The sequence below is a fragment of the Mercenaria mercenaria genome, chromosome 17, assembly GCF_021730395.1.
Source record: "Mercenaria mercenaria strain notata chromosome 17, MADL_Memer_1, whole genome shotgun sequence".
Lineage (NCBI taxonomy): Eukaryota > Metazoa > Mollusca > Bivalvia > Venerida > Veneridae > Mercenaria > Mercenaria mercenaria.
In genome coordinates, this window is record NC_069377.1 from 35220860 (window position 1) to 35290260 (window position 69401).

The following is a 69401-nucleotide window of genomic DNA, read 5'->3' on the forward strand; positions in this document are numbered from 1 at the left end:
TTTTTATACATATCAATACCAATCAAAGTTTTGGTGGCTGTTTGTGTCATTTTACTTGAATACCCATCCATTCAAAGTAAAGTTATTGACAAGACAAAAAATACATACTATCTCTGACCCAAGTAGGACATTGACATCTGAGGCAGGCGCTGGGTCTCGCGTTTGGTGCATCGTCTCATTAATAGGAACATTTGTGCCAAGTATTTTAAAAATTTAAGATGAACAGCAGAGTTATGGACCAGACAGTCCTTGTTAACCTTTGACCTATAAGTATGACACTGACGTTGGAGCTAGGGATCTGGATCTTGCGCATGACATGTCTTTTTATTATGGAGGACATTTGCGCTAGGTAATTTTAAAATCTCTTCATGGATGACAGAGTTATGTACCGGACACGAATTGTAACTGACAGACGGACGGACGCACGGTCGAACGGACGGACGGACGTGGCCCATTTTTATGCCTCCTTTTCTTTTCTTACAAAAAGGCGGGGAACATATGTCATTATGTAACAATTAGATACCGAGACCGGTGGCTTAAAATGAAAATTATAGATCATTTTAAAGTTACAGAAATAAAACATATTGAAGCCAATTGATCATATGACAATAGTCTCAACTTGTCACTTATAACACCATACCTGTTTAAGTTTGCGGACTGCTTCTTGGGCATCATGCCTTGCTTTCAGTTCTTTGTCATCCTCAAGAATTGTTATGATTTCATCTGTACATTCATCTAACTTGGAGTCTTCCATTTCCATGGTCGGTGAATGGAATAATTCATTTCTTCTTTGTAGAGTCTGAAGAAACAAGGTCATTATAGATATAGCAGTACAACAAGTCCGTCTGTACTGAAATGTTTGCTACTCGCAAGTATTATTGCTAACAAAAAAGTAAATAAACATTATTTATGACATTACTTCGATGACCTCGTTACAAGAAATGACAATGAAGAGACTATGAAGTCATACTGCAACATGAAATTCATGTCAGTTCCGTATTCTCAGAAAAGAAGATGAAAACCCAATAAGAGTAGCCACGTTTATAGAACACACCAAAACTTTTGATCTGTTTGGAGCGTGAAGGAAGGATCAGGCCTTAAAGTGACTAACCCACACATTGTGAATTGTAATTTTTTTTTTGAATCACCGAAAGGCCAAATGCCGCCACTGTTTCATTTATTTGCATGAATAATAATAGTTGACCAGTGTATAGTTTCCAGAAGTACGAGAACATTCGAACTTTTGAAGTTTTTTAACATGAATTTTTTTTAAACCGTTACAACGCTCTATTTTGTAAACATTTATAAGGACAGTATTTTTAGACGCTATTACCATGTGGGAAGCAAACCAAATGTATGCATATAGTGTAATTGGCCAATTTATATACTCGTCTACCGATTAGGGAAGTAAGCATGATTTACTTTGCCTTATTTAGGTAAGAACCACTATCGAACTGAATAACATTACCGAAATAAAGGACCGTTCCGTTATTAAAAGTACATAAACATCGCTCACCGCAAAACCGAACTATAGGAAGTGCACAGTATTATGTCGTTTAGAAGTGAAATGAATTTAAGTCAACACTATGCCCCAACGGTAACTTGATATTTACAAACATGGCTGTAAATAGATTTAAATGGAACATAAGGAGTTCAACATTTTTCTTATATGTTAAAATCTAAATATTCAATATGGAAGCCCTGGAGGGACAATTAATTTCCGTACTTCCCACTTCTGACTTCTAAATTTTTGCACTTCTCACTTCCAACTTCTTGACCTCTTACTTCTAAATTCCGCACTTCTGACTTCTAACTTCTACACTTCTGAATTCGAACTTCCTGATTTTCGACTTCTGATTTCCAACTTCCACACTTCTTACTTCCGACCTCTTACTTCCTTCTTCTAACTTCCGCACTTCTGACTTCTAACTTCTGCACTTCTAACTTCCTGACTTTCGACTTCTGATTTTCAACTTCAACACGTGTTACTTCCGTCTTCTTGACTTCTTACTTCCCTCTTCTAACTTCCGCACTTCTGGCTTCTAACTTCAACACTTTTGACTTCTAACTTCCTGAATTTCGACTTCTGCTTTCCAACTTGCACACTTCTTACTTCCGACTTCTTGACTTCTTACTTCCCTCTTCTAATTTCCGCACTTCTGACTTCTAACATTAACACTTCTGACTTCTGACTTCTAACTTCTTGACTTCCGACTTCCAACTTCTGCACTTTTGACTTCCAACTCTCTCTCTTTGGAAGTCGGAAGTATGAAGTGTGAAAGTTGAAAGCCGGAAGTTAGAAGTCAGGTAGTTAGAAGTCAGAAGTGCGGAAGTTAGAAGTCAAAAGTGCAAAAGTTTGAAGAGGGAAGTAAGAAGTCAAGAAGTTGGAAGTTAGAAGTGTGGAAGATGGAAATCAGAAGTCGAAAGTCAGGAAGTTGGAAGTCAGAAGTGCGGAAGTAAGAAAGTCAGAAGTGTGGAAGATAGAAGTAGGAAGTCCAGAAGTTGGAAGTGAGAAGTGCAAAAGTTAGAAGTCAGAAGTGGGAAGAACGGAAATAAATTGTCTCTCCAGGGCTTCCATAATTTCAAGCTTAGAACCAGTTACAAATTAGCTCAAAGATAATGCATACTGTCCGTGTTAAACAGATATTTTGCCGTGTTGGTTCAAAATTAAAGGTGGAGTGTATTAAGATATAATTACGTCTCAGTTGTGACATATATGAACATGTTAGAACTTAATTTACTAACTCGTTTTGTCTTCATTGAATTGTAGTGAAGAAAAAATTAACAAAAAAATTAACGGGTCTGGGAATTGAACTCACAACGAAAAAGTATAATACGTAAACCGTAACCGCACTAGGCCAACGAAAAATCACTGAATGCATCGTAGATTTACTAAGTGTACTGACTTCATTTTATGTGATTCCTTTGATTGTTTTTATTTCAAAACGTCATAATACTGCGCGATACCTACAAGTGTGCGCTCTATTGATAATCACGTGATGTTTCCTGACGGGAATTCCGTTTTCTTATAAACCGGGAACCCTTATCAGAAATTGTAGACGAATGCTTTTATCTTAAATTTATTAGGAAAACAACGATGATTAAAAATACATTGTAAGAACATCGAATATGCAGAATATTAGTGAATATAGCAAAAGTTTGATTTTTTTAAATCTGACACCACAATGTGTGGGTTAGTCGCTTTAAAATGAAAGTCTTGATCAGACTGTGACACTTACGTCATAATCAGGCTATAAAACTGATGCCCTTATTATGCTGTTATACTAAGTCCTGATTAGGTTTTGAAATTAGTAGTGTTCAGGCTGGGAATTAAATCCTTGAACAAACTGTAAAACTAAGCCCTGTTCAGGTTGTGTAACCAAAATTCTGTTCAGAATTTGAAACTTAAGTCCTGATCAGGCTATAAAGCTGTCAAGTTCAGGATGTGACACTGAAGTCATAGTTAAGATGGGAAATTATAGTTCTGTCTACTAGTAGACAGTGAAACTGACGTTATTATCAGGTTTTGACACTAAATCATGATTTAACTGTGCAGCTAGTCCTGATTATGCTGTAAAAATACAGTCATTATCAGGGTGTGACACTCAAGTCATTATTTAGTTTTGAAACTAAAGTCATATAACTTAGGATCTGACACCAATGTCATGATCAAAATGATTCATTGGGAACACAGACTGCACGAGGCATAATTATAGCAGACTCGGATATAAATATAGGGATTATACACGTTCTTTTGAATTAACACCTGCAAAGCCCGATGGATTGTTGGTGGCCAAGGTCATCAACATATCCCAAAGGCTTCTAGTTGTTCAATAAGTTTTGAATATCCATACAAAATTCCCACAGATCAAAGTATTTGAAATCAGTGTTTTAACCGATAATTTTATTTATCTTTATTACAAGCATGACATTAACGATTGTTCTGCATATCGTTTATAAATTCGGTAAACAGTGAAACAATTTCACAAATAACATATTTAGTACGAATTATTTTGAATACGATTTCGAACAGATCTGTTCCCCAAAGTTCATACGCGTTTTTGTGAGAAATTTAATTAAAACATACAGTTAATACTTACAGGCCTCTTTGTTCTGATTTCTAGAAATAAACAATCACACAATTGCAAGCTTCGTGCAATTCAATTATTCACGGTCGTCGACGAAATAACAGGTTTCTTTTTCTAACGCGGAATTCGAAAAAGGATAAGCGTATGGGGAGATGGCAGTGAGTTGGGGTTGGTAGCTTAAGAAGCAAAAGATACCTATGATTGAATTGCAACTTCTATGCCATGAAAAGGGAGTGTTGTATAATAAAAAGAAGTGCATACCAGATGTTCATTTGCGTACAAAAAGATATTCGGCCCTGGTATAGCAATTTTTTTTAAATGCCACGTTTTAACAGATTGTGAATTGCCTTGTTTATACATGATCTTTCTCCCATTAATATGTGGAAAAAAAAGTTTTATGCACGAATATGCAACAACCCCTTTTCCTCCAAGCGTCTATTAAAATAAAATAAATGAGTTCAGTTTATGAACCTTTTTAAGTGTATCGCTCCGATTTAGTTTGTCCGACAAGTGTATCTTGTGATTGATATTATTGATAAAAATCTGAAGTAATGCTGCAGTGTCAAAGTCGTCTGCATCAGACTTGTCAGAATACCCCGGCGAATCGATGAAACATTTGGCAATCTCCCATGGAGATGAACACCATTTTTGTACATCTGTATTTCTCCAGTTTGGTCTAGGCGGTGTTGATCCATGATTTTTTAGAATTTCTTCCATAATAGCGTCACATATTCTGTAAGGACATGGCTTTGTTTCTGTTGAGAGACAATTACAAATCTTCTGTCCCCACGGACACTTGTTTCTGCCCGTATGAGGATTCTTTACACACTTATGTAATGGTTGCAGGTCTCTAAGACAGCACTGGTTACAGCTGAGTTCAGGTATAAGGAAAACAGTATAAAGAATCCGTTTGTGTTCTTGCTGAACCACATCATTAGCGAACCCTTTTATACCATCTTTTAAATACTTATACGCCAAACCACCTCTCACCCAGTTTCTGTATTTTTCTTCCTTTAGACTCATTTCACAGATATATTACTTCCTGTTATCCAACTTTCGTTTTGGGTGAATTTCTGTAAATTATTAAAGGAAGATTTTAAACCTTTTATTCCTTTACAACTTTGATTATAATAATCTAGATTCCTTTCTGCAAATTCTGCAAATAATTTCGTATGACTGAATGATAAAATTCAACATAAATTAAACCATAATCTCTCGAGATAAAAACGAAAGTAGGGCGACATTTACCAGTATCAAAGGAATGTATCAGTACAAATAATACAAAGTACTACATAAATATCAATACAGATAAAAGTGTCAAAAGAGAGTATGATATATTAATATGTTGATCAATTAAAGAGGAAAATATTTATCTAAATGTTTACCTGTCCTTTTCAATGAATCATCTTACTATGACTACTGACATGCGCACAACCATTATCTATTAATAGCTGGTTACGAAAGGTAGATAACTAGGTATAATTAAAATTTTTATTTGTTTAGCAAAGTTACTTGCACGTTATAATGTGGTAACTAGAAAATAAATCAGTTGAATGATTTGTTACAATTGTTGTATATTCAAAGACATTGATTATTCAGTGGTCAATACAAGTACATTCAAAGCTGGATCTAAGATATGGGTTAATTAGCGGGTGAAATGAAAACAGTGGGAGTCTTTTTTTTAGGATAGTAACGGGAAATGGTCCTGTTTTGACCAAACAACAAACGCTTCCCAAGAGTAACCATTTTGAAGGTATTGTCCAGTAGTTTTAGTTTCATTTCGAATCGGCTATATTTCAGACTGAATGTTTTGAAATCAGTAAAATATAAGTAAGGAATTCACGGGTGTGTACACAATTCTTGTAACTGCGGAAGATGATGGAGATAGAGGGTGAGGATTTGTATATAATAGATAAACCCCTAGTGATGTTTCTGTTCGTAATCTTTCTAAGACTGTGTCCTACTGTGTTCCTAAAGTTGTTCATTTTGTCCTTGTTGCCTACATGTTTACCCTTATTTTATGTATCCATTTGTCATGTACACATTCTTAGATAAATGGCTGTATCAGAATGTACATTGCTTTAACAATTTATGTCATAACGAATATACTCTACAACTGTTGGAGAGTTCATTGTTGTTTGATAATATGAAAATAAGACGAAATGCGTTATCATGGAAATAAAAGCCAAACAACAGTGAAGTTTGAATCAATTCCCATGATACCAAATCGGGATGAATGGGTGAAGACAATAGCTTTATCTTTTCTTTTTATAGTCGAGCCAATGAAATTATTACTATCAAGACTTCTTAAAATAAGGTAAAGGATACAAGCGGACCTAACCACACACCAACCGACATAGCGAAAGCTAAAGTTTCCCTCTATTTCTAAGTCTTTTAACTATTCTTCGTTCTATTTCTCACACTGTACCCATTGTGACGTCTATCCCGCTTATCTCCGTGCTTCAAATTTAAGAACGGAATTTGGATAATATACGGATAATTTGTAAGTATTTGTCCAAAATATATTTACAATACTTATTGTGTTAGCAATGTGTTGCATCAAATATACATTTTATCACATTAATTTTTCCTTCGTATCATGAAACAAAATGAATCAAGACACAAACATACGTAAAACATGAATAATGTATTTTAATGCACCAAACACATACTCCTATCTTTTTAAAACAAAATTAGCGTTATTGATATAGACAATCTGTAGGCCTGTTTATCCGAATGAATGAGTATACTCAAACTAAATTGTCCTGCAAAAAGTTGCAGAAAAACACTAAAGAAGAATAATATGTAAATAAAACAGAAATGTCATGACCTGAATAGACGTTTTATTACAAAATTTATTTTTTACGCAACAACACATAAGCGCATGATCATAAAATAAAGTCGGATGTCTTATTTAATGTATTGAATTTCGTCAAAATGAGATATAACGAATTTATCAGTTAAATCAAATCTATAGAATCATTTGGAAGCATATGTTTTCCTTACCATCCGTAGAAATTGTCTTTCTTATCCATAGAAATATCTCAAATATCCATGATATTGTTATTAAGTCCTGCAATGAAACAATTTTTTACATACTCAATTATACATTCTGTTAAAGCTACTTTCCATAGAATCGCAAGCAATCTTATCATTTGTCTATATTTTTTTATGGTTTCAGACTATACAAATAGCAATTATTTTATCTAAATTCCATTTTGTTACGTTGAAATCGCTTATTTTCCTCGGAGTACCGAAACCTATTTTTAGAATGTGAAACTGAAAGTAGACTATGATAATCAAAAGAGCGCACACTTAGCTGGCAAACAGTAACAATATGGCTGCCCTAGCGCACAGTAAGGCTTCTGGGTAAAGAAAATCGGTACTTAACGGCGAATATTTTAATATACGGCCTTATATGCAATGTAAATGTTCGTTGTGGGTATATTCAACAGCTTAAAGACAAACTGTCAGGGAATGTGACACAATTTATTATACATGAATTTAAACGACACCACTTACTGCACATCATTTTAAAGCTATTTATATTGTCTTTCAAATGCTTGAACATGCAATGTTCTATCTTGGGGGAAAGTACTTTTAACAGCATACTCATAGAAGACATAAGGTAGAAGATTGAATGAACTACCAAAATCATACCAGATGGGCCATAATGAATTTTAAAGACAGTAAATATCTTTAAATATCTGTAAAATGATGTATGATGAATTGTATTATATATTCCCTGAAAAGGAACCTGTGCCGCACATTTTTACGCTCCGTCGACCAATAAAAGATTATTTTTGAACACGGTGTTACTGCTGTTTCTGTTACTGTTGGCCAAAAAGTGGTTATCTTATAAGCTAAGTGTCGCCGACGACAGTTAGTAGTTTACCATTGAAATCTTTGAAAGTACGCCGAATTTAACAATTATCAATGTTTCACTATTGAAACCAGAATCATTTGACAACGTACAAGTAGAATTATGTTTTTCTATAACGAAATTTAATTAGAGTGTGGAAAGCAGCTTTAAGGTTTACAACTGAACATCAAACGTCAATATTTTTCCATATTGATGTTCAAATTCCATATCGGGAGTGTGACGTCCTATGTGAGGTGAGTTTCATGCATGTCGTCACGTTTTAAAGTTATTTAACGACGTCATTTTCAGTTTTACTAAAAGTAAAGAACAAATTTATATCATTTATAAAATAATTATAAGTGTGGTATGTGTATATAATAAAAAGATTCTTAGATCTGCATCGAGAAATATTTTTCGCGGAATAATACTACGCTCCTTAAATCGCACAATAGTTTCGCTGCATAACTCATGCATATTTCTTGATACAAATCTAATAGCCTATAAAGATAATCAGATGCTTCTTTTTTCAATTTTTATCTATTACTTTTTATATGGCCGAGGTGTTATTATTATAGATAACTATAATATCAGAACCGCAGGTAAAAAGTAGTAGAACATGTTCTAGGATTTAATCGAGGGTTACTCAAATACAGGTAGCAGCTGTCGACGTGAATTGACCAGATCGAAATTTTCATGTAAAGGCCACAAAGTCTCACAACTATGTCCTCAAAATAATATCCAATACGGATTCTGTGTTATGGTGCTCTGGAATCGATATTTTAATATGTTCTAACAAACATTAAGCTGACTATCAGACAATAAAAACAGTGTCAGTTAAGTTATGGTAGCCAGAACTTTAGACAAAAATGCTTATTGCACCACTTTTTTCTGTTACATTCATGCAACAGTACTTCAGAGTCACGATTGTCATTGAAAACAAAATCTTAAAAATGATATTGCTGGGTCTTCTTAAGTTAATTAATTAATTAACTGCAAATTAATCAACTGCGCTGTTGCACGTGTATTATACCGACTGCACTACACATTCAAGCAGTCTATACTAATTGTCCTATTGAACGTTTCTGATATGCACTAAATAGTGAAGAGTCTTCAGATTCCATAATTATGCCTTTGTACACATGAATGTAAGATTATATGTACTTGTCACAACTGCACTGTCTTTATCCACAAAAGACACTGTATGTTAGATTGGCAGTATGTTGCAAGATCTGATGTCGTGGTACTGAAACAAAGATCACACATCGGCAGAAATACTTTGAAAAATAATATCGTTATTCACCAAGTGTTGAGTTGCCTGTTAATTCATTGGTGAAGAAATGAGCCGATTTCAAATATAAAACAAAACTATGCGAGGAAGCAATCTCGACTATTTAAAAGTCTGGGCATTAACTATACCATTTTATGGAAATTAGGATTAACTTACATAATAACTATCTAGCTTTATAGGCTAGTAGATCAAGGTTTGAGCTTTCTAGCTTTTATTTTACTTTTTTATTTGCAATGTATAAAAAACAAATGCCTCAACTTTTTCAGTTAAATTATAGCTTTAGATTTAAAAAAAATACATTATTATATGTTTCATATAATAAATGCCAAACCGAACTATTCGCTAACGCAAATTTCCCCCGCTCACGTCAAGGCCATTATTGATAATGGCCCCGGGCAAATTATGAAAAAAGTGATAATACATGAAGCCATACAATTAATAACATTATAATTTTCAGCACAAAATTGTCATTTATAGGTACTCATGTAATAGTAGAAGATAATACGCTTTACCTTAATCATCAGATCCATTAGGGGAAGTTATCAGAAACTTGCGCGGAACAAGTTGTTGTTCATATGCTTCTTACACTTACAGTTCTGAAAAAGGGTTGTGACATTTTGTTTAGCTTATTGAAAATCTAGTTTAGTTTTAGCTTTATATTCTATAAGGAGTTCCTTTAGACGCATTAGAAGCAAAAAAAAAACGCAGCCAAATATATAAATATAGCGACTCGATTTGATAGAATAAAAACAATTGGAAACCACAGGTCGCACAACACGACATAAACGTAAATGTTGCAGGATCAGTTTAATTGAGCCTGTTCATGGACGGTAGTGGAAAAACAAGCTACCGTACACGCTCTCTAGCACCGGGTTTAGCAGAACTCAACATGTACACATGTTATACGTACTGGAATGTAATTAATTTAAAGACATATGTATTCATATGGCGATACACATGGAACCTTCAATGAAAAACATGGCGTATGGTACCGAGTCTGTTCGTGAAATAATGATATGCAACACCTCTCACAACCCCTAGCCTCGGCTTAGTGAATTTCTGTTACCTCCGTGATTCCAAAGCACCAGGAATATACATGTATGCACTTTCAGAGTACGAAACTAAGAGGTCGACGCTGTTTTTATTTAAGTAAACTGATCCCTTAGCGTATCAATATTTTAATTACAACATTACACAATACAAGAGGCATTGGCTACGCAAAAGTATACAAGGAAACAGTAATGACACGTATCACAGCGGCTCATGAAAAAAGCTCACATGAAAATTATTTTACTGTGAGAGACTACATCTTACAAATAGACTGTTCCCGACCGAAGGTGATTTCTTGTCCAGTCATGTAACTCCGATAGTAAATAACGTTTGATAGACAGCATTTTCTTAAAGTAACTCAGTTATACCTTATTGTTCTTTTGTTAACACATGGAAAATATTAGTAAACTTTGATAATGTGGCAGTTGACCTCAATACGATCAACACTCAGTCTGTTTATTTTGGAATACAGGTAACTAATAATTACTTTGCAATATAGACCCAAGATAATTTTATGACGGAATATCTTTGAACACCCCTGGACTTATTGGACTCAACTGCTACATATCAACGTTTATTAGTACCTGGCTATCTTTTACAAAAACAATACCATACTTAAAGGCTATGGGTCAATTCTTATAAACAGTTTATTCCATAATACCTCTATTTATCCTTAAAACATGATCCATTGAATGTATATAATGCTATTTTAACTTAAAATAAGATATAGTGTTACAGTTTTCTTATGCCCAACATAACGCAATATGTGTTGCATATAATTTCATTCATTACAGACGGTTTTAATTTCACCATTCACTTTGTATTAATTATCATATCTTGGATACATCTTTAGATTCAGGTGCAATATATGCCAACCTTCATGTCGTTAGCGGTTTACGTATAAAATTTACTCATATATAAGTCCGTTGCTCCTAATTTTGAGTGTGCGATACGGTTAGTATCAATCTAACGTTGCTTTTGAATATAAGTGTATGATAGGTCATAATAAACCGAACGTTGCGTACATGTGCGTTACGGTTAGGATTAACATAATGTTACTCCTGAATATGAGTGTAAGTTACGGTTAGGATCAACATAGGTTTACAGATATACTCCTGTATATGAGTGTGTTCGAACCGGTCGGGATCAATATAACTTTTCTTCTAAATAAAAGTGTACAATACGAATAGAATTAAATAAGAGCGTACGATACGGTTAGGATCAAGTTGACTGTGCTCCTGAATACGAAAGTACGATACGGATAGAATCAACCTACTTTAAATCCTGAATATGAGTGTACGATGTGGTCAGGATCAACCTATTATTTTTTTTCTGAATATATGTGTACAATACGGTTAGAATCAATCAACCCAACGTTACTCTCGAATATGGGTGTACGATATGCTTAGGATCTACATTTACAGACTCTATCATGATTTTTATCTTTGAGAGTTTGAACAATTGCCGTTTTAAGCTTTTACTATAATACCAATCTGATGAAAGAATTTTCTTACTAATATATTAACATCAACTAATTATACAAGTTCTTAAAAAGGAAGTCAAAAAGTGAAAAATGTATACGTATTCTAAAACAGTAAAACTTTCTTCCAAATATGATTATAAAACGGATGTTTAAATTGCAGTTACCTTGGTATCAGTATTACGATTAGCCGCAGTAAATACTTGTATTATTTATCAAAAGTTCAGATTTTCATCTATATTAAGTTAAATTGATTTAATTCATTTTTAAATTTATGGGTTCTTATGGAGCAAACAGCTGACTAGAAACATATTTCAATTTTATTACAATATGTCCTTTTCAGACATGGGAAGTCAGTTTTAACATTTCATCTTCCGTCGATCTCTAATAAAACCTTGGCAAAAACACAATAAAACAAGTTACGTACTTGACATATAGAAGTCATAAACAATCTAAGTCAGAATTACGTACATTCAAGATAAAAGCGAATAATTTTGCGCGGTAACTGACACGTAACGTCATGACGTCGATGACGTCATTTTAAGGCAACAATGTTTTGTAGCATTTATGTGGTGATTTATTCATTGTGTCAGCATTATCGAACCATTAAGCATCAGATCAGAGACATTTTAATGGTTCTATTTTCAGAAGAATAAATATACAAACACATTTAGTTTGTTGTAAACTGTCGTAAACCGTCACTTTAGCTTCCGGTTGGGCATGCGCACTTTCAAATGTTAAGGACTGGTATACTATCTTCTTAAATCAATTTACAATGTAATCGAATAAACCAATGAGGGTTGTAAATACTGAAAATAGTTACCCTATAGTTTTATTCATATATTCGTCCCTGAGTACGGGTACGATACGGTATAAAGACCAACATATACAGGGTTTGTCTTTGAAAGTTTGAACAATAATCATCTTCAGCTTTTGCTATTATATCAGTCTACTAAATCTTCATATATATATACTGACAAATATATCCTTACAAATATAGCGGCCCAGTTTTTGCTTGATCAAACAAACAGTTCAAGAATAAGTCATAGAGAAGCTATTTAATATATTTATTGGAAAAGGGAACACAAATGTAAAATATATTAACATGTTATTCTCATATATTTGTCAAATAACAAATATGTTGTAACAAAACAGCTACATAGATGTTTTAATATTTGAAATACATATACATGTAAATATCAAAAAAATCATTTTAGAAAATATATGTATCAAAGCTACAAACCAATCCCGTTGTTTAATAGTGTTACGTAAATGAGCTGGATGATAGGATATCTGTAAGTTTCAGTGTAATATTGAAATATCTTTTACGAGTGAACACCAGATGCAATATTTTCAAGAGTGGCATAGCCGAGAGTAAAAAATATAAGATAAAGTGTTAAAGAGTGAAATATAGTTTGATCGTATATGTAAAACAAACAAATGTTCTTTTTATATTATGTTTTGACTAAAATTTCCAATTTGATAGTTTCTTACCAGTGATATTTTTCCCTGAAAATATCAGATACATTTTACTATAATATTTCCAATTCAAAATAGGTGTCTTTTACATGACCTTAAATAAAACAAATTTTCAACTGTAAGTCTTTTGATAGGCGAGCCATACTAAAGATATATGTCTACACTTTGATATCTAAACTAATGAATAACGATAAATACATATCAAAATGTTTATATACAAGTTGCAAGAACAAAATTCTCGCCATAAATGGATGTTGCCTTTTTCATAAGACTCATAAGTGTTATAAAAAGATATCAGTAAATCCTCCTGCTGTTATGTATAGGTCATTTTCCCTTGAGGCAAATAATTGTTTACTAACCTTGTTTTAAGACATCATCCTGTATTTACTATAAAATTCTACTTTATTTCAGAATATTCTACTACAATACTGATAAACTGTGTATGACAGTTATTTTTAGAAAAGATTGTCCTTGATTTTTCCAGAATGTTCTTTTTATTCTTAGTATTACTTGAAAGTTCTGAAACCTTCCCTGATACTTTATATAGAAAACTATGTGTTGTAAGATAAGAACCCAAAAACCTGGAGTATAAAACTTAGTTTGTAGATATTGATGAAACTTTCCTGTATTTCTTAATAACTAAATATTACCAGTTAGGATAATTAATATTTTGAAGGATAATTTGAAGGATTTACTGAAATTTGTGGATTTAAAAAGTTATCTTTGAAGAGAGGAATTATAATTTTTGGATATACTAAAGTTACTTTTGAAATGTGTGAAACGTTGTGGAATTTATTCTAAGTGGATTTAAATTTGACCTGGACAGGATTTGGACTATTTTTACATATTACTGGATTTTACGGCTCTTTGACATTTTTGAAGGTATTTGTATTGTTACTTAATTTCATGAATAAAATTTTGTTATTGTCAATAGTTGGTGGCTTGTCTTTATATTACTTTACTTTACTGTAAAAAGAAATTGTTACCCTCTGAGGTAACACTGGAATTACATATTACTTTCTATATATATCAAGTTCTTAATACATGAAACTCTCTAGGGCAACAGCTTTAAAAACTGTTTCTTTCCAGTGGTGTTTTATAAAGAGATTGTTATGTACCTTGAAAACAGTTCAATTATAAGCAATCAAGTATTCAGGGTAAGCCTGGGTGTCATGAAATATCACATACATTGCCGGATTCTGTAAAGTATTAACCGCGCTGTCATAATGCACCTTGAAGTTATCGACAGTTAAATCGTTTCTCACAGGAAGAACAGCCATATTTGAGTCGCCACTAACACAAGGCACTCCTACTAGAACTCTGTTTAGAAACATCTTTTTGATTCCATTAGTATCTGGTCTAGCATAGCCGTCGGAATACGAAGACGTTGTTGCAAAGTATGCCCCTTTTCCATATAAATGAACTAAAATGTAAACAAAATTCACCTGTACGAATATATGTGTTTATGTAAAGTCTCAAAAAAACCTTAATGGATAACATTATCTGTTTATGCTTGCCTAAATTAACTCGACTATGATGGCTGCTTGAAACTTATTTCAATCGTTTACGAATCAGTTTCCTGGAAATCAAAGTACTGCTATCATGTTAGAAGGCATGCTTGTGACTCCAGTGAGGCAAGAATCCATACCTTCTTTGTTGGGTATTCAATACCATAATCATCGCTTCCCTTTTCATGATACTGATATCTTTGTTAAATATGATATTACGTATATCTCAAAACATAACATCGCCAAAGCGACATTTGAATATGTTACAAGTTTCGTTTGTTTTTAAAGAAATCAAACTTTGGTCGCTTGGACTCGGCTTTAACAAGCTTGATAGGGGACCGTTAGTCCACTGACTTATGCAAAACAACTTTCCTCCAAGCCTTGTACAGTTTAAGAATTGTTTATGCAAGTCTATGACAAAATGCTGGTCCCTTTCTGGTTCCCAAATTTGATCCTAGCCGAACCAAATGAACAAACCTCAGAATGTCCATGTAAAGATGTAACAGACATATTCCCTTGTAGATTCATGAACTGATGGGTGCAGGGAATTGCTATTATATTACCTAACCCTAAGCCCGCGGAATTTCTAAAATGGGCTGGTCCATCATTAAGGTTTTGCAATATCATTTATTATTCGAAGTGGTGTTCAACGAAAATTTACTGACTGAATAGCGGACAGTGTATACCATGATCAGACTGCACGGATGTGTAGGCTGATCTTGGTCTGCACTGGTCGCAAAGACAGAATCACTTGCCGCCAACAGGCTAAACGTTAAAAAATAATATATCCCAAACAATGATTTGTTGTCTAATAAAATCATTGTTTGGTGTTCAGATACGAGGGAGATTTGTCACGAGGACGCAGCCTGGGTTATATAATAATAATATGCATTTAAACAACAACCAAAATGATTGTATTCTACAGCAACTAACTATCTGAGATATATTATTTCGATTTTAACAATTTCCCAGGGTATGTTCTTGCTTGACAATATCTACCAAGTATTTGCCTATTTTATGTGATTGTTCCAGTAAGCCGTTATGATGTTTGGCGCTACGACGTAATTATTGTGAAGTAAAACACAGTGCATTGTTACATAATGACAAACAGTATTTGAGCCGTGCCATGGGAAAACCAACATAGTGGCTTTGCGACCAGCATGGATCCAGACCAGCCTGCGCATCCGCGCAGTCTGGTCAGGATCCATGCTGTTCGCTAACGGTTTCTCTAATGGCAGTCGGCTTTAAAAGCGAACAGCATGGAGCCTGACCAGACTGCGCGGATGCGCAGGCTGGTCTGGATCCATGCTGGTCGCAAACCCACTATGTTGGTTTTCTCATGGCACGGCTCATTTAGTCTTCTTTGTTTAATAGCAAATCGAACCAGGTTGCGATATAATTTCTGTTTATGGTATTGGACCCCTAACAGTATTGTTTAAAAATGGCCTTTGCTTGGTATATTCTTAAAGTTGACCGTGTTTAGCACTGTGTTGCAATTTTTAAACAACTTTTACCGTGCCGTTTTTTTTTATACATTTTGTATAATTTATGGCATTTCCTCAAGGTCATGTAGAAACAAATTTCAAAGTGATGACCACTATCCAAAACGTTTACAGAGAATACTTATACCGTTAATTTTGATACTGAAAGAAACATCAAACTATTGGAAAACAGTTATAAAACACAAAATAAAACTACCAATATCATTGTTTTCTTGGGTGCCTCAAGTAAACGGATTTAATGAGACATAATTCTAACTCCTACATTGAAAGATTAAGCTCAAATCCTGCAGGTTTGTTTAGAATTTTGCTCACATCATTCAAAAATAACCTTGGGGCAGAAGTAAAACCTACCTATATTTCTTCCACAATATGTAATCTGAAGAGTGAACAGCAAGGTAATGTACATCGTGTGTTGTTTTATAAATGTATGTTACTTATCAAATTATAAAAAGTTTACATCAAAAAGGAAAAAAAATAATGTATTTGTTTTACCTCTAGTAAAGCTTCGGTCATATCCATTTTTGATAACTTTCGGAACAGAATCACTGTCCGTCCCATGCCACAGACATTTTTCGTTTTGTATTTTAGGATTTTGTTTTTCGAGTTGTCTCTTCTTGGTTTGATATTGCAGCCACAAGAATTTATTCTCCAGTCTGGTAATCTGAACGTGTACAACATAAATGGAATGCTATTTCTCATCGGCTCAAATGAAATGAAAAACGTGAGGAAAATAAACTGTAATTTAAGTTACTTTATACATGTATATAGGCGACGGTTCTGGTTCAAAAGATATTTCTGTTCGATTATGCTTTAACTGATGATATGCTAATTATTTACTTATGTATTTGTTTCTAATTATATCTGATAAGAAAACTTCTCAATACTTCGTCACAGAATACAGCTAAATGTTTATTCAAGTATATGTGCATGTGTGTCAAATCATGTGCAGTTTCATTCCTTTGTATAATGTATAACTTTGAATAAATAATTGACAATTATCATTGTAATAAACATTGTAATGCTAACTGAATGATTCAGACGAAAAGTCAATGTAATTCTGAAACACAACACTAACAGAAATTACTTACACTGACAATTGTATTTGGTTTACATCCGTCTTTGATAAACTTGTTTTTCACTTCATTGAATTCTGTTCCATTCTCGTTTAGTTTTATTTGGGCAGATTCTATACCTTTTACTGCAATCGACCAGTCGTCAGGCAAAGTAATATCTGTAAGAATAATCAAGAGATTTATCTAATGAATAAGCCAAATAGTTTGTCCCTAGTAGCTCGAATGAAAGGCAAATTACAAATATCTGTGACCATGAAAATGTGAGTTTGAGGAACATCTGTCATTATAAATCATCCATAGGTGTGTGTCATTTTATATAAAAGTTGCTTAATAAAGAACTCGATATTGGCTTATTGCATATAGATCATGTAATTTTTTTATTGGAATAAGAATCATACATTGTATATTAACCAAACTACAAAGATATATATTTCAAACCTTGTAAATTATCTAAGAAATTGAATTTAGTAAATATTACACAAAAGTTATCTGATACTGACTTTGTAAAGAAACACTAAATATGAAAGAATGAGTATCCAACAGTATGCACTGCTCTGAAGTAGTATAACAGCAGTGAAAGGTTCACCAACATTGAAATCCACTGTTATACAATAAAATAATCTTGACAATATTTGCATTATTTTTTTATTGTTGTAATTTCTACTAATAAGTATCTAAACACACTGGAATTAAAACAACAATGTCCAAAAAACAATTTAATATCAGCTAGATTTGAGAACACGAGAAATACAACAAGTATAATGAAAGGATAATGATGATACAAAGCTTCATTGTGATCTTGTTCAAATATGTTTCAATGTTTCTACTTTTGTTCCGTACTTTCTAGTATACTGATTGCATTTTGCTTACGGGAAACTGAGTGACGCATATGTATAAGAGCTATGAATTGATTCCATTGTAAATGCTGCTACTAATACATTCTTGCTGGAAAGTAGGAAACGTTTGTTGGTATGTTCCAGCGCAGACTTATCGTAAACATTTGTCCATGCCACTGAATACAAAAGTATGACATCTGCGTTAATTCTCAAAAAATAGCATTTAGATATGAACCGCGCAGTCTGGTCAGGATCCATGCTGTCCGCTTTAAAAGCCTATTGCAATTAGAGAAACCGTTACCGAACAGCATGGATCCAGACCAGCCTGCGCGTCCCAGGCTGGTCTGGATCCATGCTGGTCGCAGAGCCACATAATGTTGGTTTTCTCATGCGGCTCATATGTTATAAATTGCAAAACAATTATAATGAATATTGCAATTTCTTTTCTGTAGTACATAATTCTAAACTGAGTGTAGTGCACGTACTTGGAAGCATTTTTTGCAAGTCCATTCATCATGTAAGCGAAATGTTTTGCCCCGATACCGTGTATTGTAAAGATATTCCGTCTCACGTATTAGGAAAGGAAAACTTGTAAAGGGCAGTACTGTACTCCCTAACATGTTACCATCTTACCTTTATCAATGTTTGTTCTTAGATAAAGACGCCTCCTCTTCTTAGGATCATCAATAGGGTGTTCCATCATGTCATTTATCACCATTTTGTATTTCTTATTCTCTCTGTGATTGTGGTATATAAAATCCTGACCGTCATGAAAATGTGTGTGTATTTCATAGTTAGATGCCGCATCTACAGGATAGGACTCTCCGCCATCTGTTTATATAAAAATGTATATGAATATGTATAATGTTGATGACAAAATCATAGTAGACACATGTGAGTTTTCGTTAGATATATTTAAAACGCATTAAAATTATACGATATGAAAAGCAAAACAAATAAACAGCAAACAACAAGTACCATCGCCAAAGTACCACTGTACTGTGTGAGCAACTGCTCTGATATTCTTTTCTCTCAAACGCCACCTGGGAAATTCATCCTCCAGTAGTTTCACCGCTTCAAATTCACAGTTGTCGACTCGTGTCCTCAGCCCTGTAAGTTTTACGCATCTCGACGATCTATCGATTTCTATGTTGACGCCGTATTTCAATTCAAGAGTTTTAATTGAACTTTCCTAGAACAAACAGAGATAGAAACTGTAGGTCTAAGAACGCGTATGTTAAGTGTTTATACATGTAATAACGAGCTAAAGCTAATTGTGGAAAGACTAAGTTAAACAATTACAATTAAATATTTGAGATGTTTGCATATAAAGTTAACACACCGATGTAGGTTCAAGACTCACTCGAGGCGTTGAATTCTTCAATTGAGGAAACCATCCAGCAGGCTTACGTTAGGTCGGTGGTTCTACCAAGGTGTCCGCACGTGATAAAATAATGCATGAAGGAACACCTAGGTCTGACCAATAAATTTGTCGGTGAGACGTTAAATGCAATATAAAAAAAAACAAATGCATATAATAGGATAAGTACACTCAGTTCCAAAAGAAAGTGTGCACTTAGTTTCCTGTTATTTTTTCTCGGTTATTTTCATGAAAACTTATAATGTTTGGTACCAAAATTTAAATCAGTTCGTAAACAAATTGGTGTGCATTTCAGATTTTGAGTTGCAGTCGCTTTAAGTGGTTGCTTTTAATCGAAATAGGACAGGTGTTTAAAATGTTAAAACTTAAAAAGTGCACTTTCTTTTGGAACTGAGTATATTAGTACATGTACCTCGGACTCTGAAAGCGTTTGTTCTTTAGATAATTCTTGGTAATTCAACTTTTTCGTTATAATTTCTTTGTCAACAATATCTTCCAGCATTTTCTGAATAGTCTTTCCGTTCGTTTTGGATACAATTTTCACAATAACGACATCATCTACATGCGTATGCTTGTCAAACGAAGGAGGTGGCACATATTTTACAGTCTTGCGCCGTGGAAGGGACCTTGAACCTGGAATCGACAGTGTGTAATTTCTTTGTCAATCTGATAAGAGAGGTTCAATTACAAGTGCTTGGTGCGAGATAAAATTAACGCCAATTTGGTATTTTGTATCTCTTTGGTTTTATTCTATTCTTATGAAAAATAAATTTAATTTGTCATAAATTATAATACGTACGGTATAAAATTGTTCACAAATTACGATACCTTTTCTACTTATAGTCATACCAGTCATATTATTTGACCCAGATGTTTTGAATAACAAAGGAACGGCTTCTTCAAATATCTATAAATAAACAGACATGTAAGATGTTTAATAAACAAACAATACAATCACCGCTCAAGCACAAATTCTTCAAAGTCATCTTTCATTTGCATACAATGTCAAAGCAGTGCATTGAAAATAAAGTTGCTAAAATATAGTTTTATCTATGTGGTTTATTTTGCGTATGTTACGGAATCACCTGAACAATGAAAAACTTTAATTTACACTTTCTTGTAACTTTGACAGTTCCATAGCAGTGCCTCTCTCTGTTTCTACAATTATTTTATCTATATTTTATTTTTGTTTCTTTGTGTTTAGTGTGCATATCATTTTTGTATACATCTATACAAGTACTTATAAAATTTCGATTTGCGCTGTCTGCATTCTTAGGATGTTAGCTCTTTGTCAGCGTTTTAGGACCAATCATTTGTAAGGTAAAGCGGAAACTTAACATACTCTATTACCATTAGTCAATTAAATTGTCCTGCACACTCCTTCTACACTGAATATACAACTATTGCGTTGAAACGGGCACATAACATACATTAATCATTTATTTAGTTAATTATATTCTCATGCACATTCCTTCCGACATTGAATATACAACTAATGCGTTAAAACGGACACTTAACATACATTAATCATAGTATCCTTCACATTTCTTCCGACATTGAATATACAACTAATGCGTTAAAACGGGCACTTAACATACACTTATCATTATATAGTCATGCACACACCTTCCGACATTCAGTACACAACTAATGAGTTAAAACGGGCACTTAACATACACTTATCATTTGCGACCAGTGTAGATCATGATCAGCTTGCACATCCGTGCAGTCTGATCAAGATCTGCACTGTTCGATATATCATTCAGTATCTTTTTGGTATGCACCCCTTTAAAAGCTAATGATACTTTCCTGACAAATTTAAAGATGGACAAGTTTATTATAGAAATTCAGCAGGTTAAGGGTTAAATATACAACTAGTAATTTTACACGGACATGTAGCATACATTAAATACAAGTTAATTATATTACCTTGCAAATGCCCTCTGACATTGAATATACCACTATTGTGACATCTGTTAGTGGAGAGTTCCTGAAGTTATTTCCAATCTGGCATATTGACTTTATCATGGCATTTGCAACTCTATCTGCGGGAAAGCCCGACCTTCCAGTTCCTATTGTAGGAAAGGCAACAGTAGAGAAGCTGTTGTTTATTGCCTCTGTCAGACATGACGACACCAGAGTGCATACAAACTGAAAAAACATTTTTAACAAAAGTTATTCAGGATCACAGACTTGATTCTTAACGATATGTTCATCGAATTGATAACACAATTTATAAAATAACCTTTGGAAGAATAATCTGATAAAGCTTAGACTGACAAGCATTTTTTTAACATAACGAGACGACATATACATTGGTTTGTTACATATATTTTATTATATATCTCATTATATAACATAAAGACGAAGTAATTTATATTGGATGGTAGCCAAAAGGGTCATATTACCTCTTCTCCATTGTCAGAGTTCCATTTCTTCGGGATGCAAGCGTGATATATTCTATCACACTTTAAACGACCTGCTCCGGTAGTTTGTACATGACCCTCGGAAATAGCTCCATGATTTTTACACTCTTGTAAAATAGTATTACCACCGGCTTTTGTGACTGCATTTGCAATCTCACCAGTAAGATTTGGAAACTCCGGCGTTGGACACACAATGACATTCACCTGATTTATTTTAATTGATGATAATTATTACGTATAATTAAACTGTTTATTAGAACATGCATAGGACTTTATTATAGCAATTATCATTTAATTAAGGAAAATTTTAATTTTTCAAACAACTTAAGGTTATTAAGGTAATAAAAGAACATTAGCAATCAAACTTTCAAAGTTAGCGATTAGCCCTCCCTAGTAGCAATCATCCCTCTGTATCTATACAAACCAGTTGTTGGGTCAAATCTCCCTTCTTAACATGCAAAGTCAGCTTTTCTGTTATTGGGATGCTGTAAGGGAGTCCATCTGAAAAAAATGAATTTGTTTGAATTTCAGTAAGTTTGTAGGTAAAGGGCAATGCATTGTTGAATCAAAAATGCATCAGTTGACGTACATTTTGCCAGTTTGTGTGCAGCACTTATGTTAGCACAGACAATAATTTAGGACTGTGTGATACATGCCAAGTAATATTGTTTCGGGCAAACCCAAACATTAGAAACGTAGATCTTTTACCAGGAAATTCTGGAATCACGTTGTATTAACAGTTGTAAATAGTCTTTTGCTTTACTTGGAGAATTGTTTTAGTACATTGTAATAATTGGTGTAACATTTTTCAACTCCTTAAAACTTTATAAAACACCACACAACCTAGGCAGGTTTACTGGACTATTTTGATTAAAGACCAACGTTTCTACAGAGCCACAAAACTCCATAAAAATACAGGTAAAGACTTTATAAACTCCCGCATTGCAAGATAAATACTTATTTACACTATCAATGCAGAGCATCTAGATAATGATATCAATTTATTGAAAATAATACGCGGGCATTAAATACCGTAATATGGATGGTGTACTAACATGATGGGAATAAAGAGTGAGGTGTGGTGCACCATTAACTGATTTATACTTCCAAGTGGTGTTTTGCCACTGAACAGTCAAAGGCGGTGCCCCGCTGTATTCCTACATTTGTAATCCCCCACCCCACCCCTCTTGTCTTTATGTTTACTATGTCCATAATACTGTTGTGTATTATGTTAACGATAGATACTACTGTACGGTTGTTGTGTGAGGAGGCTGCGTTCTTAGAAAGTTGCTGTCTCTGTAGGATTTTTGTCCTTGTTACCATTTTGATTGTAAGATAGAAGAGCTTATCAAACGTTTTAAGGATTGCATTAACTACTTACAGTGTAAACAAAAGGGGGTGGGGATTACAAAAAGAAAGCCACGTTCCCTGAACGCAGCCTCGCCAAACCGAATCCCTACAGCACTGACTGGTGATTGAGAGAGTACGAGTGCGGAGGTTACACCATTATGGTGCAACAAACCTAACTCTTTAGCGTCTTCCATGTTTAAAATTATAGGATATTACGAGAAGTCTACCTAGCCGTGTATGTAGAAAATCTATTGCTTTTTCTTAATTTCAGACAATTGTTCTCATTCTTTCAAACGCAAGACTGACTATCTGTATCATTCATACCTTTGAATATGTCAACGATTTCTGCCTTGGTTTGACCACTATGCTGTTGAGTACTTTCATCCTTGTAAATATGAGTTTGCTTCGGATTTAAAGGAAAACAAAACAAAATGTTATGTAAAACAAAACTTGTCTTCATTTAATTGATATTTATTTTTAAAACTGTAATATATATTTATTTTACACAGAATAAATATGACAGCAAATCAAATTATGAAACGGGAATTATTGGAAGCAACAAGCATATAAACAACCAGAACCACACATATTAACCGAACCGCTTCTAATTGATAACATAACAGTGTAACGGAAAGATACAAATTGGCCGAGTTTAGGAGTACATATTTATAAGATTTTACACATATCTATGTGAGTTCCATTGAACCCATTGTCAAAATTGTCAAAAGTTCGAAAAAAATTTATGAGACTTGATAAAGATCAAATTCATCTCTTGATATTATTTTACAAGCAACTTTTAGAGAAGACTATGTGCGTTTAACGTATGCTATAAAATTGTAGACCATAGTTACATTGATATGGGAAAGCAGCGTACATTTTAAGACGCACGTCTTCGTATTTGATGCTGATTATTATGATATATTCCTGTTTAAAAGTGGAAACATCCTACCTGTCTTCCCCATTTCAGCTGTGCTGATAGTGCTGATAGTGGACGCGTTCCTTTATGACTAGAATTTGGTCGAACTGCAACTTGACGTTCTGCTTTACGTCTCGCTATAAAACATCAATCTTTATATGGCTGTATAAACAAATTTATCTTATCATGACATATAGAATTAGATATTACCTTTTGCCATGCTTATATACACAAAAAATAAATCCCGATATAACAAGCTAAAACAATTTTTGCTTTTTCGTGTGATTGTAATAACATAGATACTTCGATATAGGACACCAAAAGAAATACTTGTTCAGTATTTATCCAAGAATATAATATAGCAAACACCAATGCACCATTACTTTCTGTGTACGGCTGTGCAACAATATTATTCGCTTTGTTGGCACAAGTACGACTTGTAAAAAGACAGGTAGGTCACATTCGACAAATAAACCATAGCAATGCAATTATATACAGATATACCTAATGTCAACCTACCATTACAAACAACACTTCTTCCAATCACCAAATGAGTTAATATTTAGATACTTTAATTCTTTAGTTGTGTCGACTTTACGTACAAGTATATGAGAGTTGCTATAAAAAGTTATCAACATACATGATGAAATGAAATCTTCTACTTGAATCTGTTTTCCATGTTTGAATACGAACCATGGAACTTTCAGGGTTTCCAAAGCCTCTGTAAACTTTTCCACAACAATCTTTGAACTGTCACAGAGCACTAATTCCTTTATGACCAAGTTTTTCGTCTACAAAATTAAGGAAATATCCATTTCTACAGTAGACGCGATACATATGCTGACCTGCTACAGTGTAGTCCTAAAAAGCGAATATGACATAATATACAAAAATACAAATGTAACCTTAAAGATATATAGAGTAGTTTCTATCATTCTAAAGAATGCATATCCTTTTTAACATTAAAAGATTTTTTAATTGTTATGATAACACAGATTTCTACATTCTATGGCAGTGTAAAACAATCTAGTGTATATATATATAATCAAATGCATAAAATTTTGTTGAGTGTTAATCATTAAAATGCATATCCATATGACATTACCAAAAGCCGATGGTGTTATATGCTTCCTAGGAACTCCTTAAATGAAATTAAACGGACTTCAGCAACAGCATTTTCAAGGTCATACGGCAGCAGTAAAAGGTCGCCTACTTGTACGTTGTTATAGAGTAAACTATTGTATGGTACTTTGATTAATGGATTTTATTACTTCCAAAGAATAGTTTCAATCAAAGTGAATATGCCTTTGTTTTTAAGGGTTTCTTTCATATTTATCATAAATCACGTTTGAATTTATTTGAATAAATACAAATACGCCAATTACAATTCCGATAAAATCCGCCATAGCTTCTACAATGTATAATGTAGCCTTTTCAATTGGATATTTTCCAGCCCCGCAACCCATAGCCGATAGAGCCACAGACGACAGTTGCTGATCCTGACATATCTACAAAAAGGATAGGATAATGGTATTGTCTGAGACGCAAATGCAAAATTTCACTTACAGATTCGTGTGTAGGATATCAAAAAAAGGTAAAAATAAACAATGATATCTACATTAAGATATAAATAATTCATATCAACCGAGTTATGAATATTTGTATGATGTAAGACAACCAGAAAACATTTATCCTAAACAAATATCCCTTACATTGGGCTTAGAATAGTAACCATTAGCTTTCCAACAAAAAGGTGTACTAGAAAACAACATTAATTGGAAAGAATTTTAAAATATGAAAGACAACAGGAAACAAAATACCTGCAATATTTTTTTAACTAAAGTCTTCAAATTTTTATCTTCTGACTTTGAACCATCAATCCATTTTGGTGGAAAAACATGCACAATCTTCAGGCATCGCAGTCGTCCTGACACTGTCACAATCGCATCTCCAGTTTTGAATTTACTGTATGCGTTTCCATCAGCTGTATGTTGTGTTTCTTTCCCAGCAATAGAGTCAGCAATTTTATCGAATTGTGCTTCATGTTGTTCCTGGTCCGTTCTTTTTATAGGTGTGTCTTGATATGTAATGTTTTGAAATAATTCATCTTTTATGACACTCCCACCTTCAAATTGAAAATGTGATTTTTCAAATCCTGATCAATGTAAAACTTCATGAAGCTCATAGGATCAAGGCTGTGGATTTTGCCGGACCGGATCACACGAGCCGCACACAATATCCCAGATCAAGCTGTTGGTATTTACATCCAGTTTGTTTTTATTTCTTAGCTAAACATGACTTAATACACCTCTGAAAATGCGTTTTGTGTGCCTTATTTATAAAGCTTGGTCAAGTCATGAATATTTCTTAATGAAAGTAGTGCGTCTACCTGCAAAATACAGGCTTTTCAGTACAATACGGAGTTTGTTTTCTATCTGTTTGTATTTACTTATCAAATAGATTAATCATATCTTTTACATAATTTACGTATTAGTATATAATAACGCGTTTTATGTGCCAATGATAAAAATATCTCTACTGGAAATTCGATTCAAAACCATTTTATAAAAAAATATTATACATTAGTGTATCATTTAATGTTAAGTCAATTTATCTAAAATTGCAGTTTTAGTTTTAACATAAATGTAAAGGGAGAAAATTGTTCCTTACCAACATCTATTAAACATTTCCCTAGTCCTCTCTCAAAAGTTGATTTATGTCCATTTGTGCTGTGAACAATGGCAGCTGTTGTTTCAAACGTGATATCCCCCTGTCTTACTTGGATTATTGTTCCGGACTTCGGGGCAATAGCAACTCCCGTGATTCCCTGTGCAGCAAGACTGTGTCCTATATCGAGTTGCAGCAGAAATCTTTCATTGTGCGAAAGTGTTTTCAAGTCTACAAGATCTTGGATAACACTGGCTATCCAACTCTTCTTCATGTAAAACCAGTGTTGACTTATTTTCTTTATTTCTTTTTGAATAGCGTCTTCTAATCGACTGATCTCATTAGCAACGCCATGAATAGACAGTTCGCCCGTGTGGCAACCATTACTATCTTTAACACATTCGAGTTTGTCGCGATAATTTTCGTTCTTGAATTCATCTAAGTACTCGGCAATTTCTATTGGAACGCGCAGTATAACTGTTCCACGTTTATGAAGTTTAAGATAATTTTCAACTTCTACTTTACCGAATTTACTAGTTTCCGCTGTCCCAATGATAGTGATGATCGGTTTACTCTTTGGATCTAAAATAATCACTTGTCCGCCAGCCCTTTTTTCGATCTCGTGCTTATAATTTTTCCAATCATATGATTTAAAAGTATCAGGAGGTTCCTTCTCGACATTTACAAAACATGTTCTAATAGCATTTTCTATAACGCCTAACATTTCTTTTTTCTTCTTTTCCTCGTCGATTCCATTACCTGTATAGATTATAACACTGAGGGTATTTTTCGTGTTTGATAAAGTAAAATTACTGTTCATCCGCTTTTTACGGAGTTCTTCCTTTATCAAATATTTGCCTCCCTCTACCTTACGCATAAACTTTGCTTCTTCTTCTTTAATGTGCAGTTGGACAGTTGTTGTATTGACTGCCAGTTGAAGAATTTTACGATTAGCATCTTGGACCTCATCAGTAGGACCCCTGAGAGAAACCGTTTCCGCCTCTCTGTTCACTTTAAAAGACGTATAAGGACACTCATTTTTTACTTTGTCGAGTACTCCTTCTGTATCTAATGCTAAATACTTTTCAACAGTGATTTTGACCTGTTTGGTTACATTTTCTGGAATCACAATCCTTTTCCCAGCTTTCTCAGCAACATTTTTCAGGACCTGATAGTCAGATCCGAATAGTGTTACTTTCTTACTCTCTGGGTTTTCCTCAAATTCGAACTCGTTCTTTTCTTGTAAACTGTTCAATGTAGCAAGAACATTGTCAATAGCATCATCTTCTACATTGAACATAACATGATGTATTGACTTGCTGAAGTAACTTAATACCTCTTTCTTTGTGATATCTTTCCAAACCGCTAGCCTTTTCCATTCCGATTCCGGTACTTGGCATTTGAACGTTATAGAGTTCGGCTCAGTAACATCATTTTCCACATCTTTCGCGTGCTCAAATTCTGCTTCAAAACCATCACATTTGTTGTCGTTAGAAAATGCTGCCCAGACAACATCCACTTGTATTTTCCTATTAATGCTATCAAGGAACGATTTCTTTTCCAGTTCTCTTGTACGTATAAACCTGAACATAAAATATAGATTTGAATAAAATGTGTACATGTATAGCACAAACGATAACTGTAAGTCTTTCTGGTCTATATGGAATTCACAAACCATTATAGTGGCTTCCTTAAGTTACAGATTGCGGTCTCTAGCTATCACTTTCTAAAATAAAACTCGACCAAAGACAATTCAGCTATGTATGTTATAAACTGTTTCATTACCAGTCTATTAAAGAAAATAAACAATGTCATATAACCGGCACAAGAACAAAAGTTAGACAATACTTTAAAAGATTCTCATACCGTAGCTTGCTTTTATCTACATCAACTACTAGAGGAGTTTCATCATGCACAGGCTTTTCTCCATTATTCACAGCCAAACCAAGTCCCTCATACACTGGAAAAACACGTGCTTGAACCCGTTCCTCGCCTATGGTAACGCTGTGTGTCTTCATCATCCAAACTTTCCTAGCAACTTTAATTAAACTGAGATACAAGTTTTTAACATTTACTATTGTGACGACCGAACAGTGTCACTGTTAACATCCAATTTATCAGCTATAAAATGAAAGAAATGAAACTGTTTATTTAATGTTTTCAGCGTTTTATCTTCAAACGGTGGTATTTTCATTTTATAACTTTCCTTATTACGGAACGAACTGCACATGAATGCGAAAGAATAATCGGAAAACCCTTTCCAGAATATACACCAGTAGATATACACAAGTAAATAAACGCCTGCAAAAAAAGACATTAAGATGCACTCTGCACCTTTCCAACATTTAAAAGATGTATTAAATTTCTAAACAAAAAACTAAAGAAATTATTTTTTAAAAATCCAACTAAGTTTGTAAGGTTATGACTTTGAGGTGTTTCTTTTCGCGGGTAACACTGGTAAATTGATAAAAAAAAAACATTGAAAAGAATGAAATGAAAAAAAAATCACTTGAAATCTAGTATAAGATAAAACTATGACAAATCTCTGCCGACATTGTATAAGTTTAGAATGAATACAATAACTTTGAATGTATTTAAATAATGAAATCATCTACCAGTAAATATACTACGTAATTGTTTACTCACTTTCCGTGCTTTTGAATCTAACCATCCAACAACCAGGAATGTCTTTGTCCTTTTTAATACTGTCAATTCTTCCTCCTCCAGTCTTTTCCCTGGAGAAATGCACTTCTATGTCAAATTTTATATCGTCTTCATCTGTTTCATCATTTTCATTAATCAGTACTTGAACAGTATTTGTCTCTTGTAATCGTTTAACTGGACACTCCAAATCATGTTTTATGTCTGTAACATCTAAAACATCACACAGTCAAATACTTTTTAGAAGTATTTCGGCTTTTAAACTAACAAGAGCAAAAGTCATATAGGTAAAGTCTTTCTCCTGTGAAATACTACAAGATTCAACTTAACCAGATTTACCTTAAAAAACTTTAAATTTGAAATATTGTGGAAACGGTGTATTGTTCCGTGTGTCTAATTAAGATTCCCTTTGGAATAACCAATAAGAACATAAACTTTTAAAGCGAGTTAGTAGATGACAAAAAGTTATATCATTCCATGAACTGTATTTGCCGACAGATGCACATCAAAATTTAATTTCATTCAAAACAGTTAGCTAAATATATCAGATATCGAAAATCCGAACCACGTTAAATTTCTTCTACACTGACATAAATTTGAAAGCGTGCAGTGATAAAAGCTTTCAAACTTAAATGGTGGCTTGAGGAGTGTTGCAAGTGTCATTATGTGCAGTACATAACACATAATGGGTTTAGCCGATCAGCGACGTTTCGAATTAGATCTTCTGCCTATTTGGTGGATGTATTTAGAATTTCATTAATTGGCTAAAACCATTGCCGACAAAAAAATACGAGTGCACATGCTCACCGATTGAACAGCAAAGATTACCCTCGATTATTATGAAAATGATGTTTTGATATCAGAACATTAAAAACTTAAATAACATTGGAACTTAATTCTACTCATCGATGCCTGGACTGTGCAGATGTGGTATTAGATTATTTGTTGATATACATGTTACTGCACACCCTGACTACAGAAAGGTCATTCTGTTATAAGATAATACAACATTTGCTTGTTGTGATGCAACGTGTATGCATAATTTATTTACATTTGATTTAGTCGAAAATAAAAGTTTAAACATATACCTTTATCTGTCAATCTTTCATTAAATTCTAAGACGAAGTTGACAGGGCTCTCACCAAACTGTATACGACGAGGTTGGAAGTTGATTTTGGCACTTATTTCAATCAATATGTCATTTGTACTTGCCTCCCTGTCATCACATTTATAGCCGGTTACCAGCAAAGTACTTCCTAACTCTAATAAAATGACTTGAAAATAAGTTTATGTTTTGCACGAGCTTTACACTACATTGTATTACATTAAAGCACATTTTTTTCAAGTAATTAACGGCATGTTGTGTTGGGTAATTTACGTTCCAAAGGATAATATGCCGCAAGACTTAGGATTATTTTGTTGATGCATGCCACACGAGCTATACGAAACTAAAAGCAAGAAAATAAAAGTTTACTACCATTATTTCTTGATTTTAAAAGTAAATATGAAACAGATTATATTATTTATGTTTAGAAAATGCTTAATAATACATTAAAACTGGTGAAACATTTACGAAAATTGGACTACAAACTAAATGATACCTTGCGCTATAAGGAGTCCCTTTCCGTGGATCACTTCTACCTGACCGCTGCTTAATTCTATCACAAAATACAGGGAACCAGGCTTCACGTTATCTTTTAAAAAATCTTTCGTCGTGTTACCGACAGAGTTTACAAACAGATTGTGTGAAACCTGCCTCTCTAGGATGCTCAAGCGAAAAGCAATTACTGAACTGAACGGGTACTCTTGAACTGCGCTCTTCCGCTCCCATATTGTATCTTCTTCTATTTCTCCTGAAGGTATGATAAACTGATGACAATGAATAATTTCATATCAAAGTATATCATCTTCGCGGCTTCCTATTACCAGGCTTGAAACTTCCTTGATCTTAGATAGTTACTCCAAACACTATTGTTGCAGGCTAATATTGAATTTCTTCTGAAAGAGTTCTATTCGGAAATGATTATTTATTCAAAACATGTTGGTATGACTTTTGCCTGAACAATTTTGAATTAAAGACACACAAAAATCTAATGCCTCAATTATATTCTATACTTGTTTGCATGTATCCTGCTCAAACCACTTGGACTAGTAGAGGGCGTAGGGACGGGACGACTTATACATCCACTACCGTGCATGAACATGCTCAATCAAACCGACCTGCAACATTTAAATACATCAAGCAGGGCATACTGCTAAAATGTTTAGACATTAAACACATTGTTTTGGTCTGTCACTTTGTAACTAGATGTTTGTTTTGCTAATTTTTTTCATGCAAGTCGTACATAATTACAATCATGGAAATACAAAAGTTACACAGTTATTCTATGGCGCATTTATCTATTTCTTTATCTATTTCTTTACAAAACAACACATGTACCTTTATTTTTCTTCCTAGATACAAGTTTAAGACACATGTAACCATAGGTGGGTGATTTTCCTGCTATGTTTTCATTTTCTAGTTTCATATTCCAGCGGCAGTGGTAAACATTTTCATTTACGACAGGCTCACTGAAAATTGTGCATCAAACTTTTGTTCATTTGCAATACCTCTCTGTTACATTAAACCGTAGGTAGATCACAATAAACGAGTGATTTATATATTGCATGCGCTTGTTTAAGCTTGATTTATATTTGTGAATTATTAAAATTGACTTAATTTACAGCAACTGCCAATAACTTGTTAACTGTTATTTAGGAACACATCTGCGCTAAAATATTCAAAAGCCAGGCTTCTTTGCATGCTTCATTCATTGTTCGTATATGACTGACCTCGTTTAAATGCACTGAATTGAATCTATAGATGATTGAACAAATTGTGCGATGGTCTCGTGGTTAAGCTGTGGGTCCCTTAACCTGTTGGTGTGTTCTAACACCCCTGGGTTCACGACAATAACTTCCCATATGATGTGAAACCAGTACTGATTAACCGGGAAGCGGACTTGAGAATGATTCAAAGAACGTTTAATCTTACATCAGAATCAAGGACAAATAAATTAAACTAAAATAATATAGAGATATATGCAGTTTTCTATGACCTGATTCTGCACACAGCTGTATTTGCAACTATGGTACCCTTGCTGTCCTGGCCTTTTATTATAGAACACAGAATTATCTCATCACCATCAACGTCATCTGTAATAATACAAAAAAATCATAGAAATTAGATTGTGTTTTGTCAAATATAATATTTCTAACATAAATCATGTGTATGTTTAATGAACAGTTGGACTAACTGTTTGATATGTCATCTTAACTTCATTCTTCTTGGGTTTTATTTTTTTTCTTTTTGTTTACTTTTAAACTTGATGCGGCTATCAGCCGGTGTACATTTTTTAAGGTAGCTAGCGGATCCGTAATGCCAACTGACAAATAACGTATTCTCCGTTTGCGAGTTCGGCATATTCCGGTTTTGAGGCAAAGTTGTGTGTACATTGACCAATTTTATGTCCGAAGAATGCCGAAAAGCCTAAAGTAGAATACATAATCACACGGAAAATACCCAATTGAATTTCATTACGGGTTCTTAACTAAAAAAACAAAGTTTGTAACATCTGGCATGGTGTTCGAAATGAACAACAAAATGTCACGTTTGGAAATACCGTTTTCTATGAGTTCTGCCTTGACTACTGGAACTCCATACACATAAATAACATAAAGCCACACATCAGTCTCCTTCCTTTCACATTCATATTCTATTTCTGCCCCTGGAGGTCCGTAGCAATAGCCGTTAAATTCCGTCTTGTATAGTGTACGACTTGATTCTTCTTGGCAAAACCCTTCTTCTTTTTCAAAAACAGATGCCTACCAAAGAAATCGGTTAAGATTTCTATATATAATTATATATGTATTGCCTGATTTGTATAGACAAGGCACATTCAAAGAACGTAGCAATCTAGAGACATTTAATCCTCTTACAGAAGAGAACAAAAAATAGCCAGAAATGAATAATTTTGCCAATTGTTGCCATTTCCTAAGAGGCTTAAGCCATTATTTCAGTCTAACTGAAGCATCGCATCAACATGTAAAATTTATATTTCTTTCATGTTATTAGTCACTCATGTTAGTACCAGTTAAACATCAAGCAATAAATAGTTGATGATTACAAGAAGGGAAGATTGGCATATGACCAACTGAGTTTCCTACTTAAATATAAAATCTTTATGATAATAATAATATGAATTAATAGGCAAGTATTTCACCATTTTCAAATATAATAATAATAATAACAAATAATAAAGAAATAACAACAACAATACTAATAATTATTATAATTATTAAGTTTCTGTTTAACTGACACTGCACCTATAGATTCAAGATTCAAGATTGTCTGCTAGTAACCGCCTTGAATAGATAACCAATATAAAGGTTCTTCTAAACATGTCAATCATTTTCGATAGTCCAGCACTCCGCCCACTTATTTTCTACTTACATCGGTATATTTTTCTGTTAATCGACATGGATACAAACCTCTAATATATTTTCGTTTTCAGCAGGATCTTTGGCAGTTAATCCTACACGGATAACGCCACCTCCGCTACATGATATTTTCACTTTAACATTCTCACTTAAAACAAGCTTCTTTTTTGACACCAATGTGTTAGTGGGTACACTAAATTCATTTGCTACTTTAATGGCTTTTGTTTTTCTTGCGTCGGTTGCGATGTCTGTATGGTCTGAGTCGCATTCCAGGTGAACTAAATTGACAAATACATATGTACATGTATCTTCTTAATTTTTTAGGTAGCATAGAAATTCAATTCTAAAATAAATCATTAACATGAAAATTGCTATGACATTATTTTTATGAAGTAATAGGCAAATATTTCATCATTTTCAAATATTTATCATTGTAATTCATTTAAAATGATAATATCTTTTACTCTTAAAAATGCATACCATTGAGTGGACCTTTTGGTTTTCCTACAGCCGATCCCATACTGTACAATTAACCGCTGGGGTTAAAAGACATATTGTAATGATTTCTTCAGAATTCAGGTCGCATTCTTTTTGGATACCTGTAAAACTTTGTGTTAAACTAAAGAGTCAGTGTAACCTTGACATCCATTCTCAAAATCTAAAACTTTCTTTTTATTTTGGCAAATGTACAGACCGGCAACTTTATCTGCATTTTATGCAGAACTAGATAACGTCTCATTAATTACTATTCGTAAATTAAAATGTTTCAAAAATCCCCACAGGACAATTAATGATACCCTCAAACAAGAACTGACAGCGGAAAAATACCTTTTTAAATAAACGTCCTCCACTAGAAACATTGGCATTAGTGTTCCCGTACTTTGACTGATATATTTTTCTGGCTGCTTTTTTACACTTTCCCGAACAGCCCCACCTTTTACATACCGCGTACCCATTTTTGTATATAATCAAATTGTAGTTGTTGTTGGATTTTTTAGCAACCCGCTTACTGCAATCTTTTTGTTACGGGCATACTTTACGATGTATTGCCGTCTGGCTGTGTTTGGGCTTCCGGCAAATCTACTTTTCCCTTTTATTTTCTTAAGGATCTTTTGATAAAGTTACTTAATATTAGCAAACATCGTAGAATCAGCTTGATTTGTGACAATATGTTTTAGAAAAATTGAAAAAAAGTGGTTAAAATATCGTAAAGTTTGTCAGTCGTGATAACCTAATAAAACATTTCCACACTATCTAAGCGATTGCAAATGTTACATTATTGCCAAGTGCTGTTAAATAATGTCTCAAAACTGCAGTTTGTCTTGTGGGTTTGGAAACGTTTAGTTAAGAAATAATAAATCTGTTCCTAGATCGATATTTTGTCAGTTAATAAAATGTGGGCAGGAGTTTGGATGCTTAACAAGTAAATCACGAGTGCGTAGCACGAGTGGTTCAATTATTCGCATCCGAACGACTGCTCATATTTTATTTAAGAAAAAATAAATAGGGATATGTTCCTATATTTTATCAGTTAATAAAATATGGGCAGGAGTTTAGATGCGGAATAATTAAATCACGAGTGCGTAGCACGGGTGGTTATATTATTCGCATCCGAACGACTGCTCATATTTTATTAACTGATAAAGTTATTGGAACATATTTATTCTTTCGATTCAAACAACGCAAGTAATTCGTATTTTACAGTACAACATTTTCAGCGTAATACGTCATTCGGATCATATGCAGTTACAATTTACCCCCGTGGTTGAAAAGTGTTGCATAGCCAATGGAACGTATATATATTTGTTCCTTTTTTATTAGAATTTTGAGAAGTATTCATAAACTAGTTATCTAGCAGATCGCAAATTATTTATAAACAGAATAATCAAATTAGGTAAGTTGACCCTGTGTTACGAGTAGGCAATAAATTGCCTGATCTGGAGGTAGTCTGGTTTTGCTCTGAAAATAGACATGCTTTTAATTTCTATGTTTTTCGTTGAATTGTTTACAGCTGCCTGTAGGTCATGTTGACATTAGAAATTCACAAGATCTACAAGCATAACTTTTAAATGACGTCACATCATTATGACGTCATACTTTATGTCATACATTTATGACGTCACAGCTGAATCATAATTAAGCTAATTGAATACGCTCGTAGGGATCAAAACGTGTTTTACGGTCCTACACATAAGTCAGTACATGAGTCAGTACGACTTTTTATCATAATTATGTTTTTGAAATGTTGCTTTCAACCGTTTGGCCTTGAAATAATTCGTATGTAATGAAACAGAAGTAGAATTTCTTATATCACAATCATGGGGGTTGAAATGTAACAGCCAACAAATTTTATCGTAGATTCATGTATAGGTGATTTCGCTATAGGTTTATATAGTAATTGCTGCGGATCGAGTTAGAACGCAAAATAAAATCGGTGGAATATCCTGCAGCGTACACATATTTATAACTGATAAATTCATGTTTGGTTTTTTCGGTGAAAGCTGATATAACATATTGTAGACAGTTGGCTAAGTTGCAAAAGAGGCCTGGTTAACAAATCCGTAGGTATTTTTTAGTACAATATGGTATCATACCGTAAAAACGTTCGTTATTCTTTCTTCTATACAACCAGGGTGGATACCAGGCTCAAAAATCCATTTTTATTTATTTATTATTTTTTTTTTTGAGGCCCAAAAAGGGGACAATTAGTTTTTTTCTCAATTTTAAGAGAAATTAAAGAAAAGTTTCATTTTATCATTAATTGATGAAATGTGTATCTGTTTTAGATTAAATGTATTGTAATATGAATAAATATGTTCATCACACTAATTATTTTAGAATTTGAGGCCCATTACAGGGTTTAAAAAAAAATATTTTTGAAATTTTTGATCGGTATCGCATAATTTAGAAGTATATTGTTTTTACTCTATTTGTGAAATCTCTACGATAGTAAGGTTGAGTATTTAAGGTTCAGGTGTGCAACAGGCATTCTAAAACACAAAATAATAAAAAAAAGGCACCACTATGGGATCATGTTATTGTAGAATATTTGATAAGCAAATTTTAAAGTTTGTTGAAAAAAAACGGTAAATTGCCCTCTTCTTTCATATGTTGTAAACCAGGAATTTACCAGAATATTTTCTTCACAACAATTTAATATTTGTTCTTAGGTAGTTATTTTACCCCCGCCCCCCCCCCCCCCACCCCAAAAAAAAAAAATTGAGGCTCCAAGGGGTTTAAATTACTCACATTTCATGATAATTTAGATTAATCAGTAGTTATTAGTTAACAGAATCATTGCTGAAATATATTTAGCATATGACAATTTTATGATTCACCATTTAATATATATGGTGGTATTCACATCTCTTAAATAGGATGTAAGTGAAACTTTAACTAATATGCCTTAGTATAAATATAGCTCAAAGACCAGATTATTCTTAAATGTGTGCCCTCTTGATATACTAGTAGCAAGCCTACAATTTTATTCATTTGTCACCTACACATGTTTCTTTATTCATCTGATCTCTTGTAACATTGGAATATACCCCAAACAACAATCAGATCACTTGATTCAGCTAGCCAGAGAGACAAGTCAAAGACATTTTTAACCAATTTGGTATCAGCGGAGCAGGTGTCAAGTTTTTAGGTTTCCCCTGCTCAATCTGGAGGTCAGCATTTCATATACAACAGGACACCAGTACTGGTGTGTGTCCACTTCAGTAAATGTTACAATGACCCCTGCACACTGATAGTTACATTTATTATTGTAAGTATTTCATTACCTGAAAAGGATAACGATGTTCATGTGAACATGTAGCACCTTTTTTCCCCAAACCACTACGTTTTGGTAGGTGGTGTTTATGAAGTACCACAAATGGGCTAGAAAATTCTAATATTTTTCAAAAAAATGAATCTTAGTATTTTGTGTAATTTTGTGCCTTGCAGATTGTAATATCGGCTCTTCTTTGTTCTCATTATACTCGCCTCTATTCATGCTAAAGGAACAAGAATGTCCAGGACCTGTAAATCGTTTGTTTACAATTTTGAAAATTAGATTAAGTATATATATTTTGTTTTTCGTTATTAACGGAAGTAATACTTGTAAGGTTTCCCCGGACAGAAAAGCTTTTTATGAACAAATGACTGCATGAAACGATTTTCTGGCACCTTAGTGATGGTCAGGGCTAGATTCCAACCTGAGGGCCCTCCATGTAGTTTCAGCTCAACATTAAAAATTTGTTAATGGTCATTTTTTTTTCAGTTCTAGGCTTATTATCTCTAGAAACCTATTTTGCTCAGGTTAAAAGAAGAGTACATGTCTTAATAGTTGTTAGGCTTACTTTGTATCTAAATTTACAGAAACATTTCGTATTGTACATACTTTGCCATTACTTCTTTTATTTACACTGTTATGCAACTCTCAAAAGTTGGAAGTTTACTTCACTTTCTACTGGTTTAATTTCCAAGTTGTGTTTTTGCAACTGACAGTTCCAAATCTGTGATCCATTTTGTTCCTTTGTGTGTCCGTATCTTTCTCGTTGTCTATATATTTTACTTTGTTCATGTATATTAAGTGTAAAGTTAATCATTTACACATCAATACAATCACTGATATGGGGTTTTTTTTTGGGGGGGGAGGTTTTCTTTCTTCGAACGTAGTTTTCTTAATGAATATTTGCCCAGCGATTTTTTTTTGTCTAGCCTTGTGCTTTGAAAATACTCTCAAAAAGTAAAAATGCAACATCAGTTCTTTAGGGCAGTCTAAGCATGACCTGTTTTTACATGAGCTTTAGGGCGCCTCTGTTGTAATTCATTTCACTACCACCTTAGAAACTCATTTTATTACATTTCGATATACAGAAATTCGATCATCATAAGGAATTGACATAACAAATATCCGTAAAAGTTTTGGGTACGTAAATGTTTAAATAAATTGACCAAGAGTTTAAGTTTGATAAGTTTGAAGTTTTTACCTAGCAAAACACTTTTGTGTGATTTAGACGCGATTACAAACATTTACGTGTAATGTAAACACAAGGTTTTCTATATTGTAGTAGTATTGTTAAAACTGGTGACTCCACCATTCAAAACAACTGAATGTCAATTGGTCTTATGGCATACCACTGCTTCAGCAAAATATTTTTGAAAAATCCCTGTTCGGCCATGGATAAAGTCCGATAACGATTTCAATAACAATAGCTGCCCAAAAGCCTTGCGCTCGACTATTCAAAAACTTCTAAGTTTAACAAGGACCACGACTGGGCAAGACTTACAAAACCATATATTGGTCACTTCCCGAGGTTTGATGACCAGAAGCACTATGTGAAATTTTAATCAAATTCATGTAGTTTCTGAAATACACCTTGTTTTTTAGGTACATGCTAAACTTTTACCAAATATTCTAGGTTGAAAACGAATCATATTTTGTATTAAACTCAGTCAGTATTATTTTTTATTTCAAAAGGTTAGATGACACAAAAGCCTTATGTAAAGTTTTAATCCAACATATATATTGGTTGCTAAGATATGAACTTACATGCAAAACTTATCCAAGGCGAGGCTGTCAACAAAGGCGACACCAACAGCAGAGTGAACAGAAAAGCTCTCACTATTCTTCAAACGCACTGGAATTTTGAAAAATTTGGCAATTTATATGTGTATATCAATGTACATCAAATATTTACACACAATTTTTTGCAAAAAAAAAAAAAAAAAACATGAAATATTTGCCAGAAAGTGATTTTGCGTGTTTACTTTTTGGTGTATATATTGGTTCAGTATTCCATATTTGGGCAATTTGACTATATGTGTCTCAAAAGTTAGTCCCAATATACCGATATTTACGCACTCTTATTGTATAACAATTAAAATGAAAATAAGGAACTGAAATGCAGCAAAGTCACATGTATATGTAATATATTGGCTCTACAATTTCTTAAAATTCTCAGAGTTACTTATTTTATATGTATCAAAGTGTTTTGCGAAAGTTTCGGTTTTAGTGTTCTCAGACCTCAATAGAAAGTGATGCTGCAATAAAAAAAACATTAAAATTACTTTACACAATAAGTTTTAGTACAGTTAATGTTTTAAGACTGCGTGAGAAATATCCACACACTTAACTGAATGTTACGTTGATGGCAAAAATGTTTATGCAGCATGCCCGGGTTAAAATTGTTCATTTTGAGTGTAACTCCTTTTGGGGCCTCTTGAATTATATATGAAATTTCAAAGAAAATGTAATATGTCTTAGTTTCCTATTTGCACTGGATACTATAGAGGATAAACATTCATTTCTTAATTACGTTTTTAATACCAATGTAACCGTAAATTTTTAACATATTGGTTTACGTCACATCATCATGTAAATGCCGTCTAAAGGGAAAGAACCCCCAAATTTTTAGGGCCTTCTTAGTCTTTAATTTCACTTGAAAATAACATTTTTATCGTCAAATTATATTTTTATAATTGAATCTTTCCACTCTATTATATATTTAAGTAAGATTTACCTTAACCTGTAATTTAAACAACATTTTACTTTCATTATTATATCTTATCACGTACACCCCTTTTGGGGCCTCACGAAAACTTGAATAGGGATATTTGAGCCTGGTATCCACCCAAGCTAAATTCCACATACCCCAACGAACATTTTGATGTATGATACCATATTGTACTAAAAAATGACTACGGATTTTTTTCTCGGGGCTTTTGCCAACTGTCTATTGCTAATTATATCGATTTTTCTTGTTTCACGCAGGTCAACGGTGCGTTAACTTCCGGGTTAAGAATCGAGTTTAAATCAAGCTGTAATCTATCGATAATAGTATCCCACTGAAGTCAAAATTTCCAATCTAAACTTTTTATCAAAGTTTATATAAACTCAATAAGAACTTAGGTGACGTTTGTGTATACATTTAATGTATTATTTATTTTGCGTCGTGCAATAAATAATGTTTTTGGTTAACTGAATATAATTATAGGGTACTACCTAACTCTCAGATGTAACTTACGTCGATTGAATGTTTTTAAGTTTACAGACAAGATATAAACAGAAGGACAAATATCCAACAGAAATAGGCACGTTCCGAAAACGCATAATTCGAAAACCGAAAAAAAAACACTACACTACTGGATATATGGTTAAGACAGACATACACATACAACAAGGCCAATTAAACAAATAAAGGACGTGGAACGTGTTTTGAATTTTTAATGGTGTCTACGAATTAATCTGATACCGTTTTGCTCTCTCTGAAAACACAATAAATGTAAAGAATGGCATTTTTGAGGCAAAGCTCAGATGTTTATTTTGCAAATATTATTTCAACATAAAACATTTAATGATTATTCTTTAAATGTAAAAATAAACATAAAATGAAAAATGTGTACGTACCCTCATTTAAAGTAAAACCTTTTGGTTTCGAATTTGAAACAAACGTGTAAATAGACACGTATTTCATGAAGTATCGATCCGATCACATTGAATGCTCTTGTGATTTGTAAAGTTTAATTTCAACGGACGTTTAAAAATAGTCGTCTTTACAATTGTTATTTATAAATATGTGCAGTGAGATGTTTTATCTTTAGTTTTGTAAGGGTAGCTAGTTTATTTGTCTTTGTTTTTTATTGATTTAATTGATAGAAGTAGGAGTCTTAATCTATCGGTACTTTTAGAGTAAATAATTTGAAACATATTTAACATTAGGACAAAAGTTATTATCAGAAAAATTATCAGCAGAAGTACATTTCTAACATTTTATCATCTCTGTACAAACAAACCTTGGCTAAAAATACAAAACAAGCAATCGGTAAAATGCGGTACCTCTTATAAAAAATTTAATTCATTACCAATCGTTGGTTTATCAAAATTGGTACATTTAGTTACGGTATACTGGGTTTCTGCGTGTTTCCCTGTAAATTAATATTATGCTGATATTTTCCTATCGTTTTATTTTGTTGCAGATGTTGTCTACTTTTTGTTGTTTGTTTTTCTTTCTTTTTAACATATGTGAGCGTCTGTCTGATCCCTTATCCTTATTCAATGCAATGTATCATGGAATTGTAAATGTTTTGGACAGTGTTGTTGTTGTTGTTGCTGTTGTTGTTGTTATTGTTATGTTATCTGCAGATCATGCTGAAGATATGACTGAGTGTCATCTTTATGCTATGTACACTTTGTATGTTACCGAGTCTGCTATTATTTTGCTTAGTTGCGTTTTATGCCTCATAGATTTTATTTAATAATTGATAAATTTGCCCCTCTTGTTATCATTTAATTAAGTATTGGCAGGAGCTTAGATGTGTAAAAACATTATATTTCATTCACTGAGTTTTGGTACACATTTATTTCTTCGATTCTAACCACGCAAAATTTCGCAGAAACTGTTGAACTACATTTAGGCTGTTATAATTGACACTCAGATTGGAAAACATAGTATTGCGGCATTTTGATGAGTATTTATAAACTAGTAATCAAACAACTCACAAACTATATATGAATAAAAACATGCAGAAATGTTATATTTGACTCAGTTTAATGGTCTTAACTTGTGCGACGTTACATCATTATGACGTCATATTTTAATACGTCAATGCTATGACGTTTAAGGTATTAGATCACTAATAGAGAACCTCCTTTTTGAAGAGTATTCAATTCCTACCATAAACCTACTTTTACTGCAATTCTTAGTGGGGCGTAGGTTCAAGCCCCAATGGGACCAAATTTTTTTTTTTTCCCTTTTTTTCCTTTTTTCTAGTAAGTTTTTACTTCTTTCAAGACTTATTATTGATTTCTTGTACAAAAATGGAAAAAAAATGAATCTTATAAGCGATTTCTTGGTGTTCAAAGTGAATTTAAATACTTAAACAGAAGGGGTAGAAATTACACATCTTTAAAAATATTGAGTTACACGCGGTGAAAGTTCTCTATTTTTTCTTTCACTCTTAGATTATATTATTGTGGAAGAAATTTAGGTAGGTTTTTAAAGTCTGTCCTAAGGTTATTTTTAAATGGAGTAAGCAAAATTTAAAATAGAAACACAGCATTCGACCTTATTTTTTCAATGTTGAAGTATGAATTCTGTCTCATTAAATCAGTTTACTTGAGGCACCATAGAAAAAATTATATTGACATTTTTTTTTTTGTGTTTATAATTGTTTACCAATAGTTTGATGTTTCTTTTATTAAAATTAATGGTAAAATGAGTTCCCTGCAAACGTTTGGACAGTGGCTATCACTTTGAAATTTGTCTCACTTGAGCTTGAGGAGATACTATAAGTTATACAAAATTTAAAAAACGGCACGGTAAAAGTTGTTTTAAAAATTGCAAATAGTGCAAAACACGGTACCTTCAGAATATACCAAGCAAAGGCCATTTTGTAAACATTACTTTTAGTGATCTAATACCTTAAGAGCAAGAAAATCTTCATGGTGCTGGCCGCATAAATCGATATGAAATTTTATCATATTTATATTTTATACGATCTCTTACTACAGATTATCATTGGCACAGTTTATATGAAATGGCATATTAAAAATCTCATATGTGACAAAATATAGAAAGATGTTTATATGGCAATTAGATCTACTGCGGAATTTGTTGAAGTGTTCATTAAATATAGTTTATGATAGATGCTTGTTAACTAAAGTTTCCTAAAAAGTGTTGTTTGATTGTGTTACATTTACTAAACAGTGAGTTTAGTTTAAGTTCAATTTTGAAGAAACATTCTAACTCATTTGAATCACTTTCGGATCCATTTTATTGATATACCAGTAACCTATTGGCGTTCGAGCTAACAACCGTCAGATTCCTCGGTAGCCGCAACCCTGCTTTCTAAGAAACAATTAGTGATAGTTTCAATACACTCACTCGCAAGAAAATAACTATAATGTGACGTTCTTGGGTAAACTCATACAAATCGGCTAAAATGTAGATACTTTTATTTATATTATGGAAGTAAATCATGTATAATAATTGTTTTAAAGAGAACAACAAAACAACATGTACACAATCAGAAGTTTTACACTGCTGCAACGTGAGTACAAACAGATTCTCTATTTCTGAAGTTTAATGCTAACACATTCAAGTAACGATATATTCTAAACAGTGATTTTATGGTTAAATAAAATATTTATTTCAAGTTCAGATGCGTAGAGAATATAGCATGAGAGCACAACCCAAGTTATATGATAGTAGGCGAAGCGGCCTCCGCTTCCGAGTGCTTGAGGTCGCTGACTTCTAATCACCTGACCATTACCGATGTGGGTTCGAGCCTCACTCGGGATGTTGAAATCTTCATGTAAGGAAGCCATCCATCTGGCTTACGGAAGGTCGGTGGTTCTACCAAGGTGCCCGCCCGTGATGAAATAATGCACGGAGGGGCACCTGGGGTCTTCCGCAACCATCAATATAATTATTGTGTCGATGCGATGTTAATTCCACCAAAAAGAAATGTGATGATACACAATATGTGACAGAGCATGAGATTTTGGGTCCAAATGCAATTTTGGTCAAAAATGGGGTTTTGGGCTAATCTGACAGAGTGACCCGTTCTGAGTAAAAATCTTCAATTTGATAACAAAAATCAGTCGTTGTCATGGAGATATTACCACTTTTCGGACACCATGTTTTTTTCTAAATGTATCAAAATTGAGGCAGTATATCCCTTTAAAAATGACACCATATTTAAATAATACAAGAAAATTTCATGATAAAATAACAAAAGCAACATGCAATTAATGGAAAGTATTTCTTTTTGTCTCTTTCCCTTTTATATAGTAAAAAAAATACTATGTTGTAAAACGTTTCTTAGCAACACAGTTGTTTAACCTCTTTTTAACAGTCTCTTGATGAATTTTAGCATAAATTACATAGAATGTGAAATAAATACACAATTAAATTTTTTCTAGTGTGCTAACAGTTTAAGACAACTGTTTTTATACATTCTTTGAACAAGATACAGAATTTATTTGATATCAAATTAGACAACATCCCAAAAAATAGGAAAATTAATCGTATTATTATAGACACCTTATCTATTAAACGTAAGAAAGAAAATCAGGAAAAGATATAATTTAATTAGACTGTTATTACAACTATGAGTTTGCTTAAATTCAACAAAACTTAGAATATACTGATCAGTGAATCATTACCATGGCAACGATGTGGTATTTTCTTACAAAAATACTAACATTTCCATGGCAACAAAGTGGTATTTTCTTACAAAAATACAACATTTGGCAATTTCTTTGTAATAAATTGATATTGAAGTGTTTTTCCAAAATTAACATCAAAAGCTGTCTGTTTTCTATTTAAAAGTAAGAGAGTAGACATCATTCCGTGAAAATTAATGTAATATGGTTTGAGAAAATACATAATTTTCAGATACACCTCTCTCAGTTACAACTATTGCCATTTTAAGGCAGGGTTGTGTAATAACATAGTGCTTTGTTGATGCAATGATTCATATAAAAAATATTCACTAACATAAAACAGCTAACATATATAACATATAAACAAAAGATGTTGTTTTTCATATGATGATATCCAAAATAATTTAAAAGTTAAATTAATGTTACCATGCAACAATGCACTATTTTCTTTAAAAAAGTAGTTTTTTGTAAATTTTCCAGAAAGAATCAGAACATTCAAATTGAGCATCTGTTCAGTATACATTTGTTTTACACCACAAATGGTCAATTATGATCATTTAAAAAAAAACAAACATCATTTTATGTAATATAACTGTCCCTTTTAAACTACATATTTTCCTGATATGCCTACCTGCATTACAGCTCTGGGCCCTTTTATGGCAGATTTGTGTTATGACATGTTTTTTTTGATGGGGTTTCACATAAAAGATAATTTTCTTGCAGAACATAGTCGATTAGCAGAATATAAACAAGACACATCTTTTTACATAATCAAACAAATCTAAATTTAAGTCAAATGTGTGTTACCATGGCAACTCACAATGTTTTGCAAAAAATTAGCTATTTTTGCAAAGGTCATGTCATGTTAAAAATATCTTTTAACACAATTATAACCATGGAATAACAGATTTAAATTTTTGAAATAAAATATAATTATATTCACCAGTAACAAATATTTTTTGCTATAATTGGTAGTTTTTCTGCCATTTCTGAAAAGTCCTTCCTACACTCACACTGGCAAGGCAGTTTTGATAGTAAAAATGTTTCTTCCAAAGGTTGTGCTTTAATGTCACACATGTTGTAGTTTTGAAACAACTAGGATTCATTCAACAGACATGTTTTAGTATTTCATGCATGCAGTTTTGGAAAATTTTAAGTTAAATTCTTTTATTGTTAGAACAGTTAGGGATAGTGCTTCTCAAACAAATTCACAGTTGTCACGACATCAAAACAGTACTTTTAACCCAAAATTTCTCACAGTTGACTAAGTTTTTTACTTTTTCTTGAAACACATCTGTAATTTGAACTAAATTTTTAACTTTTTTCAGGCCATGGGCAGGAAACATGAATTATTTTTGCAAATGGATTTATTTGCTCATATCAGTATTTGTGCATGCACTCTATTCCACAGGATGATTTCAGCTGGATGATCAGTAGAACATAATTAATTCCTTCTGTTTCATTCCCATTTACAATTCATAGTTCTTTCATCACTGCAGAAAAAAAATTCATCAACATTAGAACTTCATTTTAATAAGATTAGTATAAGGTTACAGAAATATAAGACTGAAAAGCATCTTTTTAAGCTTAAGAGAGTCTTTTTGTTAAAAAGCTGACTGAAAGCAGATTTGATAAGTATAAACTCATCCAAGAATCTTACAGTATTCTGCAGAAAAAGTAGCTTTTCAAGAATACATAAACTAGCTAAGATTTCCCACAGACTAGACATACAATTTATGCAATCAAAAATTAATGTAAACACAAATTACTGTAAAATTAAAATTTTAAAATATGAAAAAAATACATACATGATAAATTCAATTAATGTATGCCATTACTTATTCCACTTCTTAATATAATTTCACATAAATTTTTTGAATGGGTCTATAATCAAAATCATTTCTCTTAAAATGTTATGAATGAAATAATCATTTATGTTTATGCTACTTAATGTCTTTATCTTTCTTAGAAAGCAGTATATAGTAACTGTAAAAATGTATGAAGAAATTACAACCCCCATAAAATCCAGCTTGTGTGTATAGACCTTCCTGGAAAAACATTTCACTGTTTAAGGTCATTGCTTCAAGCCAAACAATCCTCAGTGGTTGATCTGTAAAATGAAAAAATACTGAAAAAGGCTGAAATGTGAGATAAAAATGCCCTGGGCAGTTAGCCCAGTACATATTTAGCATAAAAACTTCTATAAAAAGAGTAATAGGTTTGAATTCCTGGCAAGGCTTTCAAAACAAAATGTATCTAAAGTTTATTTATTTTACTAAGTGGTTTTAGTCACTTGCCAAGAACAGTACAAAATGGTGAAGAATCCAGAAATAATGGCCAATGAAAAGTATGCCAAATTTAACATGAAAAGCTTTGGAAAAAACTGTCTCTTTCCAAGTAAAAACAATATTTATGCCTTGTAGAAGTTTATGTATGGACTGATTTGACATTAAAATGTGAAATTAGTGGTTGAAGCTGACAATAGATGTGTTTCAACTATTCCTAATCAGTCACTTTCATGGGATGGCTATATTTATAAAATGATCAGGGCTTAAAATTTAAAATGTAACAAACATTATGACTGACTGTTGTAATTTTTTTCTGGCACCAGAGTCACAAGGTCTTCATGTATCCTGTTTTCTCAATTCTCGGGGGCCTAAGGGGTTGTTTTTATTCCCAGTAACAGATTAACCATTCCATAAACAGCATTTGGGTGTTATTTTGTAAAAAATTCACTTGTCTTTCAGATAGAGTCATAAAATGTTACTGAAATTTTCTCATCTAATTATTTTGTTACTGGGATTTGATACCACCCTCACCCGCAGAAATGGACCAAGAGTTTCTCGTATTCCCCTGGATTTTGATTTGCCTTTTCACCACAGATAAGTGTAGAATTTAAAACATTAAAAATTTGCATTGGTTATAAAATGATATATTCTGTAGTAAATACATTAAGAAATATTACAATAAATTTCATAATCAATAATTTATGGCAAATTTGCTGACACCACCAAAAAAAATAAGGATTTTTTTGAAAACTGAGTAAAATGCCGATAGTTTCGTCAATATGCATTCAAATCACTTGAAATTTTTGTGTGTCATTTTTGTACCATTCCTGTCTAGAAATAACAAACATTAGATTATTTGACAACTTGAAGGCAAAAAACGAGAATATGAGAAACCCTGAGAATATGAGAAACAGGGATAATTGTCTTGCATACTGATTCTACTGAATACTTCTTGTAATTGACTTGCATACAGATTCTACTGAATAAGAGTCAAAACCGATTTTAAAAAATTGAATTCATGGCAGATTTAAAAAAATTGAATCATTAGTGTCAAATCCGGGCTATTTTTGGAAAAGATATCGGACAAAACTGTCGATATGAACACAAATAATAATTTTAACACTACATATCGCTTAAATACTTACTTACCTTGAGATGCGCTAACTGTCATTCTTTATACAATCGAAATAAATCATCAAATTATTGTTTTTGGTAGTTTCATTTTCTCTGCGACCTTCGATGTTTACAAATGGCGTGTCGATTCAAAGGGCGATAAATTATCAATCATTTAAATTTTTTAAAGAAACGGTATTGCAAAACACGGAAATGTTTATAAATGTCACTTCATTTTTTTCTTGTGACAAGGTAGAGTATTATTTAAAACAAGAAATGCATCAATTGCCGCGAACACGTGGTAACGTCCACCATTTTTTTGTGACGTAACTTTAATCGATGTTTTCTCAAATGACGTAACGCCGAATTTGGACCCAAAATGTCATGGCGCGTCACATATATACCTGAAAGACAAACGGTGCTTTTTTTAATGAAAAATCACTATATTAGGTATATTTTACTGCTCCACCAAATTTTGTTTGGTTTGTGTCGTACTTATTTTAAGCAGTCCGCCATGACACTATTTCGCGCTATGATATATCTACAATGACGTACAATGATATCATTATAACCAGACATCATTAATTGGAAGACATTATTAGGTACGACTTACATGTATGACAGAATGTTAACGCAGAATGGGATTCTTTCCCACGCCAGTGAGATCTACTGACATATAATATATTTGAAACATTTTACAGTGGCATGTAATAAAAATGTCAGTGAACAGTACTGACCACTAGTCCATAATAACAGCTTTCCGCATAGCAATACAAAACAATGACTAGTATCATTCCAAAAACTGCATTTATATAAAATGAAAACTAAAGTACAAACAGGAAAAATGTTTAGTAATCTCTTCAGCGCAAAATTATACAAGACTTGGAAACTGTAATTTCAGTACTAATATGTACACATTTGCAATGTCCTACTGCATGTACATTTAAATGAGTTTGTATTACAGATATATCTTTGAAATCTACAATTATAAGAGCTTTTACTTAAACCAGTGCTATGGAGCATGAGGCTTACTGCATTTTCCATAAACTCACACGAACCGACACATGAACAGCCACAATCAAACCGACTCAGCTAGTTTTACTTGGTTGAATTCTGTTTTTCCTAAGGATCTTCTTATATATCTTATTCATTTCATTACTAAAGTGAACAAAATACAAGTTACACAAAACAAAACTGGTATCAGACAAAGCGTCTTGTTTCGTTTTAAAAGCGATGCATGTATTCATTGCTTAGGTTTTAAAGATTTTTTCGGATTCCTAACTCATAAAAAGATTTATTACTGTAATAAAATGTCCTATTATCTTTCTCTTAAGAACGATATTTTGACAACTAACATAAATGATATTCAATACGCAATTTAAATGTTATATACTCTCTTAACATATATATTTGGATGTTTGAATTAAAACTTAATCTGAAATTTTGAAATGTGCATTTTATGTACAAAGTGATGGGATGAAAGTAGTATTTATTAGAACATTTTTTAAGAATTGGTATCAAAAACCTGAAACGTAAGGTTTAACGTAAATTAGTATGCCTAGTGAATGAAATATAAAACTAAAGATAAAATGCAAGACGGAAATTAAACTAAACGATCATTAGAAAGAATGTAAAATCGTACTAGAAACATTTTTACTTGAATGCAATCATCTACTGAAAAGTGCCTTAAAAGAGTAAGAAACTGACTCGCTACTGCAATAATGGACGTCAGGGTGTTGCACCTTTCATGACCTCTTATGAACACACTCAGTCAAACCGAGTCTGCTATTAGTTTGCTTGTTTTCATACAAAGTCTTTTGTTTTAAATTTCTTAAAGACGGACAAAACAATATTCAAGTGACACGCTACACATAACTTTCTTTTATACATAAAGTTGACGCTTCGCAAGTGTACTTTGAACGTACGATTCTAGGTCTTATAAAACTTTGCTCATCCCAGGGGCCTTATACGATGTGTATGCTTGCTTGGTTGCGTCCACTTAATTTGAATTAGAATCCGCAGTAACGATACAAATGTTCAGTGATGATAAATATTTCTTTCCCAATCAATCTGTTTCTTACTAAATTTAGCTAAACAGAGCAACGGTATCTGTCCAGGCACATAATAAATATAAAGCTTGCTCTTGAAATAAAGATCAAGTCTTCCTCTACAGGTGTTGTCAAGTAAATTGTTATTATTTCATTTATATTCAATCAAATATTCAGGGTAAGCCTGGGTGTCGTGAAATATTACAAATATTTCTGCTTTCTTCAGCTTGTCTACTGCGCTGTCATAACAGACACTGAAATTATCTACACTAAAGTTTTTCCTGACCGGAAGGACTTCCATTTTGTTGTGCCCAACACATGACACTCCTACAAGAACTCTATTAAGAAACATTCTTTTGTTTCCACGCATGTCTGGAACGGCATACCTGTCCTTGTCAGAGTAAGAAGAGCGCTCAGCAAAATAGCTTCCTTTCCCATAAGCAAAAACTGAAAAAGCAATGATTATTGTAAAACAATTTGAGTTTCGAGTAAAAAAAACGATCGTGGTTTTGGCCAAAACAGCTATTTCGTGTGGATATGAATTCGTGTATTCCTATTTCATAAGTCTTTAAGGGTTAAATGTTAAGAAGTATAGTATAAAAACATCTTGAGCAACAAATTTAATGTGTGTACAATTCTTGAAACGCAACGGTATGCATTGTACAAACTTTCGTTTTACCTGAAGTAAAGCTTCGGTCATATCCATTTTTGATTATTTTTTTAACAGTATTAATGTCTGTTCCATGCCACAGACGTCTTTCGTTTTGTGTTCTGGGATTCTGCTTTTCTAAGTGTCTCTTTTTGGTTTGATACTGCAGCCACAGGAACCTATTTTCCAGTCTGGTTATCTGTAAGTTATATTTCTTATAAACTCTGTGTTAATTTTCAGATAAATACGAAAACCCCGTCAATTTATAGAGACTATTATAACTTTTTATGATGATTATGATGACTAGAACCAGTCTGCTTCCTGTAAAAGACACCATTGATGTCATATGTGAAAGTGTGGTCGTGGCGTCATTGTTGCTAGAACCCATGACCCACTGCACAAACGTTTACTGTTAATCCGCAATATGTTCTATAGTAATAGGACAGTAAGAATAACAGTTATCAATTTCGGGTAAATCCCTTACAGTATGGTAAGATATGACATGACATGATATGAAAAATATGTAGATTTTGGGTTTTTTATTTACTAGTAGTTGGGTTTAACGTCACTAGACCCTATGGTGACTTTAGCAGCTGAGAAAGCTGAGAAAAACAAATGCCGCTCCTAACATTATTTCATACAATTGCGGGCAAATGGGTAGAACCACAAACGTTCGTGATGACAGTCGGATGGCTCCTTCACTTGAAGAATTTGAATTTGAAGTTAAGAACCCGCAGCAGTCCTGGGCAAGTTAGCCATCCAGTCACGAAGGCCCCGATTATATGCTTGTGTTAATATTTATAAAACATTGATTACCTTTGCAGAGGAAAGATAATCAAGATAATCAAAATTAAGTGCTCTACCAAACAGACCAATAATTACGTATAAAAGCAACCCAATGCCTATCATATACTTCAAAGTATATTCTAACGATTCCGTCTGACAAAAGAAAACCTACAATAGTAGTTATGAAAACATTCCTGTCTACAAAGATTGTGTATGTGTGAATGAGGACTTATATGATAATCCAGTATTACTTACGCTGATAATTGCCGTTGGTTTACAGCCCCCTTTGATGAACATGGATTTAACTTCATTAAATTCTGGTTCGCTCTCTGTCAACTTTACTTCTGCGAGGTCTCCATTTTTTTCTGTAATCGACCAGTGATGGGGCAAGGAAATATCTACATAAAATATAAGATATATTTAGTGTAGTTAAAATGAATAGGTTAATCTAATATACCAATATAATAACACGTTTACTAATCCATTAACAGTCAGATGTGTAGAGTGATACTTGGCATTATCATTAAAGTATCAAAAGTGAAATCAAATTGTCATATTATATGTAAAGCAGTTTTCAGCAGTTTCATTCACTTGTGACAGTGCAATGGATGTACACTAATAGATATATATATATGCTTGAAAGTACCTGAAAAATACCAGCTTTAGGCAAGAGTTATTATTCTTTACGATCACTCTTTAAAATTCACGTTGCAACTATGGTTATATAAGAATTTAGAAATAATTTTCAAACCTTTACTTCCGGAATTTTAACCTTTGAATATTTGAGGTACTACTCCTACTATATGACATAACTTTCATGTTATCCTTCCATGTTGTACTAGATTAATTTCTTTTATTTCCTTTTCGTTTGCTCCCGATTTTTATGCTGTTATTATTAAAGTAGTTTGCTTTAAGGCGTGTCAGAACACATTTCAATACCGAAATGTCATCAACTCCATACTATATAATAAACTGATAACTAAGTAATAATACGGTATGCAACTTCCACATATATATTCAGTGTCTTCAACTTTCCGTAGATGACATCCGTTGTCGGTTGGTTGAGGTCACTGATCAGTTACCCCTAACCACAAGGGGCTCAGTAAATATATAATATAAGAAGATTCTATGGAAAAAATAGAAAGCAGCTATACAAATGAGAGCAGCACCGGGCTGATTTGGCCAAGCCATGTTAGGAAGCAAGCCACCCAGCTTCATGAGGAACGTCGGTCATTCTATGCCTGAAATAATGCCTTTTGTGCCTTAGGTTACTTGCACAACTGGGATATTCCTCATCAATTAGGCGTAAAAGCCGTCATATCAGCCCAATTGTGTTGGTGCCATACGCCACTTTGCATGGAACTGCACTCTTTGCATCATTGAAGATTCCATTTGCACCGCAAATATATGAACACATCTGCAGATGTCTCTAAATTATATTCTATTACTTTTAAATGTTGAGTTCTGCTCAACCCAGTGCTAGTGGGAATGGACGGTAGCTTGCATTTCCACTACCGTCCATAAAAAGGCTCATCCAAACCAAGCCTGCAACATTTTTGTTTATGTTGTGTTTGGCGACCTCTGGTTTTCCACTATTTTATTTTATTAAACAACATCCTATTTAAAATGATATTTTTGCAATACATGTGCAGACTAATTTTGCAAATGTTTAACCATGCTTTTAAATGTTGTTTATTCTATAAACATCATAACGTCATATTTTGTTATTGAACGTCATTTGGTTATGCTCTTTTCCAAATACAAACAGCTCAAAGTGCCATTTTAATTACTGTCACATTCGAACTGAAAAAGAGAGGGTTAACAATAGTACTTGAATAGTTGTCCGTGGCATCGAAATGTAAAGGAAATATATCTAAATATAATACATAATAGGTTCATTAGCGTAATCTTGCTACAACTATTTACCGTCATCAATATTAGTTCTCAGATGGAGACGTCTTGTTTCCTGTGGATTATCAACAGGATATTCTGTCATATCATTTATAACCATTTTGAATTCCTTATTCTCAACACCATTGTAGTATTGGAAGTCCTGTCTATTCAGATAGCCCTTGTGTATCAGATAGTTAGATTCAGCATCTACCGGATGTGTCTTCCCATGGGCTGTTGTCAGAGAGAAACCGGAATCAGATTCCTTAAACCCCGAGATTTAGTTTAAAAATCACCAATGTAAGAAATTTAATTTCGGAACATATGCATAATATAAATGTTCTACAGTAATAATTCAAAGAAGCATTCTCTGATTATTTTGTCCAAAGAAGTAGATAAACTCTGTTTCGAAACGAAAAGCTAAGTTATTCTTTCCATAGTTCTTCGCAATACATGTATATAACCTTTTTCAGTTGATTTTCCGTTCACAGTTCAGTGCTTCGATGATTTTAAAAATTAAAAATTTGGTACTCTTTACATATGCATGTAGATCTTTCAAATTAAAAAATACCATGAAATAATATAAAGAAAATAATTAGATACGATGATTTAGAACGTTTCTAATTCCTACCGTGGTCTCATAATGCAATACATAGACTGACAATGATAATCAAAGGCCTGAAGAGCCTGAGAGTCGGCTAATGATTGATGTACTGGTAGTATAGTCTACCAGTTTCAGTTTGGTTTTAGTTTTTTCCCCAACTGAACAGAGATTTTGTTACAATAGACGAAATGGACATTCAATCGATGCCTAGTAAAACTTTGATTGACATTATACAAGTATTTAAACCCAATATATTTCTCTAAAATTGAAGAGTGGTTCGCAAAAATAAAAATGTTGAAAGTACAAACTACAATTTGACAGGTGACACTAAGATACTGCCCATGACTATAAATATTTTTTCAGTAAACATTTGCCTCCGGCATTACCAAAACAGGCAATTATCGGCTGGTATATATTCGCACATGATAAAATTTGAATATGAAAATTTATAAATTGAAATTTTATAGCGCGGATTGCCACATACAATTTGTAACGGATGGACGAAAGAACTGTTCAGATATTTTACAGATAAGGGGCCTGGCAATAACCGTGTCACACGCTAGGTATTGTTCAATCATATTATAAGGGATGTGAATTTAAAGTATACTTACTTTTGCGTTTAAAGATATGTAAATGTTGCTGAGTGTCAATATATAGTGTCATGAATGTTTACACTGACAGGAAAATTACGCATTCGAAACTAAGAGAAGTTACTCGGACTAGCTACCAATTTCGGAAAAGATAACCAATATCAATAAATGCAGTTCTTTTTTAGTTAAAACCATCATTTATTCTATTTCAGACCTGTTAACCCCTTCAAAACCATGTCAGTAGTCCCCAAGTCTATGTACTTTCAATTATCCGTTTTGATTCATGTAGACAGACAGGCCCAGACTGGGCTGAAAAAATGTTTGAGCCATTTTTACGTGGTCGGTAGCAGGGTGGGTGTGGGGAGGGGTGTTCCTTCCCGCTTTGAACTGCAGTCAGATTTTGAAATGGGCATTGTGGCAGGTGGTAAAAGGGCAAATGTATCAAACTGTAAAGTGGCAATATGGGGGGAGGGTGTGGGAGGATACCCCCTCCTGCAAGCAGGGTTTGGGGTATCACCACAAGGAAATTTTGAAAATGTAGACCCTTGATACAGCCTTTGGTACGATTTCTAACTGAAAATTTTATGTTTCAATTTCTAAATATTACCTAGATTCTTTTTAGTATTACAATATTCAAAGTATGAATGACTGTCACTTCATATTTTTACTTTCAGGTCATGCCTCAGCACTAGAATATATGTCTGATATTGATTCTATGTATGTATTATAAAAATAAATTCTAGAATCATTTCTGTTACAATAATATCTATCATGTCTGTTACTTTAATGTTTAAATTTCATAACACAGCTCGATATTTACCCAAAATATTATATCCGGATATGATTAAACTTTCTTTTATACCGCCAAAATCTCCAGTTTCAACAATATGTTTTACAAATTGTGATGATATGAAGACAGTTTAGCAGCAATTGGCAGTATCTGACATTGAAGTTTACGGTGAAATTATTTAAATCATTTCATAAAAAAAATTGTTTCGTTTCGTCAAAGCACTCTAACATAGACGATCTACTTTCGATTTCAAAAACTACAAGAAAATACAATTTAATGTTTCGCCGATTTGTTTATTTCTCGAAAAATAAGAAATAAAATCATTTTTAAAATCAGTAGTAATTAAACAAATCAGTAAGAGCTCTTTCTCGGGATAATTTATCCGCTTACTGACTGCAAAAATCAAGCCATGTGTCATCATGAAAAGCAGAATGGGTGACGGTTTCATTTTTTTGCGAACCTGAATCGTAAGCAAATTATCCAAACCAGTCAAAATTCCAGAAAGGTTACGATCTAGATTCTTTCTAGTATTACAATATCCAAAGTATGACTTCATCTTTTTACTTTCAGATCATGCCTCAGGACTAGAATACGAGTCTGACATAGATTATATGTAGGTGTAATAAAAATAAATTCTAGAATCATTTCTGTTACAATAATATCTATCATGTATGTTACTTGAATGTTAAAATTTCATAACACAGCTCGATATTTACCCAAAATATTATATCCGGATACGATTACACTTTTCTCCAGTTTCAACAATATATTTACAAATTGTGATGATACGAAGACATTTAGCAGCAATTGACAGTATCTGACATTGAAGTTTACGGTTAAATTACCTCTTATTTAAATCTTTTCATAAAAAAGTTGTTTCGTTTCGTGAAAGCAGCCAAACATAGACGATCTACTTTCGATTTCAAAAACTACAAGAAAATACAATTTAATGTTTCGCCGATTTGTTTATTTCTCGAAAAATAAGAATTAAAATCATTTTTAATATCTGTAGTAACTAAACAAACCAGTAAGAGCTACTTCTTCCGATAATTTATCCGTTTACTGACTGCAAAATTCAACCCACGCAAAGTTTATAGAAATCATACGATGCGTGTATACGTTCAATGTGGGAGAATTAAGGCTGATCGGGATCGGCTATGTTACCTAACGCATCCAGACGATTCAGATTTTGTTTTTAAAAAAGCATTGTGTGCATTTCTGTAATTTTATATACGTTTTTATACGCTTAGAAATTATTAGACATGCGTATTTGCATTATTTCTATACGTAATTTACGCTAATACGCATCTTATCTGGAGCCCTGTGGAACTATTTTTTGTCTTTCGCTGGATGTTACGCAAGCTTTGTAAGCCTGCGCAATTCATAAAATGCACATTTATGCTTAAAGAGTTACATTCGAGTATTGCACAATTACAAGTCATAAATATGGCAGATTACATCGTATATTGGTCATAGCAAAGGGAATTGACACAACTTAACTTCATTCATGCAATGAACTGTTTGAAGTTTGAGAAATCTAATGGAACTACATCCCTTCACTGTGTTATTTGGTCCATTTAGAGAATCGCTGAACAGCAAGGACTCGTCAAAACGCTAAAGCGTTTAGCCGACTCAAAAATCTTTATAGTCATAACTGTACCACTTAATAGACTGAAAAAATTTCAAATTTAACCACGGAACCTCTGTACAGACTTACAACAATTTTAATGCAACCATCAGCAGGTGACCACTGCATAAACTGACAATAATTTAAACGTTACCGTCATCACAGTACCACTGCACTGACGCAGCCAATTTTCTTACTGCCCTTTTCTTCAGACGCTCCATTGGAAATTCATGCTCTAACAAATATACCACTTCGAAATCACAGTCGTCAACACTTTTCTTGAGCCCCGTTATTGTTACACATTTATCTAATTTATTGATCTTCACACTAATGCCAACAAATTTCAGTTCCAGTTTCTTCAGGGCACTTTCCTGAAGAGCAACACAGCAGCTAAATATATTTTTGTTTTTGTTCCTGTATCGATAAATTACATTTTATTGCATATACATGTACTTTTGATTGTGTTTGCCATTCAATCTAACGAGACAAAGTATAAACAAGTTCAGTATAAAAATGATGATGGCTTAATCTATAGTCATATTCTGATATATATATTAGGTTTAATGAATGTGATACAGTAGATTCTCATACACAGTTCCGAAATTTGCATAAAGCACATAATTACCACTATACATGTTATCGCGATACCCTTTTGTCCAAGAAACTTTTCTATTTGAAATTCTATCGGCAAAACAGAAAGACATCCGAATTAATAAAAAAAGACAGCCTCCTGAGTTAAAGAAATTTAATGGTCAATATTTACATAACTTGTTTTTGCATTCGCATAACACGTGTATCTACAATTGCTAATGAATATACACTGTTACAGGTTTAGGTCGAACATTTCAGAGGTTGGCTACGAATGGTCGGCATGAAATGGGTGCGTTTTACTAGATGCTACATTATAAAGATCGGCCCGTGAAATGCTGGCACGTGTGCTATTCAAACAGCCGCCAGTAGCTGACTGTGGAGTCCTTTCAGAGATATGACTCGTGAATAGCATACGATAGCATGCAACATTACATAAATTGAAACTTAGTGAAAGAAAGAGAAATCCAAAATATTAATTCGCGTTGTTATAATTACATTTAGATACGACAAAAATGGTTCTGTTTTAAGTATGTATGGATGGGGCTTCGACCGCCATACAAATCGCGATTCTTTTAAAATGATGAGAAATCTTTAAAGTTCGTGAATATGAAAGTTCATGGTTTAAGTAAAACGATCATTTTATGGTGATATGAATTCGAAATTTTCACATATAGAAGATAAAATAAATGGAACTTTTGCTTCTCGTCGGGATGTATTTCGTTGATTGACGGAACCACACGGAGTCCGTGAAAATTAATTTCCCGCGAATATTAATAATGTCACTGTATCTAGATCTACCAGTTCATTTATAAGTTATAACTATTGAATATTCAAACATGAAACAGATATCAGGACAGAAACTAACACTGAAAAGTTACACGTGATAGATATGAAGAAAAGAGGACTTTGTACCTCAGACTTCGAAAACATCTGTTCCCTTGATAACTCTTCGAAAGGCACATTCCTAGTATCATACTCTTTTTCAATAATATCTTCAAGTCTCTTCTGAATGACCTTTCCGTTTGTTTTGGATACTACTTTCACGATAACTACATCATCTTTGTGTGTATGCTTGCTGGCTGTGGAAGGCGCAACATACTGTGCATGTTTTCTTCTAGGACGATACCTTAAAGCTGGCGGCTCTGTTTAGAAAATCGTTTATATTTTCATGTTGAAATGCCCATGAATACAAAACGCCAAACAAAAAGATATTAAATTATATTAATTGATAATTTAATACTGCTGAATGCACATCCAGCTTTTAAATACTATAATCTTAATCTCATCTGGCAGAATCATTTATTGAAGCCGATATTTTTTAATCAATACAGACATGTTAATTTGCAGGCTACAATGCATGTATTGGTTTGTAACAGAAAGTGATAATCTGCTTACGTTACAAGCTGCATGCTGTGAAACATTTAAATAATCTAAAAGATTAAGAAAAAGCATTCCCAGATTCACTTGTCTGTGGTATGTCAGACACGATCAGTCAATTCCTACTGCTTTGTTCTACTACAATGTATAAAATCGCTACTGTAACTTAAGGAAATGAAAAAGTTAAACGGATGCATTGTATTGCTTGATATTTATACCTCCGAATTTAACACCGACTTCTGCTTTACTCTGATCTGTTTGTTGGTCATCTTTAACGTCCTGTACAGCCTGTGAAACCTAGTACCCGGTATAAAATATTAAAATGTTTAAACCATGATATCATTGCATGCATTTTCACATTACATTTTCTGTTAATGTTAAGAAACGTTTAATTAATAAATATGGGTGTTTTATCTTTAAAAATTTAAAAATAAATCATATGAGTCACCTACCTGGATATTTTCAAAATAACAGTGTAGTGTTTAGGGACAGTCTGAGAAATACTTTACTTTACACCTCAGTTGAATTGAAAAACATTTCGTGTTGTTTTCTAAAGTTTATCTCATATCAGCTGTATATATTAGGTAATTTAGTATTAAATGATAGAATCACTAGCTTACTTGTCTTCCCCATTTTAATCCCGGAGTGTTTGGACGAGACAGATATGATTCTGAACTAGATTTAGGTCGTTCAACCTGATCTTCTGTTTTACCTGTCACTATATAAGACAAAGTCACAAAATAAATTTACAGTTAGTAAGCTAAAAGACTTCCACTCACCGAATACATAACAGGGCTTTTTTATTTTGCAAGATCCATATATAAACTTTGTATTATTCTAAAGGTGGAATCTCAGAGTGGTAGTAGAATCTTTTTAATTGTTAAGATATCTTTACAAATGATGTTCTTATGGCAAAACAAAGTATTTTACCTGTGTAAAAACTGTGCAAAATCGAATTTCATAACAAATTTCGTAAACGTAGTTTTGTTTGTTTAATTTTATACAGAAATGCCACAAATCATCTACAAAAAAAACAAGTTGATTTTTAATGGTTTAATGTCAATAATGCTGCAATTTAAAATGAAAAGTACATTTTCATTCAATAAAAATCATCTTTGAAGATGCATTCAAAACTAATCAAGACATTTAAAACTTTAAGAACGTCCTATTACCACCCTTACAGTCATATAGAAAGCATCAAATATTGTCTTATATTTAAAGAGAAATCAATGAAAACCCTTTTATGGAAAAGGCGGATAAAGTACTAGTTGTGTTCACCACTAAAATTGTATTTTAGAAAAAGAATAATTTTATAAGGAATGATATAACTTTGATAAATTAGTGACGTGGAAAACCAAACATGTTTGTTTAGCCATCTTAAGATGCGTGAAATTGTTCAAATATCTTTGTACTCCCGGTCATTAAAGTCTATAATATCTGTTAAATTTCATTTTCATCAGAAATATCATTACAACCGAACTTCGTTCACTCCAAATCGCATAATTTCAACACCATCCTTTGCTCGAACTTATCGCCAGGTCCCGAAAAAATCCCTATATAATGCATACTTTTCTACAGGTCGAATTACCGAAATTCGAACCAATTTTGCCGTTCTTGTCGGGTTCGAGCGAAAGAAGGTTGACTGTATAATAAAAACTTAACCCCCGTTCCCATGCTTCCCTATCATACATGAAACACTGAAGTCTTCCACTTCAATCTTCTGTCCATGTCTGAAGATGAACCATGGCCTTTTCAGGCTTCCTAAAGCTTCTGTGAACTTATCTACTTCAATTCTGGAATTGCCACACAGCACCACCTCCTTTATGGCCAAGTCTGTTGTCTATATAAAATAAAACACTAACACTTCGTACATGTTTACATTAAATAATTAAGCGTTATAATAGTTGCAGAATGTGATTCTTTCCACTGCCTTAAGTGAAGCATATTACACATGTGTCGGGTATTCTAGATAGTACTATTACTCATGGAACAAATTTCTTCATAACATTTTATAAATATAATATAAAGCAAACATTTCAAAATGCATTTGAGAGAAGACCATTTATTAACAATCCGGAAGGAAAATTCATGTATATTTAAGAATGGATTCTGTTAATCATATGTGAAAAGCTTAAATGATATAGCGGTTACATTTTCAACGAATTCCGTGACAGTTTCTACCATTTGTAGCGTAGCCTTTTCAACTGACTGTTTTCCACCACTACAACCAATAACTGACAAAGCTATTGATGGCAATCTTTCCTCTTGGCATATCTGAAACATGAGAAGATGTGATAAATAGAATATAACACAGATATTAATGCATGAAACTGTGTAATAAGTAGAATATAACACAGAGAATAAGAAAATAATGCATGAAAATGTGTGATAAGTAGAATATAACACAGAGAATAATGCATGGAAATGTGTGATAAGTAGAATATTACACAGAGTGTAATAGATGCAGAGTTGTGACAAGTCAATAATTGATACATATAGTTATGCTGTTCCCAAAACATGAAAAAATGTGGTAAGTGTCATAGTTTATTGATCAGCAATTATGTTTTGTTAGGTTAAGAGCCACGACAGTACGATTTAGGGTTTATTAGGCATTGTTCCATGTCCTAAACAGACCCGCTGACCTTCCGTAAGCCAGTTGAATGGCTTCGTTCCATGAAAAACACTCACTCGGCTTTTTGAACTCATATCGGCAAGGGGCAAAATATTTGAAAACAGCGACTTTAACCACTGCAGTTCTAAGCTTTTAAACGTGTGGCAATAAATGGAATTTTGTCTAAAATCAAATATTAAAAAGAAATTACAGTCACTTAAAGTTAGATAATAGTGAATATTGAATGTATTGCACTTACGTAGTCCAAAGAAGACAGACCAGTAAATAAATACATACAATAAGCAGATCAAAAATAAAAGTAACCTTTATATTCCATACAATGATCTCCTTCAATACAATGTACATATTGATTCTACTCTTACTTTCCGAAGCCCTGTAGAATAGTCATTTTTTTTATAACAATGAGGACAATATTACATGTTTTAATATGATATGATATACATAAAAACATGAATTTTGTTTTAAATAGATTTCATATCATTAGTATTCACAATGAGTGTATCTCAAAACATTCGTAATTCAAATATTTCAGTTGTATTAAACATTTTAAGATAACAAATACGTAATTCTGCAAATTACCTGTAATATTTTCTTTAGTGCAAATGTTTGTTCGATAACATCTGCCGTGCCACCATCAATCTTTGGAACGAAGGCGTGTATGACCTTCATGCATCGAAGCCGACCAGATCCGCTAATAATCACATCTACAGCGGTACATCTGTTGTTTAAATCTTCTCCAGCGATAAATTCACTGTTGTCTAAATCATCTTCTGTCGCGTTATCAGACCCATCATCTATCTGCTTCTTTGAACTTTTGTGTTTATGTACTTCTTGTAATACTTGTTCTCCAATTTCTTCTCCACCTAAATCAACAAGAAGATGTCGATCAATCGAAAATAAGCAATATGCATTACTTATATGTGTGATGTGATTTAAGGTCTTAATGAATTGCAGTAACGTTCTAATTACAACACTATAAAGACCGGGCAAATTACATCATAATCAAAGACCATCCAGTTAGCTAACTCAATGTGTGTAATAGCTACTTTGTGCGCATTTGATATTTAGACATGGGCTATAGGACGGCAGTTACACTCGACTATTCATCAGCCTTGTCATTTAATGAAAATAAATCTTGAAAAGGGGCATAATTGTTTTGAAAATGAAACACAAAGTTATGAGACATTTACAATGCAAGTCAGATCATCACAGTGGAGTAGTATGTAAACTTTCAATCCATTCTTTTTAGTGGTACACAGATACCAGTTTACAAACAAAAACTTAACCAAAAATTTCTAATTCGAAAAGGAGAATATTTTGAACAAAAAGCAAAAAAAGACTTACGAAGCCTGTGTAGTGTAAGTAAGTGAAAAAGTGTATGAAGGTTCAATCTATAAAGTGCTTATTAAGATTCCAGCTCTCTTAATCAACTAAGGAAGATAATAGGTAAGGGTAGATTTCCTGGAAGCACAGAGCACCAAAAACACAGCCCTAGAGCCACGCATTTACATAGTAGGCCCACAACAAAAAGAAGCTGTAATGGAAAAATATCTCAGACAGGTTGCTTCAAACATCCAACAAGTACATATTAAATTATGCTAAATATTGATGGAGGGGAAGGAAGCGGCAAGGGGCGAAATGGGGTCGGGGGTGGGGAGGGGGAGGAATCCGAAGGGGAAAGCCGAACAAGGACGAACAAACAAGGGGACGCCATGTACCCTAAAAACAGTCGCACCACAACACCACAGACACTCATGTACCAAAGATAAACACACAACTACGATCAACTAAACAACATAGAAAAACGAACAAGCAACACATAAGAAAACAGCAGGGCATCGCCATAGACTCACAAGCATACAAACGCACCCACACACGCATGAAAAACAATCAAGCACCGTCCTGGGATCGGCTGCCAAAACAAAGGGGAGCCATGAAAACTTACAAAAAGCAAAGAGGGAGGAGATGCAAAAAGTAGCGCAAATGCAAGAGAAAAGAGAGGGCAACAGGGGGAATGGGGCGGAGGAAAAACGCTTACAACAAACAAGAAAACATACGTAAAAGACCATACAAGACAGACCAAAAAAACAGTTGAAAATAGGGGCACCGCCTTGGAACGGTCAGTAACCTAAATAAAGGAAACTGGGGGTTTAAACGCGTTTAGGGCATGCCTACCTCGCACTTACCCTATTATCAACAAGTTACACAACACAATGTAAATAAAATCCCCGCTGAGAAAGGCTCTAACATTAGTGCAAAAGTAACAGATAAATAAAGCAAAACATAAAATTAAGGTAAATTTAAGGTACCATTACACAAATGTACTCAACAACTTGTCTGAAGTCAGAGCAACAAGAGCCTAACTTTTAAGGGCACGATTAAGAAAACTGTAAGACAAAAATCAACTCCCTCCGTCCGTTGTATGTAGGATTTAGGAGAAAAGCATCATGGAGTCCTACACTTTATTAGTCATCGGACCATCAAATAGGAAAGCGTAGCAATTAACTGTAGAGGGGTCAATCACTAAACATGCCCTGTGCTTCAAGATTTTCGCATCGTATCCTCTTTTGATAAACTTTTAAACCAATTTTACAAAAAATTTATTAAAATAAGGGGTATGTTTAATTTTCCGAATTTTATAAACTACATCTCCATATTGTTCCGGGTGTGTAAGTCCAAGTTTTAAAAGTGTTTTAAGGGTCCTATTGTATTTTTCTAACAGTTCAGACGATCTGTAGTAAAATTTACTAAAAGTTTTCCGTAGCTTATGATAACGGTAACCCTGTTGTAACAATTTCTTAGTGATATGAAGATTTCTGTCAATAAAGTCATCTATCTTTGAGCAAGCTCTTGCAAAACGAATAAGCTGTGAAATATAGACCCCGTATGATGTTGCTCGAGGGACATCTCCATCAAGATGGGGAAAGCTGACAATTTCGAAATTAAAATCGTCCCTTTTATCATATATATTCGTTTCTAGATTATTATTCACAATTCATAAATTTAAATCCAGAAATGACGCTTCTAAATCTGAAGTATTAGCCTTGTTAAGCTGTAACACTTTAGGGTAAATATATTTCACCATTTCTGAAAAATACTGGTTGTCCATACTTAAAATATCCGACGCAGAGGCAGACGAAAACGAATGAGCGAGTCAAATAGCTCTACCTATTCTTCGAATAGTACAGCTAAATTTTATCCTTACCAAAATATATCAAACGTTTTCCCAGTCCTCTCTCAAACGCAGTTTTATATTCGTTCGTCATATGAACAATGGCGAATGTTGTCTCTGATATTACATCACCGTGTTTGACTTCAATGATTGTTCCGGACTGAGGTAAAATAGCAACACCGGCTATTCCCGACGATGCAAGACTATCACCTATGTCTAGATGTAGCAGACAGCTTTCATTGTTGGAGAGGATTTTTATGTCGACAAGATTTTTGATTACACTCGTGATCAATGGTTTCTCAATGTAAAACCAATGAGTACTAATATTCATCACATCTGTTTTAATATTCTCTTTCAGCTGAGCGATATTTTTGGCTTCACCGTGAAATGTAAGTTCACCAGTAAGGCAACCGTTACAATCTTTCATACATTCAAATTTGTGTCCGTATTCTTCACTCTTGATTTCATCAAGATACTCGGCAATTTCTACTGGCACCCGGAGTACCAATGCGACATCTCCGTGCAGCTTTAAAAACATTTCAACTTTTACCCTAGCAAATGTAGTAGTTTCTGTTGTACCAGTAATTGTGATTGCCAGTTCCGTCTTTTGATCTGAAATAGTCAGCGTATTTGGATCTGAAACTATCAAATGTCCATTAGCTTGTGTGATAAGTTCTCGCTTGAAATGTTTCCATTCATTTGTTTGCAACGTCGAGACAGAATCTTTGATTGGCACGAAACATATATTTATTACCTCTTCAATAACTCCTAACATTTTCCTTTTTCTCTTTCCTTCATCGATGCCATTTCCTGTGTAGATTATCACGCTGAGGTTTGTTCCAGATATTGTGAAATTAGGATTCATCCGTCTTTTTCTAAATTCGTTCCTTAGAAGATCTTCACCACCTTTCTGGATAAATTCTATCTGTTCTTCCAGTAAAGGTAGCTCGACAGTGCTCGTATCAACGGCTAGGTTTAGTATGTTTCGATTCGCATCATGAACTTCGTCTTTAGGGCCTTTGAGACTGACAATTTTAGTCTCCCTGTTCACTTTAAAAGATGTCTAACGCCAGATACTTTCCCATTGGAACCTTTACTTGTTCATAAATTCGTTCATGAACCGCAATAGACTTCCCAGCTCTATCTGCGACTTGTCGAAGCACGTGCAAATCAGACCCAAATAATCTCACCATTTTTCTCTTCAGATTTACTTCAAAGTCGAATTCATACTCTTTTTGTAGGCTACTTAATACATAAAGAAGTATTTCACTAGCATCATCATCTAAAGTGAAATCTACATCTTGTATACATGTTTCAAAGTAGTTCAACACAAATTCCTTGGTTTTTTCTTTCCAACGGACTAACATTAACCCCTCCAATTTAGGAACACGACATTCAAATGTTACTGACCCTAGCGCATTATTCTCCTCTTCATCGTGTTCATACTCGTCCACAAAGACATCACCCTCACTTTCGTTGGTATTTGCTGCCCAAATTACATCTAAATCTACCTCAATTTGTTTGTTTAAACTAGCAATGAAAGCTTTCTTTTCTGAATCTCTTTTTCGGATGAACCTATGAAAGGCAATATGTACTTTGCATGAATATATAATGATGACAAATGGGAAGGTTTCTTGCACGGTATATATATAAGACAGGTGTGTAGCATCTATCGTACCATTTAGCCCTTCCTGATTAAATATTTAGACTGGGTTAGCTTGAAGCAGATGTGAAATATTAAATATCCAATGCCTTAGCATTGTTTCTAATCAAATATACCACGGTTCAGAGTTTAATTGCACAGCAATTGAACTAAAAGGGCATTAACCAAACTGGTAAAATATACAAGAATGTGAACTATGAACCATGATAAATCACACAATAAACCACCGGAAGACATTGTTTATTATCATTCTATCATGCTCATTAAAACAGGATAACAACAAATTTTGCCTAAATTCATTTATTCGAGTAGTAATGAATCGGGCGCTATGTCACAATTGATGTCATAATGTTCTATCATATCACTAAATATTAAATGATATAAGCTTTCAGCGTTACTACAATTTTGAAATTAATATGATTACGAGGGCTGTTCAAAAATAATGTCTAAAGTTGCCTTTTATGAATAGTGCAATGTGATATATATATTATTTTAATTCGCAATCCTTGTAATTCGGTCGTACATTTTTGTAACATTTTTGTTGACATGCGACGCGTACAACGTTTTAATTACCATAGTTACGCATAACCAGCACAGTCGCTTTTTCATCTCTCATGATTTGAATTCGCACTGATAGTCCACATTTTCCTGAAAATACTCCGAAGTACAGCACAACGTCAATTTTGGAAGTATGGCGTCATTCGGACGTGGGAAGCGGAAATAAACAACGTTTGGACTAAGCGAGTATTATTGTTGATAATAAACGTAAAGGTATTGACTGGCATAGATAATCAGATTTGCTTAGTTATGTAGTTTAGTTTAATCATATTTTATTGCTCTCTGTTTCAAAGATACAACCAAAATTACATACATTTTTAACACACAACAAAAAACAAAAGGGTTGGGCTACGAGTTAATTGAACATCAGCATACAGCCCTTCTCATAGAAAAAAATGTTATACTCTATTAAACAGATTAAATGTTAGCAAAGTTATGTAGAGATTTGGTCAAACACCAACTGAAATTTATAAACTAATGAAGGAGACGCCATAACAATGTTCGGTGATCTGTGTATTGATCTTCAAGTGGTACAAATGATTCGCAAATGGCCAAAATTGCTAAAAGACAGAGAAGATCAATAGATAAAACAAAAAATCCATGATTCGACGTTAACGTTAATCTATGACACCAAGTAATTCTTTTTAAATTAATAAATTAAAGTAATAAACAAATATAAATTAATACAAACTAAACAAAATCATCTCGATAAAGTCGTGACGTCGTGAACGTCGTTGAAATATGATCATCGAGTGCCGGGTTGGTGTAAGTTACTTTGTTCAGGGAAACGTTACTCCTGAATGTATGCACATAATCACGTCAAATTTGCCGTGAAGTTAGTAAAATGATTGCTTGCAAATCATGATGATGTATTTCTTGCTTTGCTTCAAAAAGTATATAAAAGCTAGAGACAAAGTCTACGTTATTTTAAACAGCCCTCGTATTAATGCAAAAGAAACATTTTACCAAAGTTTGTTCTTGTCCACTTTAACTACTAAGGCAGATGTGTCATACACTGGTTTTTCGCCATTATTGACGGATAAACCAAGTTCCTTAAATACTGGGAAAACATGAGATTTTACTTCTTTCTGACCTACGGTGAAAGTATGCGTCTTCCTTGTCCAGATGTTTCTAGCAGCTATAATTTAGAACATACTCATGAATCAGGTAGCAAATAATAATCATTGTAAAAAAAGGTATTTCTCACATATTGATTATGTTATAAAGAACGGTATTTTATAATGTGATGGCGTTTTAATGCAGAAGTTTAGTCAGATAAAATGCATTTAAAAAGTCACCTAAAACAAATTCCTTATAAAAGGAGGCTTTAAATGTAATTCCTTTTTCAAGCAGTTATAGTTATCAAAATCTGTAACTGATACCAATTCATACTAACTTTCCCTGCTTCTGTACTGAACCAGCCAACACCCTGGAATGTTTTCGTCTTTTACTGTACTAACAATATATCCTCCTCCATTCTTTGTCCAAGAGAAGTGTGAGTCTATATAAAATTTCATAAGGTCATCATCCACATCCTCCGTATAATTAATGATTAGTTGAACAGTGTCAGTCTCTTGTAACTGTTTAACTGGACAACTCAGCTTTTGTTGCACAAGTCTTACATCTGAGTGAAAAATAAAAGACAATCTATTGATATAAGGGTTTGTGAAATGCTACATCTTACTTTTATATTAGATCAAATGTTACAAGAAAATAAAAGTTCATTTTTTATCTCATATTTCATTTGAAGTAAAAGATAAATGTGCGACCTAGACTAAACAAATGATTTATAAAACAGCAGTCTTGAAGTGCCGTTTGGTGA

General features: G+C 33.3%; 1 protein-coding gene across 3 annotated transcripts; it reads right to left on the reverse strand.

Annotated features, from left to right (window-relative positions):
* Positions 1–14246: 14246 nt before the first annotated feature.
* LOC123536374 (uncharacterized) lies at positions 14247–41580 on the reverse strand. Of its 3 annotated transcripts, none has more exons than XM_045319513.2 (27): positions 41443–41580; positions 39586–39673; positions 34527–34653; positions 34098–34324; positions 33230–33431; positions 32666–32762; positions 32008–32138; positions 31169–31420; positions 30656–30829; positions 29553–29780; positions 28773–28944; positions 26910–28489; positions 26060–26364; positions 25670–25747; positions 24880–25030; positions 24273–24376; positions 23648–23726; positions 22398–22474; positions 21956–22177; positions 21477–21698; positions 20376–20454; positions 19960–20180; positions 19145–19358; positions 18800–18997; positions 17346–17488; positions 16750–16918; positions 14247–14670 (listed from the first exon to the last, which is right to left on the reverse strand). In XM_045319513.2, exons 3-27 carry the CDS (start codon positions 34564–34566, stop codon positions 14378–14380), a joined length of 5658 nt encoding a protein of 1885 aa, XP_045175448.2. In that variant the 5' UTR covers positions 34567–34653; positions 39586–39673; positions 41443–41580; the 3' UTR covers positions 14247–14377. The 3 variants fall into 3 exon arrangements, with proteins under 3 accessions (XP_045175448.2, XP_045175445.2, XP_045175446.2); XM_045319510.2 differs by having other exon boundaries at positions 25625–25747; XM_045319511.2 differs by lacking the exon at positions 39586–39673 and having other exon boundaries at positions 25625–25747.
* Positions 41581–69401: the final 27821 nt, after the last annotated feature.

Excerpts from the sequence above, each read along its gene's own strand:
- LOC123536374 (XM_045319511.2), bottom strand. The coding sequence starts at position 34,566 with ATGGGATCGGCTGTAGGAAAACCAAAAGGTCCACTCAATG. Across the intron at positions 25,031-25,624 it reads TGGCGGATTTTATCGGAATT|ACGAAAAACTTGGTCATAAA; the intron begins GTAATTGGCGTA and ends TTAATTTTGTAG. Across the intron at positions 20,455-21,476 it reads TGTCAGAGGGCATTTGCAAG|ATATTTGAAGAAGCCGTTCC; the intron begins GTAATATAATTA and ends GTTTATTTATAG.